At 37.4% G+C, this 72,089-nt stretch overlaps 1 pseudogene; it reads left to right on the top strand.

Moving 5' to 3' along the window:
* Nucleotides 1-6,930: 6,930 nt before the first annotated feature.
* On the top strand, nt 6,931-7,064 carry LOC120361983 (U2 spliceosomal RNA; annotated as a pseudogene).
* Nucleotides 7,065-72,089: the final 65,025 nt, after the last annotated feature.

Genomic DNA, 72,089 nt, shown 5'->3' on the forward strand with positions numbered 1-72,089 from the left:
TTAATAAAGACACTGGAACTGATAACCCTTTTGATACTTGGAAAATAGGTCAGAAAGGACCCTGGCCTTGGCGACTAAAAGTGACAGAAATCTAAGCAGGACAGAGAGGTAAATGGGGAGTGAATCTAATAAGCACGACCATCCAGTTGCCCTACTATAGTGATAGCATAGAGGAAAAGGAGCAGCCCAAAGAGAGAGAGAAAAAGGTAAATCCAAGGAGGATTATTCATCTTTAGAATGAACTTTACCATCACACTGGAATTCTCTCCCATACTTACCAAATGAAAACTAGGACAAAACTCCTAAGACATAAACTCAGGGATCTAACAGATATTCTGTCTTAGTCCCCTCTTTCAAGCTGTTGAAGATTTAAGTTCCTGTTACTCTGAGTTGTCACAAAATCAGGATAGGCAATTTGCAGTTATCCCACGGGACAAAACCAATTCACAACATTTAAAATTCATTTAAAGCCATGTTTAATGAACATAACATTTAATTCTACTTTAATTACTTTTAAGAACCCACATATTGCTTCGGGGAATTAGTAAAATTAGACAAAATTAGCGTGTCATAACATGAAGTATGTTAGGAATCATTAGTCTAAACCATCTGGATAGATGACTGTCTCCTTTATAGTTGATTATTGTCCACATTGAAAACCCTATTTCTACCCAGCCTCTCTTCCACCTACCTCCAGTACGCATTCTCTTGAGAGCTGGGAGTTCTTCTGTTTGTCCAATGACATTGTTCACTTATCTTTAAATTCAGCCTCCGATCAACCCAAAGGCAAGACAGTCTCAGTTTCCTCATATATAACCTAAAGGTAATCACAGTTTCTTTCTCTCTAGGTTATTGTGGAGACTCAATAAGGTCATATATACAATTGGTATTAATGAAAAAAAATGTCATTACTAGTAGAACTTATGCCTGGGGGAGATGCTGGGCAGTATGTTTTCATTTAAATAATGGAAAAAGCAGAATGCAATAAAGATAACGACCACTAACAGGAGACAGCTTTGGAAGGCTTTGCAACTCCGTTCTATGAAAAAGACCTAGTAGATAGTAGAATTAGAATTATTCTTAACTGAAAGCTATGATCTCCACATCCATACACACAAGACACAAACATCACTTGTAATTCCTCACAACATCTGTTGAGTGTGTGGTGTGTTGGTCTCAGGCTCCAGAAAAGCCCACAAGACATCTTCAGAACCATAGAGCCCATGTGAGTGGGAAGCCCTAAACAGGAGAATGCAGAACCTTGGGAATGAGATATCGCTACTTCTTTGAATGTGATTGGAAATAATAAATGGCAAGGTGGTGGCAGATGAACATAGATTCAATTCAGGGTAAAGGAAGAGCCATCTTCTTCAAGGATCAGATATAACTTCCAATGTCCAGTGCCCGAAGTTGGGACTTTGTTATTTCTGCTTCAACATAGATAGGATAATTCTGAGGCCGGGCGCGGTGGCTCAAGCCTGTAATCCCAGCACTTTGGGAGGCCGAGGCGGGTGGATCACAAGGTCGAGAGATCGAGACCATCCTGGTCAACATGGTGAAACCCCGTCTCTACTAAAAATACAAAACATTAGCTGGGCATGGTGGCGCGTGCCTGTAATCCCAGCTACTCAGGAGGCTGAGGCAGGAGAATTGCCTGAACCCAGGAGGCGGAGGTTGCGGTGAGCCGAGATCGCACCATTGCACTCCAGCCTGGGTCACAAGAGCGAAACTCCGTCTCAAAAAAAAAAAAAAAAAAAAAAAAAAAAAAAAAAAAAGGAAAGGATAATTCTGGTAGCTTCAATCTCATTAAGTGCTTTCTTATCCTCTTCCTCTAACTCAATTTTCCCTTATTCCAACTTTTAAAATTTATCATAGAGAAATATAATACAGTGGGAAGAGCAGGAGCTCTGAATCTAGGCAGGCTTAATATCTAAGCTACTTGAAGTTTTTGTTGCTATGAATCCATGAGCTTTCCTATCCTTTTTGTCTGTTTCCTTGTCTCTGACCTGATCCCCTAACTACTTCTCTTTTTCATGACCATCTTTGGTTTCTAGGTCCCTGTCACTTCCATTAAGAATCAGTTTATTGGCAAGAATGTGGACAAACTGGAAAGTTCAGTTTCCAGTTGTGGGAATGCAAAATGGCATATCCACTGTGTAAAATGGACAGTCCCTCAGAAGTTTAAACAGGGTTAACATATGACCTAGCATTTCACTTCTAGTATATATAGCCAAGAAAAGTGGAAATATATGTCCACACAAAAATTTGTACAATAATTTTCACAAGAACATTATTTATAATAGCCAAAAGTTGAAAAGAACCCAACATGTTTATCCATGTCCATCAGTGGATGAATGGATAAACACACTGTGGTACATCTATACAATGGAATATTATTCAATCATAAGAAGGAATGATGTACTGATACATGCTGCACGTGTAAGTCCATTCTTGCATTACTATAAAGAACTACCTGAAACTGGGTAATTTATAAAGAAGAGAGGTTTAATTGACTCACAGTTCTGCAGGTTGTACAGGAAGCATGGCTGGGGAGACTTTAGGATACTTATGATCATGATGGAAGGTGAAGGGGAAGCAGGCACATTCTATACAGCAAAAGCAGGAGGAAGAGAGAGCCAAGGGGGAGGTGCTACACACCTTTAAATAACCAAATCTCATTAGAACTCACTATCACAAGAACAGCAAGGAGGAAGTCCACCCTCATAATCCAATTATATCCCACCAGGCCCCTCCTCCAATATTGGAGATCATAATTCAACATGTGATTTGGGTCAGGACACAATCCAAACCATATCCAGGAATGAAGTACTGATACATCCTTCAACACATATGAACCCTGAAAACACAATACCAAATGAAAGAAGCCATATAGAAAAGGCTGCATATTGTATAGTTGTATACTTACGTGAAATATCCAGAATAGGTAAATCTATACAGAAAGTAGATTAGTGCCTGCCAGGGGCTAAGGCAGGGAGAGAATTGGAAGTGACTGATTATGGATACAGGGCTTCCCTTTGGGATGATGAAAATGTTCTAAAACTAAATTGTGGTGATGATTGCATAGGTCTGTAAATATGTTAAAAATCTATGAGCTGTATATGATAAATGGGTGAATTTTATGGCATGTGAATTATATTCCAATAAACCTATTAAAGGAAAAAGAAATGTCACATAATCACTGCTAGCAATCAAGGCAATGTGGATTGAATTATTATGACTAGATTAAAATTTAAGGTTTCCCCTAAGACTGTGTTTGGACAAATATCCCAGAAGTATGGCACCTAAACAAAATTACTTTCATAAGTTTAAGCAGGAAAGAGTCTGTTAAGTTTGTTAACCAATTTGGGTGTTCTGATATATATGAATTCAGAGGCTGCGCTCCCAAATCGTTATGCTCTCACTTCTAACTTTTATATGCACAATTATTAAATAAATAGATTTCCTTAAAAAGCAATCTATATAATTTGCTACAAAACAAAATGACAGATACAGGTGAGGGGAAGGAAGGCAGCAAACCACACTGCCATGTGTGTACCTATGCAACAATCTTGCATGTTCATCACATGTACCCCAAAACCTAAAATGCAATAAAAAATTAAAAAAAAAAAATGAAAAAAACAACTCGCAGAATGGAAGAAAAAATTTGACTATAAAATGTCTGATAAGGCTCTTAAAAATATTCAAAATATATAAAGGTATATGAGATATATCACTTCATAGTCACAAGGATGGTTATAATCAGACATATAATAACAAGTGTTGGCAAGGATTTGGAGAAACCAGAACTCTCATACATTGCTGGTGAGAATGTAAAATGGTTCAACAACTTTGGAAAATAGTCTGACAGTCCCTCAAAAGGTTCAACAGAATTTCTCTGTGGACCATCAATTCTACTCCTTGGTACATATTCAAAATAATTCATTACATAGATATACACATAAGCTTGTATATAAATGCCCATAGCAGCATTATTCATAGTAACCAAAAGGCAAAAATGACTCAAATGTCTATCAACTGGTGAATGGATAAACAAAATGTGTCACATTCATACAATGGAATATTATTTGGCAATAAAAGATGAAGTGTTGCTATATGCTACAACATGGATGAACCTTGAAATCATGCGAAGTAAAAGAAGCCAGACACAAAAGACCACATATTGTATGAATTCATTTATATGAAATGTTCAGAATAGGTAAATTCATAAAGACAGAAGGTGTATTAGTGGTTGCCATGGGCTGGGGATGAAGAGAATTAGGAGTGACTGCTAAAGGATATGGAATTTGGGGAAGGATGATGAAAATACATTAAAATTGACTGTCGTAATGGTTGCACAACTCTGCTAATATACTAAAAATCATTAAATTGTACAAAGCAAATAGCCAGGTTTGATCTAAATATGTGAACTTTCTTAAAAAGGCTGTTATTTAAGAAAACAATCAGTCTATCTAGCTATGACTAGGTGTTATTATAAGTAGTTTCATTTTAGGAGGCATGGAATGATTCTCTGGGACTGATACTTCTAACCAGAAGGAAATAATGGAATATTTGCTTCATAGAAGCAAGTTCTACCCTAAACAAATTCTCTCTGCTTCTTAAGTGATAGAAGGTAAAATTCTAAATTATTTTTAAATACCACATTCATGTAAGAAAACATTTTAAAAGGGTAGTAAACAGTCAGACTCCACTCTTGATTGGAGTGGCAAGGATTTGTGAACATGTTTTCAATCCACCACATCAAATATTTTTTGTGTAATGACTGCATGATATTTAATAGTAGAAATGCACAATAATTGAATCAGTCTATTATTGATGGACATTTAGGTTGCAGTCCATCTTTTGCTACTGCAACGATGTGCAATACATGTTCTTGTGTGTAAGTCTTTTAAAATATGTGTAGGTATATCTGTACTGTAAATTAATCAAACTGGAGTTGCTGGACCAAATACAGTGTGATTTCAGAGAATTTACACCTCCGTCAACAATATATGAGGATATTTTCTCATATATTTATTATATTATCATAAATTAATATATTAGATTATCAAACCTCTTAATCTTAACATTTGGAGTACTTAAAGACATGTTCAGTGTTCTGTGAACTATTGCTCATTTTCTTTTGCCCATTGTTTGAATAGATAGTTGGTCATTTTTCTTATTGACTGCTAGGGACTTTCCATATGTTAAGGAACTTAGTTTTTGTGATAGGTGTTGCAGATATTTCCCACCCTCCTTGCCAAGCTTTATATTTTAAACATTGATTATAGTAGAGCTTCTTTTTCTATAAAGAAGTCTTCAAAGTTTTCAAGAAGAAATTTTTGTTTATTGATTTTCTGTATTGTTTTTCTGTTGTCAACCCTATTGACTTCTGGTCTTCCCTTTATTATTTCCATCCTTATGCTTGCTTTGGGTTTATTTTGCTCTTCTTTTACTTGTTTCTTGAGGTGGGAGTTTGAATTATTGATTGGAGACTATTTCCTCTTGGCTAAAATGAAAAATTACTGCTGTAAATTTCCTGCTTATCACTGTATTAGTTGCATCCCAAAATTTTGGTATGTTGTGTTTTCATTTCATTTACTTCAATGCATTTATTTACTTCCCTTGAGGCTTTCTTTTTGGCTGATGAATTACTTAGAAAGATGTTGTTTAGTTTCCAATCTGTTTCAAAAATTTGCTGTTATTTTTTCTGTGTTTATTCCATTGTGGTAAGAAAGCATATACTGCATGATTTTAATTTTTAAAAATTTGTTGATATTTGTTTTATGTTCTAGGAGATGGTCTATCTTGGTGAATGTTCCATGAGTGCTTGAAAATAATGTGTATTCAGCTGTTGTTAGGTGGAATATTCTATAAATGTCAATTAGATAAAATTGATAGTACTGTTCAGATCATCTATATTTTTACTGATTTTCTGCCTGCTTGCTCTATCAATTACTGGTAGAAGAGGTGTTGAAATCTCCAGATATAATTGTGGACTTGACTATTTCTCCTTTCTATTCCATAGTTTTTGCTGCACATATTTTGTATCTCTGTTCTTTGTTGTATGTAGGTGTAGGATTGTTACATTTTTCTTGTGAATTGACCCTTTTATTATTATGTAAGGTCCCTCTCTGTCACTGGTAATTTTCTTTGCTCTGAAGATATATTAACATAACTTCTCCTGATTTCTTTTGATTAATCTTTGTATGGCTTAACATTTTCTGTTTACTTTCAACCTACCTATACTACTACAAGAAACATAAGTGTCTTTTCTTGCATGTCCTTCACATGTACCCCAAAACCTAAAATGCAATTATAAAAAAGGAAAAAAGAGAGAGAGAGAGAGAAAAGGAAATAAGTAAAAAACAAACAAACAAACAAAAAAACAGCATATAATTGAGGATTTAGAAAATCCATAAGCATTTTGGGAGGCTAAGGTGGGTGGATAACTCGAAGCTAGGAGTTTGAGGCCAGTCTGGTCAACACAGTGAAACCTCGCCTCTACTAAAAATAAAAATTAAAAATTAAAAAAAATTAACCAGGTGTGGTGGCCCGTGCTTGTAATCCCAGCTGCTCGGGAGGCAGAGGCAGGAAAATCACTTGAACCCAGGAGGTAGAGGTTGCAGTGAGCTGAGATCAGGCCACCGCACTCCAGCCTGGGTGACACAGTGAAACTCCATCACCAAATAAATAGATAAATAAATAAATATCCACTAGCAAATCTCTTTTAATTGGTGTAATTATACCATTTATGTTGAATGTAATTATTGCTATGTTAGGACTTAATTATGCTATTTTACTGTTGGTTTTCTGTTTATTCTCTTTGTGTTTTGTTTCTCTGTTTTCTTTTCCCTGACTTCCTTTGTGTTTCTTTAACTTTTTTTCCCTCTTGTTTTTAGAATTCAATTTTTATTTATCTGTAGTATTTTTATACCTTCTTGGCCTTTTGGCTAAGATCAAGTGTAGGATCTATAATGTTTCTGAGTATCTCTCTTTGTATAACTTCCTCACTAGTTGCATTAGTTATTACATTATATATGCATAACTTATTGTGCCCATATTTTACCTGCTCAAGTGATATATAGAAAATTTACCTCTCTTCACATCTTTTTATCCTCTTCCATGTAATATATGATTGTATTAAATGTTTTCTTCACCACAACTGTATCAGAGAGTGCTCAATTATATTTATCCATATATTCTTTCTTTTTGTTCTTTCTTCCTTCCTGATATTCCAGGATTTAAAAAAAAATCATTTCTATTATCTTTGGAGAACTTTTTAAGCCATTCTTTAGGGTAGGTCTGGTTAAAAAAAATCTCTTAGATTATCTTCATTTGAGAAGGTGTTGATTTCTTTTCTTTCTTGAAGGATGTTTTTTACTATATATAGATTATTGAGTTGACAGTTCTTTTCTTTCATCACTTAAAAAATACTGTGCTACTTTCTTGCACCTTCTGTAGTTTCTAATGAGGAATTCCCTTTAGTTCTAATTGGTATTCCCCTATAAATAAGATGTCATTTTTCTCTAGCGGCTTTTAAATTTTTTTCTTTGACTTTGGTTTTCTGAAGTTTGACTATGATATGTCTTTGCACTAACACCTTTGAATTTATCTTGTTTGGGGTTCGCTCTGCTTCTTGAATCTGTTGGTTTGTGTCTTCTGCCACATTTGGGAAATTCTTTAAAAATTTTTATTTCATTTTATAATTTACAGAAAGGAATGGGTTCTCGCTATTTTGACCAGGCTCATCTCGAACTCCAGGCCTCAATCGATCCTCCTGCCTTGGTTTCCCAATGTGCTGAAATTGCAGGTATAAGCCACTACCCCTGGCCCAAATTTGGGAAATTCTTGGCCATTATATATTCAATCTTTTCACTTTTTACCTAAAACTTTAAACTTTTGTGTTTTTCCCACTCTTCTGAGATTCTAATGACCAGAATGCTAGTTGTATATATATATTTTATAGTGCCCTATGTCCCTGGACTCTTTCCATTTTTTCCCTGTTATTCAAAGTGAGTAATTTCTATTGTTCTATATTCAAATTTAATGATTTCTTCCTCATTCCTGTCCATTCTGCTGCTGAGCCCATTAATTCATTATTTTCTAAATCAGCTATTGTGTTATTCAGTTCTAATATTTCCATAAGTTGTTTCTTACATCTTTAATTTTTGCTGAGAGCTTCTGTTCCTTTGATGAAACTTTCTACTTTTTTATTTGTTTGAACTGTGTTTGAAATTTTCTGTTGAAATGTTATTATAATGCGTGATGGTAAGTCCCTATAAGATAATCATGTTTCTGTTGACATTGGGTTGATATCTATTGACTTGTCTTAATTTTTTAAAGTTGAGTTTTTTCTAGTTCTTGGTATAACTTTTTGTTGAAATCTGGATATTTCAGTTGTTATGATACTCTCAATTTTATTTAAATTTTATGTTTTAACTGACTTCTTCTGACATCTGCTAGGTTGGGGTGGAAGTTCAGGTTTTCATTTGGTCCTCTATTGACATAGGGTAGTATGTAGAAGAGATCCTCATTATGTTCCCTATGTGGCCAATATTAACATTATCTCTCATTACTGCCAATAGTGGTGGAAGTCCCCACTTCCCACTAGCCTTCTGTGACATCACCCTGACAAGGATGTCAGGGCACCTTGTCTTAGCATGGGAAAGGTGCAATTCTAAATTATTCATTTGTTGTTTGTTGCCAGGAGTGGGAATGAGTCAAACATTTTCTGTGGTATGTGGCCAGAGAGTGCTTATCGTCTAAAAGTTTTCTGTTTTAGCTAGAGCGAGCAGGCTTTTCTTATCACTTCTTTTTTTTTTTTTGGCAATGCCCTCTGATGATTTTATATTTACAGTGTCTTTATTACCCAGATTGAAAGTAAGAAGCAAAAATAATACCCAAGGAACTCACCACAATGCCATTCCTTGGTCCCTATCCTGTCTGCCTTTTTCTTTTCACCTTTTTGTCTTCTTATGGTTGTTTCGTATATAATTTCCAGAGATTTTATCTGTACTTTTCAGGAAAAATAGGGAAGAATGCATATATTCCATTTTTCAAGAAGAAGTTCATAAACATTTGAATAATTTATTTATTTGTCTTTTCTTTTTTGGCTTCTGGGCTTGTGTCATACTTAGAAAGTTCTCCCCTCTGGAATTAAAGATAAGATCCCCCATGTTTGCTTCTAGTCCTTTGTTTTCATTTTTAACTCACACCTTTGATTAACTTCAAATTTACTTTTCAGTGTGAAGTGAGATTGGGTGCCAACTTTATTATTTCCACTGGAAAATCCATTTGTCTCAGCAATATTTGTTGATAAAATCATCTATTATTTTTGTTACTTAAGTGCCAGCTTTTGCATATACCAAATTCCAACATGACTTGTGTCTCTTTATGGTTCTCTATTTTGTCTCATTGATCTCATGAACCAGTGTTATTGAGATTTGTTTTACCTTTACTTTATTATACATGAAATGTTATATTTCATTATCATTTCATTATTAGTTTTTTTGTAGAAAGACCTTGGTTGTGTTCTTCAGGAAGTTTCCAGAGAAATTTTTAAGTAAGCTTGATTAATTTAAAAAATGTTACCTGTTTTAATAGGATTGTATTAATATTATAAATAGTTTTTAATTATGTCTTTCCATTTATTTAAATACAGTTTTATGACACAACTTGATGTTTTAAATATTTTTTCATGTGGGCTCTGCATATTTCTCAGTATCTTTATTCCTGGAGTTCATTTTTTCTTTTTTTGGTGTTTGCTGTTACAGTTGCAACCATAAATGTAATGCCTTTTTTCATGACATCTAAAAGATGTATTTGTGTAGCAACACTTGTATTTTAAAATTTTTATCTTTATGTCATCTATCTTACTAATTGCTGCTATTTTTTAAAGAACTAAATACACCAGCCTGGGCAACAAAGCAAGACCCTATCTCTACAAAAAATTTTTAAAAAATTAGCCAGTTGTGGTGGCAAGTGCTTGTGGTCCCAGTTACTCAGGAGGCTGGGGTGGGAGAATCACTTGAGCATGGGAGGTCAAGGCTGCAATGAGCTGTGATTGCACCACTGCACTCCAGCTTGTTTGACACAGTGAGATCCTGTCTCAAAAAAAGAAAGAAGTAAATATATATGTAAATCTATATCTTACATAAATAAACTACACATTTTTATTTTTTTTAATTACTTTTTTGTTCTTTGTAGACAAGGTTTTGTTCTGTCACCCTGGCTGAAGTGCAGCTTCATGTAATGTCTCACTGCAGCCTTGAATTCCTAAGCTCCAGGGATCCTTCTGCCTCAGCCTCCAAAGTAGCTGAGAATACAGGCACCCAATTTTTAATGTTTTTAATTAAAATGTATTATATTATAATTAAAATATAATTTTTAATGCATTTTTTAGAGATAGAGTCTTGAGTTTCTGGTAATTAGCCACTGCATTCAGCTTATTTGAATTAATTTTGATTGATGTTAAAATCTTAATATGAAAATGATAATCACATTTTCTCCTAAGAAAATATTTATAGTAATCATTTTTTCCATCTTACAGTGTATTTATTTTCATGATTTTCTTAGGTCTAAATTACAACATCATGTGGTGGGGCTTTTTATATAATTTATTTAGAAATATTGCAACCTTCTTAAAAAATTGAAAAAAACAGAATAAAAACTCCCATATTATTTTTACTCATATTCCTCAATTGCTAGCATTTTAGCATATTTGCACTTTCTCCCTCTCTCTCTCTACACACACACATACTCACACACACACACACACACACACACACACACACACTACTCTTTTAAAATGAGTAGTACTACTCTTTTTAAAAAACAAACAAACAAACAAACAAAAAAACACTACTCCCTTAAAACATACTACTCTTTTGGTGATGAAGAATGAGAACACATGGACACAGGGAGGGGAGCATCACACACTGGGGTCTGTTGGTGGGGGGGAAGGGAGGGACAGTGGGGGTGTGGGGAGGTCAGGGAGGAATAATATGGGGAGAAATGCCAGGTGTAGGTGATGGGGGTTGGAGGCAGCAAAGCCCATTGCCATGTATGTACCTATGCAACAATCCTGCATGATCTGCACATGTACCCCAGAACCTAAAGTACAATATATGTATATTCTTTTAAAGAAGTAATTGAATTGAGAGCAAGGTTTGGACGTCATGCCCAATCACTCTCAAATATGGCAACCCAAACACTTTATTCAAATTTTGCCAAGTATCCCAACCATTTTTCTTTCTATTTTATGGTCCAGGATCTAATCCAGAGTCACATGTTACATTTCGTCTTCACGTATTTTTAGTCTCCTAAAGTCTAGAACATTTCCTCAGGCTTTCCTTGACTTTCATGATCTTGACAGTTTAAAGAGTACATGTCTGTCATTTTGTAAGATGTCCCTCAAAGCTTGTTTGCTTGTTAACTACTCCTGTCTAAACTCAGGTCATGTATTCCTGGCAAGACGACCATAGAAATAATGGCATACTGTTAGCAGAGCCATGCATCAAGGGTGTATTATGGCAACTCTGTTCCGTCAGTGATGAAGATAATCTTCATTACCTGGGCATGGTGGTGCCTGCCACGTTTCCCCAACAGAGTCACATTTTTCTCCTTGTAATTGTTTTGTATTTTCTAAGGAGATCCTCTGAGGCTATTCTACTATTCTGTTACTTAAACACTCACTCACTTGCCTCAGCATTCATTGATGATCGCTGCCTAAGTTAACCACTACTATGGTCATTCTTAAGCGGTCATGCTTCTCTTTATATCATTCCTTCTGCATTTATTAGTTCACATTCTACTCTAAAGAAGTTTCACTTCTTCATTTTCTTTTTCATTCATTCATTTTGAAAATTCAGTATGGACTCATGGATGGATTTCTGTATTATTCAGTTGGTTGTAATCCTTTACTGACATTTATTTCGACACCCAAATTATTCTATATTTGGCTAGTGACTGACACCTTTCAGACCTGCTCCAGTGTTCTTTAGATACATCTCTATCATTCTTTGATCTCCTACTTACTTTCAAACACAAGATGTTCCAGGATCATGTACTTTCCCTGCTTCAGTTCTAGAATCAATCATTTTGCAAGGAGCCCTTAGCCCTTTTAGAGGAGGGTGATATTTAGAACCATAGATCTGTTAACTCAGTGGCCTCTAACAGGCAGACATAAGAAATATGTGATTGTATATGTGTGTGAGTACACAACATATTCACATTGCACACATATCTATATTTCTCTTGTGTGTGTGTGTGTGTATGTGTGTAAAGCATGAGTACATATCAATAGCTCCAATTAAAATCCCAAACAGCAGGAATCTTTCTAGCCCTTTCCCTCTTCATGTTTGTAAATCACTTTCTGACAGTGAGAAACCTAGCTCCTATTACTCTCAATATATTTACTAATATGTTCACTACTCTTGTATATAATCAATCTCCTGACTATATTGGTGACCTCCTCAGCTAATGGCCCTATTGCCATTTCCCCAGCCCATTGCCTCCTTACTTTCCCACCTACCAAATCTATTACACCACCAACTCCAAGAGAAGAAGAAGGAAAAAGAAGAGAATTTTCTTACTGTTTTTAATAATTTACATGTATTTCTTCTGTTGCTTTAAGGCAAACAATTATATCATCTACGAAAAATGAAAATGTTAACTACTTTCCAATGTTGATGTTGTTTTTCAAAATCCTTTTCTATTTGTACTAGGAAGTGCTCCCAAATAATGTAAAATAATAGAGATGATAATGGATATCCTTGCCTTATATCAAACTTTAATAGTAATAGTTCTAGTATCTTGCCATTTAGCAGGATGCTAGTATTTTCCTTCCTCACTTTCTGTTTCTTTTTCACTCTTTCTGTTTATTTTGTCCTGTTAGTAATAGCTCCATTTACTAATCAAGCATGACCATTTAATTTCATAAAATGAATACTGTTATTTATGGAAATTATTATAAAATTTTTTATGTTTAATTGTGTTAATGGATTTCCTATTATTGAAATCTCTCTGACTTTCTGATATTAAACGCACTTTCTTGATGTATTTTTCTTTTAATTAGTTGATGGCCTCTATTTGCTAACATCTAATTTCGTGCTTTTGCATTAGTGTTAATAATTGAGAATTGAGTATAGTTTTGTCAGTTTTTGGTATCTGTTTGGAAGCTTTTCTCTTTCTCTATGCTCTGAAACAGATTAAATAGCGTTAAAGCACTTTGCTCCTTTAGAATCTAATAGAATTGAATGAAGACTTGTAGTTTTAGCTTCAATATTTAAAGAGCTTGAAAGTCATCACTTCCTAATAGACTTAAAATAAAATTGTTCCTAGTAATAACAGTAACAATATATTGGGTGATTTTAGCATATTCTATACACTAGTATTGGATGACTGAAAAAGGAAATTAAGAAAACATTTTCATTTACGATAGCATCAAAAAGAATAAAATACTTAGTAATATATTTAACCAAGAAAACACAAGACTTGCCTGCTGAAAACTACATAACACTGCTGAGATAAATTAAAGAAGACCTAAATAAATGGGAGACACCTGGTTCATGAATTGGCTGACTACGTATTGTTAAGATAACAATACTCTTAAAAAACAGTTTTAATGCCATCTCAAACACAATCCCAATGGCCTGTTACTATTATTGGTTTTTTTGTTTTGTTTTGTTTTGTTTTGTTTTGTTTTGCAGAAATGGAGAAGCTCATTCTAAAATTAATATGGGATTGCAAGGGTGACAAAATAGCCAAAACAATCTTGAGAAAGAAAACAAAAGTTGGGACATTCATACTTCCTGATTTTTCAACTTACTTAAAGTTACAGTAAGCAAAAGAGTGTGATATTGGCCTAAGGACAGAAATATAGACCAATGGAAGAGAACTGAGAGCACAGAAATAAACACTCACATCTATATTCAGTTGATATTGGAAAAGGGTTCCAAGACCACTGAATGGAAAGAGAACAATTGTCTTCAACAAAAAGTGCTGGGAAAGTGAAATATCCACATGCAAAGGAATGAGATTAGACCCTTAACTTTAATCTCATACAAACATTAACTCAAAATGAACCAAAGACCTAAATTTAAGAGCTAAAACTATAAACTTAGAAGCAAATGGGGAAATCTGCATGACCTTGGATTTGTCAATGGTTTCTTTTAGTATTCTCCAGAAAAAGTAATCAGAATTCCTTGAAGAAATTGCTGATTCTAGGCCCAAGGCAGGAATTACATAAAATGAGACTGAAGCATCTTTCAGTGTCAGAAAACAGAAAAGTGCCTGAAAAAAATCCCTACAAAAATGGGTATATGTCAAGGGTACATGGGGGCCAACTAACAGCTCTGAAAGGGCAAAGCCGGAATATTTTTTGCTGTTGTTGAATCAATAACCAATATCACATGTTAGTTTGTTAATGAAACATCCCCAAGGGCCTTTCATTGGAAGGAATCTTCCTCCTTTTTTGGCCTTTATATATTTTTAATTCCACATGTGTTACGGATTTATCAATTTCTGCCTTTCACGATACTTACATAATTTATGTTTCCTTTTAAATTAATTAACTTTTAATTGGCAAATAAAAACTGTACATATTTGTTGTATACAACATTATTCTTTGAAATATGTATAAATTGTGGAATGGCTAAATTGAACTAATTAACATATATACTACCTCACATACTTATCATTATTTTGTGGTGGGAACACTCAAAATCTACTGTCCCAGTGACTTTCAAGAACCTGATACATTGCTATTAATTATAGTTATCACGCTGTGTAATAGATTACTTAAACTAATTCCTCCTGTCTAACTGGAATTTTGTATCCTTTTGCCAACATTTCTCCAACCGACTCCTTTTCCAAGAAACAATTTGGGCCTGGTGCTTTTAGGGGAGAATTTGTTTTCACAATTTTCTCGATTTTTTATCTGGTAATTGGTTTGATTATATCATCTAACTGTGTGTTCTGGGAGTCAGTTTGGTACTTTTTATTCTCAAAAATAAAATGGAAAATTCCAGGTTTTCAAGCTTGTTTGTATGAAGTACAACAGGATTTTGAGACATGCAAGCAGCGTCAGTCCCATAAACTCCCAACTTAGGAACTACCTGGACCTTTTCCTGCTCCTCCAGCTGGGACAACTAAATCCCATATCTGCAAGCTCTGCCTCAGTTTCTCTACTTCAGAATTGCTTTTCTCTCTACTCCCCTCATTATAAGTTGGTCTTATGGTATGGGGTTCCCAAGTCCCTATGTTAACTTCCAATCAACATCCTCTCCTTGCTTAGCAATACATCAGTACCTAAGACTGAGCTGGGTTTTTCTGTATCCTGCTGGATTTCTTTGCCTGGACCCTGCAGAACTGGAGCTCTGTACAGACACCCACACCCACAATGCTGCCTAATTTTATTATCCAGAGCAAATTCCTGCCCTACCCTGGTTTCAACCTGTTGGCTAGACCTCCTCTTTGCACCTGTTTCATTTGCTACCAGGGAACCATCCTTTGGAGTCTTCTCCATGTCTCTCCAATTGTGAGTGGCACCCACTGGAGTTATGAAACATGGCAGTCACCATCCCTTTCCCCTTCCAGGAAGCCTTTCTGGCTCTCAGAAGTTTTCAGTTCAATCCTGATGAATGAATCATTGATACCAGCCTAAGTCAAGACCCTGCCCGGTGACTTTTGCAAAGTAAAAGGAAGAATTATTTTCATCCACAAATTTCTCCCCTTTCCATTTTCTCCTTTGAAATGAATTTTTGGTTCCAGGGGTCCATGCTAGGTAGGAGTTTCTTGGGGTTTACATGCACAAAATTTCCCTTCAACAGAAGGTGCCTTAAAGCAACTAGCAACAGAGAAGAGCAATTTAAGAAAATGCTGCTAAAGCACAGAAGCTAAAGCAGATTGATTTCAGCTTCCAAGCTGCCCTCCGCAGCTGACCACCAATATATCTGCCTGTTCGGGGCTGCTTGAAGGGATTTAGCATTTTGTTTGGGCTTTTGTAGCAAGGATTCTGAGATCATTGCCTTAATAGAAGACACACACCCAGGGGAGCAACTACAAACTACTGTAGCAAAAGAATCTCTACAAACTGTTTTCTGAAAGAGACAGCATCATTTTCAAAACAAAGTCGTTTTACAACAACAACAAAAAAAACTTTGCAAATGTTTTAAACAGTTCTTGTTTAAATGTTATCAATTTCCCACGTGGTTTCTGTCAGCCACATGGGAAGATTTGAGATCAGTGAGATGGAAGAGATTTTTCTGACTACTAGGGTTCTCAAGGGAGGTGATGGGGATTGAAATATTTGTCTGATTGGTGGTGGGTTCTCTATCATATGAGGAGTAAGGAGGGCTGACCAGGCAGGTATTAGATAAGAATGTACTGGGGTTTTGGAAGGGGATTCCTGCTCCAGGTAACCATTTGTACTGATTGGTTTTTGTGAGCCCTTTAAAAGCACACAATTCCTTTCTTCTTCTTCTTCTTTTTTTTTTTTTTTTGGTTTTATTTGTTTGTTTGGGTTTTTTGGATTTTTTTTTTCTTTAGATGGAGTCCCACTCTGACGCCCAGGCTGGGTTCGCTACAACCTCTGCCTCCCGGATTCAAGCGATTCTCCTGCCTCAGCCTCCCAAGTAGCTGAGATTACAGGCACCCGCCACCACGCCCAGCTAATTTTTGTATTTTTAGTAGAGATGGGATTTCATCATGTTGGCCAAGTGGTCTTGAACCCCTGACCTCAGGTGATCCACCCGCTGGAGCCTCCCAAACAATTCTTGATTTTATGTTGCATGAATTCAAAAGAAGTAGAAAATCAATGAGGGCTGACAACACTGGAAAACTTCTTAGAGGAGGTGGAAATGGAAATGGTGGGACAAAACTCAGTCTGGGGTCTCGTCTGCCGATCTGCTGAATCAAAAAAAAACTGTAGGGATTTCCTTAAGATAGATTCCCAAACCTTACTCCTTTATTCTCTACTCTATGTAATCTAGGAGAAAGCTAAAAGATCCACTTTGAAATCTGTGTAGTCACTAGAAGCTTGGTCCATTGACAGAAAACCTGGGACACAACAAGAGGGCCACAGGTGCTCATTGGCTTTCCTGGAGATGAGTTGGAGGTGGAGTCTGGGCATGAGCAGAAAACTGTGGGGCAAAAGAGAGTGATGTGGAGGTTGGGAATACTGGATATGTAAACATCTGTGCCTCAAGTGGAGCTGTATCTATTTATGGTAGAAGAAATGGTTTGTGAATTTTGAAGAGTCTCTTTAGGGTCTTGTTACCCAAATATCGGTGCAACAGGCCAAAATGCAAGCCAGTGAGCTTGGTGAAACCTGCCCACAGGATGCACTATCAAACTTGCTTTTATCTGAATCACAGAAGGCCTGATTCACTAGAACATTTTGGGCTCAGCCCTTGCTGCCATAACTCTGGCATTGAGGGGCGTGGTTGCTGTAGTAATTCTTAGTGCAGGGCAGCCCTGACTGGGGGCTGCCAGACCTGTAGACCTGTACTTTGGCCTATCTGTTGCTCTCATAGCTTTGGATACTCAGAGTGGAAGGTGCTCAACTAAGAAAACATTTGGATATGTGAGTCTGGAGCCAAGAAGATTTCAGTGTCACTCTGGTGAAGCTGGATAATCACCTTATGTAATTATTTCATGAAACGACAAGGGTACCATGTTGCTGCTGAATTTTATTGTGCTCTCTTGTCCTTCTGGTCAGAACTCCCCTCGGGATTTTCTTCCTCACCCTTTCATGGCCCTCTGTCATGCCGAAGGGAGATTTTGTGTTATTATACAGATTTTTCAACAGCATGAGTCAGTAGGGAGAGAGTTAATCCCACCTGTCCTGATCTCTAAATACTATTTTATATGCTTCCTGTAGGCTTGGTGCTCTTACCTCCTGCTGTTAATCAGAAGTTTTATTATTGTCTCACTTAGCCAATCTGCAAAGCACTCACTCCCTCTTCCCCAGACACGCGTCAGTGTCCCTAGCCCAGGGCTTCTCACGAAGCTGGTGCTCAGCTGTTGAATAATGTCATGACTTCAGTGCTGCAATGATCACTTATAAAGGTCATGTTTTCGTTTTCTCAAAAAAACAAATTGCAATTTAGGTACACTATCACTAGGTGGAACTAGTCTGTTAGAGCAACTTGAGTCCAAGTTTGAGCTCTGGCTATGTTGCAGATAAGAAAGTACACTGTTCAGACTTTTTTTTAGAATCATAAATAAACCCCTTTATTAAAACTGTTGAACTCCAATTTAGACAGCAGAGTAGATAATTCTTTTAAATGCAACGAGCACCCCAGGTAGTGTCTGTTACCTTTCTTTATTGATCTATTCCTTTCCCTTCATCAATTCAACTGGAATCTTAACTTAGAGTCGAGAGGCTCTTCCGTACTTTTCATTCAGCCTTGGAGCTACTTTGACGTCAAAGCCCCCCAGATGCTTATCCCTCAGTGCTAGCAAAACCTGAAGTGTAGTTCTCAGCCACAGGCAGTCTATTCCTTGCCTTGACTGTTTGAGCTAATTATAGGGAACAACCTCTTTGCCCACTAAGGAAGAGAAATAGGCTTCACAGAGGTGTGATGGTGCTGAAAGTGTACACGCTACCCCCTCCCTTAGTCACTTTGCTTCAAATCAGAAAATATACTTTCTTACTTGACACCTTCTAGATTCCCTCCTCCCATCAGCTCTCTGAGCTCGCTGGGGACTGCTGGCTTAATTTCCACAATAGCTGCAGTTAATTAGTATCCCAGGGTAACTGACTTCCCTTAGCAACAGAAGTAACAATGGCTTCAGCTCACAAATTACCTTAGCTACGGTTTTCTTCCACTGGTAAAACGTATTTAATACTCAAACAGAGGTTTTGAACAGCAAATTAATCTGATGTCTACTCTTCAACAAATATTTATTAAGCTCCTACTGTGTGCAAGTCAGAGAACTAACCACTGAGTATAGAGAGTTGAATTTGCTATGGTCTTTTCTCTTGAAGAACCAAAAAAGGAATTGGAAAAAGAAGATATGAAATCAAGTAAGTCTACTACTTTGATAGTACTAAATGCATGGCTTGGTTTGGAGACTTGGAAATTGTCTGAGGAGAGTGAAGATCTTGGGGGCTGGGTGAAGTGAGTCTTGAACTTGACAGCCCAACTGTGGAGTCTGACAGATTTTAATTCAAATCCTAACTTTGACACTAGCCGTGTGATCTTCAGCAAGTTACTAAAACTTTATGAGCTTCAATTTCCTTTCCTGTAAACAGGGAAGACTAAAGTTCATTTCGAAAGGCTTATGTGAGGGTTAAAAAATACATAAAGCAGCTAGGATATTGCTGTGTCAATAATTACTCCTTTCACCATTGGTAACTCAGTGTCAAAGGGTCAATAGACTTTATCTATGTGAAGGAGAAGGGGATAGAGTTTGCATTTGGAAGGTAGTGCTGAGAATAACTGAGCCAGGCTGGGAAGGAAAGGCAGAAAAAATTAGTTAGCTTACACTGAGAGGATGGAAGTAATGAGGACGTTGTATTGGAAAGGTAGCTGCGATTTCGTCACAATAACTCTCAGTTAAATTGTCAAAGCTGGAAGGGACCTTTAAACATAATCTGATGGTCCAAGCTTTTCATTTGACTGATGACACGGCTTCCATTTCATGGGCCCTAAGTTTTCTCCTAAGATGTCTCTTTTAATTATGAACTAGAGTTTTATTTTAAAATTAAATAAAACAGTTAATATCCATCTTCTCCATAGTATTCCTGGTTTTAAGCTTCCCTTACATGCCCTCTCAACAGAGCTTTAGTGTACATCCAGCTATTGGTATGCAGACAACTAGCAGAGAAAAAGAGAGTTCTCGACTGGGTCTGGGCCACTAAACTGCCTGGATAAAAGTGGGAGAAGAAGAGGTGTTGAAGGAAGAGTTTGCTGTTTTCTCAGTTTCCTGAGAAATCCCAGGTTTGGATGCTACCGAAGGCTATCCTCACTCTCCTCTATCTCAGCCAGAGGGAATGATCACTTGTCCTTATCACATTATCCTTGCTTTCACTGGAAATGATGATAAATGATCATCTCTACACTTGTATTTGCATATAGCGCTGCTTGCTTTTTCAAAGAACACCCAAGTCTCTTTTCACATTTGCTTCTCACACCAGGGTTGGTGAGAGTTCAGGCATCTCCTCCCCCCAAACCCAGTTGGACAGATCAGGAAAATGAGGTCCAGCAAACTGAAATGACCTGCCCCAGAACACACAGACAATTAATCACTAGGAACCAGGTCTTCTAACTTCCTCTCAATTATTAGGAGGAGAGCCCATAAAGGAGAAAAGGCCAATGGATGATCTATGGAACATTCAAACTCCTGTCTGTAGTTGCCTTTCTCTGGATGTTTCCTGGGTATCACGCATTCTCATCAGCAGCCTTCCGACTCTTACAGATTACCAACACTTATCCAAAAATCCTGGGGCCACCTATGGTGCTTGGGCCTTTTTCCCACATCTAACCATTCCACAGCATATAACAAATCCTTGATAAATTTCCAGTGGAAAAAAATAGCAGAAACCATACACCCTCCATCTGTGAATTGATGTGGCCAAGAACAGGCTTATTTTAAAGGGTGCACCATAGAATAGTCATAAGGCTCAACCCCTCCAAGTCTAGCTGGTGCTTATCCTACCCATAAGTAGTTAGAAGGAGTTTATTAGTATCTTATTCTTTCCAACAGAAAGGCAAACATTATTATTACAATTTGGTAAATTTCCATAAGGAACCCCATTGATACGTGTTGTATATTTTGAGTTCTTTTGTTTCATACTGAGCATACTAACATTATATCAATATTATATTTATCTAGCATTCTCCCACATTTATAGGAATAGAGAACTCATCAGCCTTTGAAGGGAATTCAAATGCACACAAAATTTCACCCTCTAGAATAGCATCAATGAAAATGATTTTGCAAATATATGTATATACTTTGCAATGTGTAAGTATCTACAAATAAAGTGATAATAATTAAATACCTATAAAGTACCATGCGCTTTACCTGTATATCTCATTTAATTCTCACAACAACCCTACGAAGCAAGGATTACTATGCCCATTTTATAGATGAACTAAGTAGGCGTCAAAGACATTGAGCCACTTACCACACATTTACAGCACAGAGCTACAAAGACCTGGAACTTAAATCCAGGTTTTCTAACACAGGAGCTAAAGCTTTTCTTAATCTGCCACAGGAACAAGCACAGGGGCTTGCTCCAAAAGTAAAATTAATTTTTAGGAAAGAATAGGTAAGCAAATATTCATGAATTAGAGAACGTCTTTCATTTCAGATCCAATTCACTTGGTCACTTAAAAATAAAAGACAATAAATCACAAAGGATTCTACTTGGACTTATTATCTAAAGTGATTAATAAGAATGACATTTCCCCACCAACTCCAAATGAAAAAAATCAATTTGGGAACTTTCCCAATAATTTAAACTGGAAACACTAATCTTAACAGAAAGTCTATATATCAAAAGTCTTCATAGTGTGGCACAAATATAACAGAATCTTAATTTCCAATTTCTATTAAACTGATTTTTCTTTTAAACTGGAGCCAGAAAGCCAAAAAGCCTTCAAATCAGTTGAGCCTCTTGCATTTTATTTAAAAGGTTTCATTTTTCAAACCAAAGCTGGGAAGACAAAACAAGCTCATTTAATTCACACCCCAGAATTGTAATTTCTCTGTTCGAGCCAATGTCTAAGTGCCTGTATTAAGGGCTTCCCACCGACCATAATGTGTTAATTCATCATTGCACACAACTTCCATTTGTACTTTTAAGCTACTCTTCATTTTCCCCTTTCTTAGGATTGCCTATACAACAGAGTAACACATAAATTTCAGATTAACAACGAATAGTCTTTACATAAGCATGCCCCCTGCAATAATTGAGATATAACCCCAAAATTATCTGAAATTCACATTTAACTGGACATCCTGTATTTTTATTTGCTAAATCTGGCAACCCTGTTCTTCATCCATTGTGGGTATTCCCAGGATTTCACCTCTAAACTATTATATTTTTCCAATGCATTATTTGTATGTTTTGTGGTGTGTGTGTGGGAGCATGTGTGCATGCTCCTCTCAAAATGGAAGTTCTGGAGCATCTGTCACTCTTGAGACCACAGCTATCTATCACTTTGGTTATCAATGTGTCCTCTATTATACATAATATAGAATTATGTATTTTATATATATATATATATATATATATATATATATATATATATGTTATATATAATTTAGTGTGAGACTAGCCAGATCATCTTGAACATGAGAAGTGTGGGAGGTGGGAAGGAGTATGTTGGAAGAAACTTCTCCCACCACATTAAAAGGTATTGCAAATCTATACTGATTAAAACAGTTTGCTTCTAGTATGTGAGTAGATAAATTAATGCAATAAAATAGAGATTACTCAACTCTTTACCCCTAATAAGTTCTAGAAATATCAAGGAGTCAAATGGAAAATGCGATTGTAAAGATACCAAGAGAAAGCATGGAATAATTATATGCAGCCCTGAAGTGAAAATGATTTTTCTAAGGAAGATACAAAATCCAGGAATTAAAAAGAAAAAAGTTTCAGAAATCTAACTACGTATAAATTTTGGAACTTTTTAATGTAGAAAATATAATAAACCCAGTCAAAAAGCAATTTAGGGAAACATCTTCAATTTATCTGACTCAGGGTGAACTAAATTATTTAATATGTAAAAATCTCTTGCAAATCAATAGAAAAAAAGTAAAATCATGAATAGAAAAATGAGTAAAGGCTACAAATGGACATTTCACTGAAAAACAGCTATACAAGTTAATAAATACACAGAAAAAGATGCTTAACCTCACTGATGATTAAAGCAATGCAAATTAAAGGAATAATGAAACATAATTTCCCTTCATTATATTGAAAAAGATTAAAAGCTGGATAATGCCTAGTATTGATGGGGATAGAGAGATGGGCATTTCATAACTTGTAGGAGGAATTATAAATTGGTGCAACCTCTTTGGAGGGCACAATTTTGCAGTATCTATTAATATCAAAAATGTATTTATCCTTGACTAAGTAATTCCCATTCTAGAAATGTATATTATGCAAATACTTCCACAGTATGCAAATGCATGCAAGTATAAGGGGGTCCATTTTAGTAGTATTTGTGTTAATGAAAAAAATGGGACTAAGGCAAATGTCTATTATGAGTGGTAGAATAAAAAAATTTTGTGTATATTCATATATCGAAATGATATTAAGTCAGTTTAAAAAATAAAACTGATCTACATGTGTGGAAATGAAATCATTTCCCAATTCAATTTGTTGACATTTTAAAAAGTAAGACTCACAATGATGTGCAGGCGTACTCCCTTTTTTTAAATAAGGAAAGATGTATATATGCACGTATGTTTCTATGTCCAGAAGTAGACTGGCTTTCATTTTTATACCTTTTGTACTCCGAAGCATGTACTTCTGTATGAAGTGCATGTATTACTTTTTCGATAAAAAAATCTAATCTATAAAATATACCTATTCGGGGTCTTTTTTAAAAACTTGCTGAACTCATGTCTCTTTTCTTCTCTTGTTCTTATCTCAAGATCTATTTCCCGGTTATCAGTATTGTGACCGTGGGGTCCCGCAGGGAGCTGATGATAACTGGGGGCTTGCTCCTTTTCATAACACAGTCCAGCAATCAGCAATTCAATTTCCTTGTACCAGAAAGGCCCTCAGCTGATGTTCGCATCCAAGAATGCAACTTCCTCCAATCTGAAAATTTTAGGGGGAAGAATATATCCCTCCAACAGTGACGTTTAGGACATTTTGTGCTTCTTCCATCCTAGCAAACTCCTACGCCCACAGTTCTTGGGTTCTTTTCTGACTCTCCAGCAGATGCCGCCCTCCTCGGTGCCTTTCTCCATGTTGTTCTCCCTTTCTAGAATGCCCTCCCTTGCCTAGTTAGTGCTTCAAATTTTACCCATCTCTTAAGACTCTGGTCAAGTCTCACTTTTCTTCCAAGTTGACTTTCATGATTACTTCAACATTATTCAGAACATTGTTGTTGTTGTTGTTTTCTTTATCTGAGTTTCCATCTTACTTTCATAAACATTAGATATTCCAAATAATACTTTCAATGCAACATTTTTCATACATGAAACTAACACAGTACCAGAATTAAGCATATGATGTTATACAAATAACACTGGTTTTAGAGTCAAACAGAACAGGGTTAAATTTTTTTTCCAACTCTTACAGACCTTTGGGCAAATTGATTAGCTCTTCTGCATCTCAATTTCTACCTATTGAAACTGAGGATAACAGTATCTACCATATAGGGCTATTATTGGTATTAAATGTAAAGTGACTTGCACCATACCTGGTACATTATACATGACCAGTTACTCTTCACTTGATCTTAGCCAAAAGGCCGAGAAGCGGTATGACTAATTAGTCTTAACCTAGGAGCACTCCCTTCCCTGATCCAACCCCTTTACTATTATTGAGAAAAGAACAACAAACTTGTAGTTAATAAACCCCAGAATGAAACTTAATGTGCATATTGGAGATTTTTTCCCTTGTTTTTGCTCACTTTTTTTTGTGCCTTTCTTATTTCTTCTCCTTCTCTTATCTCAAAATCTATTCAAGCTCTGACTGTACCCCTTATCATCTGTGTGACCTTGGGTTAATTGGTGAAATTTTTAGAGCCTCAGTTTTCCATCCTAAAATTGGGTTGACAATGTTGTCTTTATAACAGATGCTGGGAAGTTTAAATGGGACTATGTATGTGAATGTGTAAAATATAAAGTAGTAAAGTGCTATAACAATTTGAAGTGTTCTTATTAAATGTTCATGTAGAGTGAGATTTTAAAGTGAACAAAAGCCTTTGGAGTCCCAATGATTTATTTTGCAGCTCAGATTGATGTGTCATTTTTAGTTGGTTCACAAGCCATACTTCCAGCTGTCATCCATCAACACTTTGGCCACAGCCTGTTCTTGGCTGCCTGTCTGTATAGAATTAGTTATTCTTCTTAGCACAGCCTAGTTTTCTCCAGACAAAATCCCTTCTTCGCAAGGATAGATATCTCACCAAGTATTAACTGGCAGACCTTTTCTTTTGAATCTGCCTTATTCTTTCTTGTACATTTTTCTGTCTTAGAGATGATAAAACTTTTTTTAAAAAATTCATTTATCAATTTAGTCCACAAATATGTATTGGGCACCTACTGTTTGCCAGTTCTGGTGGCTACGTTTTGGGGGCACAGAGGTAAATAAGGTACATTCCCAGTCCTCAAAGGCCTCACAGTTGAATAGGGAGAGATGTATAAACAAATGTTTATGATTTATTTTGTGTGATAGGCACAATAATAAAAATGTTTACAAGCTAAAGAAACAGCAGGTTCTGGAAAACTTCCTGGAGGAGGTGTCACTCAAATTTTAAAGGATGTATAATATTTTGATAGGCAGATAAGGAAGGTAAGGATATTCCACACAGAAGATACAGGATATGAAAAGGTACAAAGTTGTGAAGCAGCACTGGGTATTTAGAGAATATATAGCAAGATTATGAAGAGTTATGGAAGGAGTGTTAAGAGATGAAGTCCAGATTATGGAAGTTACTGTAGCCATGCTAAGGGGTGTGGATAGAGGGAATGACAAAATAGTAAGAGTTTCAAAAAAGAGAGAAGCGTAATCAGTCCACGACAGTGGTTGTCAAACCTCTGCATGCATCAGAACTACCTGGGGATCCTCAGAAATATGATGTTCGGGGCCTACCCATGAGACTCTTACATAACTGATCTGTGTCGAAGCAAATATTTTGGCTTTTTAAAATTGCCCTACGGCATTCTTAAGGTGGATCTAGGGTTAAGAAAACGAGGCATGGTGACTCATGCCTGTAATCTCAGCACATTGGGAGGCCTAAGCAGGTGGATCACCTGAGGTCAGGAGTTTGAGACCAGCCTGGCTTTTTAAAATTGCCCTATGGCATTCTTTTATTTTATTTTATTTTATTTTTATTTTTATTTTTATTTTTATTTTTTTTTATTTTATTTATTTTTTTTAATTGCATTTTAGGTTTTGGGGTACATGTGATGAACATGCAAGATTGTTGCATAGGTACACACATGGCAGTGTGGTTTGCTTCCTTCCGTCCCCTCACCTGTATCTGTCATTTCTCCCCATGCTATCTTTTCCCACCTCCCCACACCCCCGCCCCTCCCCCATTTCCCCCCAACGGATCCCAGTGTGTAGTGCTCCCCTCCCTGTGTCCATGTGTTCTCATTGTTCAACACCCACCTATGAGCGAGAATATACGGTGTTTGATTTTCTGCTCTTGTGTCAGTTTGCTGAGAATAATGGTTTCCAGGTTTATGGCATTCTTAAGGTGGATCTAGGGTTAAGAAAACGAGGCATGGTGACTCATGCCTGTAATCCCAGCACATTGGGAAGCCTAAGCAGGTGGATCACCTGATGTCAGGAGTTTGAGACCAGCCTGGCCAACATGGTGAAGCCCCATTTTTACTAAAAATACAAAAATTAGCCAAACATGGTGGTGGGTGCCTGTACTCAGCTGCTTGGGAGGCTGAGGTGGGAGGATTGCTTGAACTCAGTAGGCGGAGGTTGCAGTGAGCCAAGATTGTGGCACTGCACTCCAGTCTGGGCAACAGAGTAAGACTCCATCTCAAAGAAAAAGAAGAAAAGGAAGAAGAAGGAAAGAAAGAAAGAAGAAAGAAAGAAAGAAAGAAAGAAAGAAAGAAAGAAAGAAAGAAATAGAAAAAAGAGTGTAGAGTTTTTAACTGATAATTTTGATGATACTATGAATGATACATTGAAGTTCCAGGAAGGGCAAGGCTAGAGGTAAGCAGACAATTGAGAAATGAAGAGCTACCGTATTAGTCCAGATGAGATAAAATCTGAAAAGGTGGTGACATGTTAAAAAACATAAGTTGTTCCCTTCCCCAAACATATCATTAGCTTCATAAAGACTGGTCTTACATTTCATAATTTTTCAGTGTTGGGATTATGACTATGGTACGTACTCAATAAAAATTTTCTACTAGATTGTTGGTTAACCACTAAGCACTAACTACTTACCTCTGGTGTTTTTTTGTTTGTTTGTTTGTTCTGTTTCCCTTGCTCCACTTGGATACGCCTAAGTCTGATATCATGTCTCCTCCCTAGAATCCATTGATGTATATAAGAGCCATAGTATATTTTTAAAGGTCACACCTCCAGTAAGTAGAATTCCATATATATAATTCCATATATATGTATGTGTGTGTGTGTGTGTGTGTGTGTGTGTGTGTGTGTGTGTGTGTGTATGGAGAGGGAGAGAGATAAGGGGAGAGAAAGCAAGAAAGCAACATGGTAAAATGTGAGGAGTGACTCTAGGTACAGGGTATACGGGCATTCTTATACTTCTCCATAGGTTTGAAATTTTTCAATATAAAATTTTAATAATGCCACTGAGCTGTATAGTTTAAAATGGTAAATTTTAATTTATATGTATTTTCCCACAATAAAAAATTTGGAAATGCAGATTATGTGGATGAGGACAAGGACAAATGATCAATCAAATGTGCCAATGACCCAAAGCTGGGTATTAGAAGAGAAGAACACATGGATGGAAATGGAAAAGGTTGATAATAGAATCATCATTCTAAAGAATATCAGCATGCTGGCATGATGAGTGGAAATGAACAATTTCTTAGTCTTGCTTAAAGGCTCAGAACCTCAACTGCACTCGTAGAGGTTGGTTTGTCATGCCAGCAACTGGTGTGAAAATTCCCTGGGCTTTTTCACTTACTCAGAGCCTGGTGTAAGGCAAGGGTGTGACACAGTTGCTAAATAAAACTATACAAGTTGAGCTATCAGCAGAAGACTCCGAGTGTCCAAAACAATAGAGATTTGAGTCTAACAGTTTGTCGTGCAGGTCAAGCCATACCTGGAACATTGTAGTCACTGAAAGAGAACATACTGACAAGTGAGTCAACAAGATGGGGAAAGTTTAAGAAGTCATCCAATTTTAGATGTGGGAGAGAGCATTGTGTCTAATTACTTGTCTGCATGAGAAGGATTGCTCAGAAAGGGGGAAGCAGGTGCATAGGGAAATAAATTGTGTCTGTTACTTAGAAAACAAGAAGCTGAGTTAAAAGCCGAATAATCCATAGGGTTCTCAAGAACTAGACCCAAAGGGTTAACAGTGCAAAATTCCCAAGAGCCTGGCCAGCAGCTGTGAGGCAGGCCCATTGCAGCTGCTGCTCAGAGCTTGGCCCCATAGCCCTCTTCTCACCGCTTCTGCCACTCTCTGCCAAAGTCAGGGTAGGGCCCTGAGAAGCTTGAGAAGACAAGACAGAAAACATGAAAATTCCCTTCAAAATCTATAGGGCTAGATGGCAATTATTGCTAGGCCCAGTTTACAGATGAGGAAACTAAGGCTCAGAACTGGACAAAAGTCACATTGCTAAGGAATGGCAGAAATGAAATTGAAACTCAATATGTAAATCTATTATGTGTCAATAAAAATATGTAAGATAATAAAACTCTGAATCCAGGTCATCATTCCTTTATGAGTTTATGTAGTATTTATTGAGATCTGCTTATGGCAAGCACCGGGGCTACAGAGATGAATAATACACAGTCCTTGCCCTCACGCTGCTAATAGATACCTTGAAACGATGCAGTCAGGGTTAAAATAGGGAGGGGTCTTCACATTATATTATATGCTTATGTGGTAAAGAACTGTATTTTAACTGGAGCTGAAGTATAGGACACACAGAGAGAATTATGGGAAGTACATCTGGAAAATTGACTTGGGCCCAGATTTTGTTGGCCTGAAAGTGCTATGCCAAATTGGGTGGACTTTGTATTGTATACAGTAAAGAATTATAAACATTTCTAAAGAAGGGGAAAGGCATGGTCAAATCCTCTTAACAAGATAACTCTAGGAGCAGGTGGAGGATAAACTAGGGGGCCAGAAGTAAGGCAATAACAATGGAGATATGCAAGCATGGGGATAAACAGACGTGAGAACTTTTTGGAAGGTTGAGTAAGTAAGAGTTTGTAACTGATTAGACAAATAGGGAAGGAAGTCAATGATGATGTCAAATTGGTAAAACATTTGACAGTTAATGAAAGTGGAGATCCAGAAAGAAGACCAGATTGAAGGAAGTTGGTGCTATTTGGCTTAGCATACACTGATCTTGAGATGATTCTATAATATCCAAGACAGAACGTCCAGTAAGCAGCTAAAAACAGCACTGAAGTTGAAGAGGAACATTTTGTAAAAGTAAGGCATTTGAGATGATCAGCTCTTGGTTGAAACTAAAAGAGAATACTGAGTCTGTTTTAAGAAAGAGAAAGAAGAGACAAGGGGAGAAGAGAAGAGAGGAGATAAACGAAGGGGAGAAAATGGGATTGGAAGGGAAAAGCAGGGCAAGGAAGGGAAGGAAAGGCAGTCATGGACAACATGCACAGATTGTGTCATGACATGTAGTAGGTATACAATAAATGTAATTGTAAATTAAATTAATGTACAAACGAGTGAATAAAATAACCCCAGCGACTGAAGATTGAGTAGGAGAGGGGCCAGAAAAAGACTGAGAAAGGGTGATGAAAGAAGTATAACCTCCTACAGGAAATGGAGTTGTATATGCCAAGGGAAAATAAAATTTGGAGACTAGAACTGGATGAAGAGAACAATAAAATGGCAATGAATGATTGCTTTAAGAGGCTTGGGATCCAGTTTAGGGCTTGCATTCAGTCATTCATGATACCAGCATATATGCTTAACATGATACAATTAACATCATTAATAAACTCCAGAAACAGGAAGGAAGAGTAGGGATACTGAGACAGCATCAATCAGAGGAGCTTCCTCTGAAGGAGAGCATTCTGACTATAACTTAAAGGAGAAGCTTGATCTGCTGAGAGGAAAGAGAAGGAAAACAGAGACGAGTGAATTGGTAAGCATAAAGGCACAGAGGCTGGAATTGACTCAAGAGAGTAAGAAGTTGGAACTTGCTTAGTGGTTGGATTAGGAAAACTTCACATACAACCAGGCAGACCCACTGTGGCACCACCCTTGGCCCAATCTCCCAGTTTGATCAATAGGAGATTGTAACATGTTTAGAATCCTGGTCTTCTTTTCTCACACCAGGCTCTGCTTCTCAACATTTACCCCAGGGATAGGTACACAGAGTCAGGATGGTGGAGTTTCTTACCTGTCAGGCCTTAATTATTACAGTCTCTCAGCCAGAAAGAATACAGTTCTTACTGCTTGAAATCCCCACTCTAGGTTTATATATATGGGCAGTAAGTGTCAATATTGGAAATAATTTGGAAAGGGTCGTGGAAAGAGAATCTTGAATGTCAGGCTGTGAAATTGGTACTTGATCCTGTAAGAGTGGGGAGACATTGAAATCTATTGAGAAGGAAATAGCACAGTGAGAACTGTGATTTAGAGCTGGGACCCTCTGGTTTTGAGGGTCTTTAACTTTTGGGTTTGGATTATTACATGAAAGCCAGCACTTCCCAGAAAGAATTAAAAATAAACCAAAAATATAAATAAATGCAGAATTCAAAACATTCTTATGCCATGAGCGATCACTGAGGTTGAACAGAGACATTAGAATTAGGATTGACAATAATAAATTGAGACCCTCACCAATCTGAAGACAAGGGACTCATCCAGAAGATCTCTCAAATTAGATTTCTTCTGGGATCTCTGAGTTTGTAACTTGGGAGTTCTCTCCCAGATGCCTTTTGGAAACCATGGGAGAGAAACCCCAGTGTAGTAGAAAAGTGCCTTCTTCAAGGGATGACTGATTCCTCTCAGCATTATCTTTAGCTTAACCTCCTATCTTTAGACTGTTATTCCTCTTATATACTATCATTATGATGGAGAATTTGAACATGGTCATTCTCATTGGAATCAGTCTCAATTTATCTGTCTTTCTTGCCTAGATTTCTGCTATTCACTTTTTCCATGTTCAGAGTCCTGGTAAAATGTTTTTAAAGTACAGTGCTGCCCTTCTCTGTCTGGAGTCTCGAAGCACAGATTAACTTCTTCAGCATGTTGTGTATCACAGAATTTTTCCCTTTGCCACAATGGCCTATGATGACAATGTTACTACCTGTGACCCTTTATTCCGTTCTTTCACCAGTTTAAGAGACTCAATCGACATTTGGCTGAAAAAAACTGTATCTTAGAACCTTCACCTCACCATTCTCCTCAACTCTTCTGTTCCACCTCCATTTCTTCAGTTCCCTCTTGTGCTCATTTCGGTGACATTACTTTCTGGGTCAAGTTGTCCTTCTCTGAAACACGACTTCCAACTTTAAATTCCCAGTGTAAACTTGGGAAGCCTGTGCTGTGCAACCATCTGCTGCCACTCCACCATCTTGAGGTCATCGTCACCCCATAACAAATCAAAAGGTCTGAAGAACAAAGTATTGATAAGAGAAATTTTTTTTTTTTAGAATTCCACTCATTACTCTTTTTTTTTCTGTTCAGATGAAATGTTCATTAAACCATTTGAGGTTATCACTGACTAGTTCATTAAAAGTAATCAACGTTGTGCACATGGTCCATTAATGTGGATTCTTTATACATTTTATAACGTTCAGTGGAGTAACACTTTTCATACCAGAGGCATTGAATTTAATACAATACTAGCAATGGAAGATTTAGTTGATAATAAGAGCTGTGTTCAAATCTTTGTTATTAAAATGCCAATATGCAAATTGGGCCTACTTTATTGTTTTTGCTGAGTCTCAGAAATCTCTGCATGACTTGCATAGGTACAAACTTGTACCATTTTCTTCAGTGACACAGCTGATTTCTTATATATCATGATAACATGAAACACAGTTGATTGTACAGGAAACTGAGGTTCAAAGAAGTTAAATCTCAAGGTCACACGAATGGTATGATGATGGAGCTGCAGTACCACTGGGATCCTATGTATATTTCCAGAGCATGTGCCTTTTCCACTGTATGTTTGTGACCTGAGATCAGGGAGATTCCCATTAAGTGAGAATTAGGTTGATGGTATGTCATCCTATGGTGCCTTAAAAGAGCTTGAAATATAAAGTGGCTTGATTGACCATTTGACTTGCTTCTGACAGAGGTTATGAGAGACTTAAACCTTACATGTAGCAACAACGTCAGCCTGTTTTTTGAGTCAACAATTTGCAGCCTGGAATGTGATGTTTATGTTAGCTAGAGTGAAATAAAAATCCTCTCTCTCTTCAGTCATAATGGCAGTCAGTGAGAAAATATGATTTTATATATGGCAGGCTATTTTCTTTACACCCAACTTGTTATGAATGCACTTAATCTATAAGCCCTGCATGACTGGTACCTGATTTCCTATTGCAATTGCTTACACATTTGCTTGTTGCATAATAAATCTTAAGCATACTAGTCCTCATTGCTATGACAGTGCACTTCATTGCTCACAAGGCACTCAATAAATGTCCAATGACTGCCTCCTTGAATCATGTTTCTTTATTTCCCAAGCCCTTCCATTCCACCACTAGAAGGCCTCATCCACAACATGGCAGTCAGAATCACCTTGACTTTCCTTGAATTAGTCAGATGCCTTTATTTTGTTATCTGTATATGTTTTATATTCATGTGCATTTGTCTGAGGCTTTAAGAGCCTCCAAGGCATAATTTTTTTTTTTCTGAGTATTTTCCAATATATGGTTGTACCACAGTCTGTTTAACTACTCACCCATTGAAGGACATTTAGATTTTTTTCCAGTTTTTCACTGTTATGAACAAACCTGGCATTAAAAATTATGTCCAGATTTTTTTCTGAATATATGTTTGTATTGCTCTAGGAAAAATGACTGAGAATTCAATGACTTGGTCATATGATTAAGTGCATGTTTAACATAACAGGGAACGACCAACCTATTTTCTAGAGTGGCTGTACCATTTTGTATTCCCAGCAGCAATGTATAAGAATTCCAGTTGCGCCGGGCGCGGTGGCTCAAGCCTGTAATCCCAGCACTTTGGGAGGCCGAGGCGGGTGGATCACGGGGTCAAGAGATCGAGACCATCCTGGTCAACATGGTGAAACCCTGTCTCTACTAAAAAATCCAAAAAAATTAGCTGGGCATGGTGGTGCGTGCCTGTAATCCCAGCTACTCAGGAGGCTGAGGCAGGAGAATTGCCTGAACCCAGGAGGCAGAGGTTGCGGTGAGCCGAAATCGCGCCATTGCACTCCAGCCTGGGTAACAAGCGAAACTCCGTCTCAAAAAAAAAAAAAAAAAAAAAAAAAAAAAAGAATTCCAGTTGCTCCACATCCTCATCAGCACTTGTACTCCAGTATTGTTAAGACATTTTAATAGTTGCATAATGTTAGCTTAACTTGGTTTTAATTTGCATTTACCTAATGGCTAATGATGTTGAACATCTTTTCCTGTATGTATTTGCCATCTGTATACCCTCTTCGGTGAAATATCTGTTCATGACTTTTGCCCATTTTCTAATTTGATATTTTTACTGTTGAGTTTTCATAGTTATCTCTATATTCCTTTGTTGGATACATGAATTGCAAATATTTTTTCTCAGTTTTTAGCTTGCCTTTTTATTTTCATGATGGTGGCCTTGAGAGAGAAAAAGGTTTTAATCTGAATAAAGAATTGTTTAATTTTTTGGTTTTAGTAGGTGCTTTTGATTTTCTTTCTAAGAACTTTTCATCGAAATGCAGGTTATATGAGTTTTAACCTACATTGTCCAAAAGTTTTAAAGATTTATGTTGTATATTTATATATATACACCATTTTGAATTAATCCTTTGTATAAGTATGAGGTTAAAGTCAAGGTTCATTTTTTATTTTTTACATATGAATGACTACTTGTTCTATTGAAAAGATTACTCTTTCCCCAATGAATTGCTTTTACACCTTTTTCAAATATGAAATGACCATATTTGTGTGGTCTATTTCAGAGCTCTCCATTCTTTTCCATTGATGTATTTATTTCATTGTCGGTGCACACTTTATTTATTACTGTACCTTTATAGTAAGTCTTAAAAATGAGTTATATATATATATATACCTTTATTGAGGTATAATTGCTATACAAAGAACTGCACATATTTAATGTGCATAATTTGATGAATGTGGACATATGAAAACACCAATGATACCATCACCACAATCAAAGTATTAGATATATCCACCACTTAGCAAAGGTTTTTTGTGTCCCTTCGTTTTTGTTTTTATGATAAGAACACTCAACATGAGACCTACCCTCTCAACAGATTTCAAAGTGCACAATATTGTATTGTTAACAATAGGTACCATGTTGTAGAGAAAATCTCTAGAACTTTCTCATCTTATATAAATAAAATTTTATACCCACAAAACAATTCCCCATTTTCTCTCCTCCCAGCCCCTGGCAACTACTATTGTATTCTCTGCTTCTATGAATTTGACATTTTCGATACCTCCTATAAGTGGGATCATGCAGTATTTGTCCTTTTGTGACTGGCTTATGTCACCAAATATGCCACTTAACTTATTGGTGTATTTCATTATGCCAAAATCCTCTGGGTCCATCCATGTTGTCACAAATGGCAGGATTTTTTTTTCCTTTTTGAGGCTGAGTGATACCCCATTGCATAGATATACTACTATATTTCATTTTCTACTCATCTGTCAATGGTCACTAGGGTTGTGTCTATTTCTTGGCTATTGTGAATAGTGCTGCAATGAACATGACAGTGCAGATATCTCTCGGACATATTGATTTCATTTCCCTTGGACATGCACCCAGAAGTGGAATTGATAGCTCATATAGTAGTTTTATTTTTAATTATTTGAAAAACTTCCATATTGTTTTTTATAGTGGAAGTACCCTTTTGTATCCACATAAGCAGTGTACAAGGGTTTCAACACATCTTTGCCAATGTTTGTTTTCTTTTTTACTTCATTCCAAATATTTTCTAATTCCCTTTGAGAGCGCCTCTTTGATTCATGGATTATTTAGCAGAATGTTGTTTAATTTCCAAATGATTAAATTTTTTTTCTATCTTTCTCTTATTGCTTTTTAGTTTAAATCAATTATGGTCAGAGACTATATGCGATTTCAATTATTTTCTAGTGTGTTATGGTTTGGTGTATGATCTCAGATATAGTCTATTTTGGTAAATGTATCCCTCTATTGTTGGGTGGAGTATTCTATGAATATCAATTAGTTCCACTTAGTTGATTATATTGTTCAAGTATATTTTATTATATTGTGTTGTTGTATAAACAACACATATAAAATGTTGTTTACTGAACACTTTCTATGTTACCAGTGCTGTACTAGACAATTACATGCATTATTTGTAATACTTATTCAAATGCTACAAGGCAAATATACCATTTTAGAGATTAAAAAACTGACACTCAGAGATGTTGAGTACCATGCCTAAGACAGGAGAAAAATAAAACTTTGAGTCCAATATTTGATCTAAGTTCTATTGAATTCTGAATATTATGTTCCTTTCATTATGCCACCCACTTTTGTTTTGGTATATGTACTAGTTGGCATGTTGTTTGGGGAATGTTCTTCATCTTATTCATAAGTGTGTATTTTGTCTTGTCAATTAGATTGTAAGCTCTCTGAAGTTAAAGAAAGACTGTCTTTTTTTTTTCTTCCCCTTTTATATACTGCCCATTAAGGCTTTAGTGTAAGGATTTAACAGTTGCTGACTGAAAAACCGACTAAAAAGTCCTTCAAAAAGCTTCAGCAGGAGCAGGATGATGGTGATGGTAGCCACTGTCTTTGGATGGGTAACATATTGAACTCCCAATCCCAATTATGTATCATCATTTCTCAATATCGGTGCTATTGGCATGAGTGAGATGATTCTTATTATAAGAATTGCTCAAGATGGTCCTGGGAACTATAGCATCCCTGGACACCTGAGGCTTAATAGCAGTTCTCCTGATCATTTTGGCAATCAAAAAGTTTCCAAACAATTCCAAACATCCCTTGTAAGGGAAATATCACCTCAGCTGAAAACAACTAACCGTGCCTGGTACATATAGGTGCTCGATGAAAGTTTGTTATATAAAAGAAACAGAAAAAGTACTGCTCAATGAAGGTACCACATGTCTTTGAAGATTGTGATAGAACATGCAGCTCTCCAAATCTCTTTGTGGGGAAGGGATGAAGATGGTGCCTACAGTGACTCCTGAAATGCCTTTTACTTCATAAGATTCCGTAAGTTTGTCCAATGTCACAGGTCACCATTTCAATCCATTTTAATGATGGCCAAAATTCTATGGATAAGGAGGCCTTTGTGAGAATGCAAAGACAACCACCCCTAACCATTGTGAAAAGACCACTCCCTGATTGTCATATTGAGTAAAAGCTACAAATTCTTGCTCACACCCTATAAAGAATTAGGCAACTAGGGCTAAGTATGCTTCTTCTGAACAAGGAACAGGAAAAGGAACTCATTACTTGAAACCCTAAATTTGGTTTTCAATTCTGGCAATTTATTAGAGTCACCTCAGAAACTTTTTACAAATATGGATGCCCATGCCCCACCCCAGACCAGTTACAATAGAATCTGAAAATGGGACCTGAGTACTGTATGTTGTTAAGCTCTTAGGAGAGTTCAACATGCAACTAGTGTTGAGAACCATTAATTTTAAAGAAAAAGGTTGAGTGATTTGGCAAATACATTTTCTTAAAATATGATTTCAGTGTGCTACAGCAGAAATAGCATATGTTGTACAGTCAGAAGGAATTCAATAATCATTCCTGGCTTAGTTACACACCACCTATGTGATCCTGGGAAAATTATTTACTGTATCTTGTTCACTTTCCTCATCTGTAAAATAAAAATAAAATTGTACCTACCTCATAGGGTTGTTGTAAGTATAACATGAAATTTTATAATTAAATTTAGTACAATTCCTTCTACTGACTGGCTCAATAAATCTTTTAAAAATATGTAACATGAAATTGTAACCTCCAAGCTACACAAAACACATTCAGAAGCCAGGGAAGAGTAGGAGAAAATTTAATTTGGGACAGCAAATGGCCAGATGACATCATAACTATAGAGGACATTCATTTCAAGGAGAACAGTAAAACCTTCCATGTTCCAGGCTCCATGAAGATGAATTTTCTGGCTTCATTCAATGCGCACTGGTGAAGGGACATCCCCAGGATCTGTCTCCCGTATAGGTAACTCCTCCTTCAAGCCAACAGTATAGCAATACAAAATAGGGGGAAATGCATTTGAGTATCATCAAGCCTATTCCTCACGTCCTCTCAAAATGCATGGCACAGATGGAGAAACAAATTAACGTCAGAAAGGTCACCCACTTAGACATTGCTAGAATGGAAATGGTTTCAGCTATGCATAAATCCACAGGCTTCACAATTTGAAGGACTAATTTACTCCATTACCCCCACCAAAAAGTTAGGAATGGTGCAGTGCTCACTAGAGAACACCTATGAGAAAAAAGCAGGGACTGCACTGATGCCATGGTTTGAATCCTTATAAATTAGGCACTTTATGGCACTATCAGAATTTTACTTCTAGCCACTGAGAGGCCTTTGGAGTTTGAAAAATTGATAGTGCATAGGACTAAGGTCCCAGAAGGTATTACTTCTATGTTATTCAAATGTCTACAGGCAGAGACAATGGATAAAGACATCCCCAATAATATATCACAATGCAAGAAAGAGATACGGCCCTCTAGGTGAAAACATTTGGGCACCAATTTGGTCTGCTGACACATTACCTCATTCATCCCTGAGCATGAATGAGTTAGCCTTTAAGTTGTTATTCCATAACCTCCATTTCAGCAAAGTCTGCAGATGCGATGAACAAAATGGCTCATTTTATTCTATGTGGTGGTGATGTCTCAAGATAATTAAATTTGGGGACAGAATTCTTCAATACATAAAGTCAGCCCATCATGCCACAGCAGAAGCCCATAAACTGGTTCAAATATCACTTAATGTACTACATTTAACTTGAGAAAAAGAATAATTTCTCTACTTAAAATAGCTGCAAAATTCTGCATAGCCAAGCAATAGAATTAAATGAATCTGTCCATAAGGGAGATATCTATAAAGTCCACTTTTTAAGCAATTTTCTTGCCTTAAAATCAATAGCTTGAGCCCTTAAAATGCATAATAACTTGATATTTCCTACAAAAGCTGCTAATGACCTAGCACTAAAGGAGAGTGAGGCTGCTTTTGCCTTTCAAACAAAAGACTTTGTGTGCATGTGTTTTGTGTGTGTGTGTGTGTGTGTGTGTGTGTGAACTCATGCAAGTGTGTATGCATGCAAGCATGTACTGGGGAGTGTAAATGGAGTGTATATAGGAAATACAAATTAGTTTGCTATTGATTTTGTATCCCTGACTTCTAGAATAATTACAAGTACATGACAGATGCTTAATAAACATTTGTTGAATGGACAAAAATAAAACAAATGCATAGAAACAAGTTTTGCACAACTCAAATATGATTTGATAAAAATGAAAAAGGATGGGGGGAGGACCCAAGATGGCTGAATAGGAACAGCTCCAGGGTGCAGTTCCCAGCAAGAACAATGCCCACCGCATCGCCAAACAAATTTTCACTACCCACAGACCAGGAGATTCCTGGGCCAAAAAGCGCCAGGTGTTTTCAGCATGGCAGTTTCAGCCACTGCTGAGTTGGCACACAGAAATTCACACAAATCTGGGCAGCTGTTTCAGCTGTCACCTGGAATTCCTGGGAGATAGAGCAGCCCATTCAACTGAAAGGGAGGGGGCAGAGACAGGGAGCCAGGCTATCTGGCTTGGTGGGTACCACCCCCACAAAACAAGCAATCTGAAATGCTCTGAACAGAGAGTTTCACAGCAAGCACAGCTGGACCCAGGACTGTCCAGCTCAGTGGAGGGAAGTGTGACCACCACTATCTAGGCAGTCTGCCACTGCCACTACTGAGGCAGTTCACATAGCAGCTGGGCAGAGCCTGTGGCAGCTCAGCAATGCCTCTGCTGGCAGACTGTAACTGGACTACTCTGTGCAGAGCAGGGCATCTGTGAAAAAAGGCAGCAGCATGTCAGGAACTTATAAATAAAGCCGACCTTCCTAGGACAGAGCACCTGGGAAAAGAGGTGGTTATGAGTTCCACTGCAGCAGACTTAAAAATACCTGCCCAGCAGCTCTGCACAGAACAATGGAGCTCCTAGCACAGCACTTCAGATCCTATAAGGGACAGTATACCCAAAGAGACACCTCATAAAGGAGAGCTCAGGACAACATCTGGGGGGTACTCTTCTGGGACAAAGATAACAGAAGGAGAAAATGGCAGCAACCCTTACTGTTCTGCAGCCCCCAAGGGTGATCCCCAGGCAAGCAGGGTCTGGAGTGGACCTCCAGCAGTCCTGCAGCAGAGGGACCTGGCTGTTAGAAGGAAAACTAAGAAACAGAAAGAAATAACTTCATCATCAACAAAAAGGATGTCCACTGAGAGACCCTATCCAAAAGTCACCAACTACAAAGACCACAGGTAGATAAAGCCACTAAGATGTGAAGAAACCAGCACAAAAAGGATGAAAACACCAAAAACCAGAATGCCTTTCCTCCTCCAAAGGATCACAACTCCTCATCAGCTAGAGATCAAAGATGGATAGAGAATGAATCTGATGAATTGACAGAAACATGCTTCAGAAGGTGGGTAATAACGAACTTCTCAGAGCTAAAAGAATATGTGCTAACCCAATGCAAAAAAACTAAGAACCTAGAAAAAAGGTTAGATGAGATGCTAACTAGAATAAACAGCTTAGAGAAGAATATAAATGACTTGATGGAGCTGAAAAACACAGCCCAAGAATTTCGCAAAGCATATACAAGTTTCAACAGCCGAATTGACTAAGCAGAAGAAAGGATATGAGAGATTGAAGATCAACTCAATGAAAGAAAATAAGAAGGCAAGAATAGAGAAAAAAGAGTGAAAAGAAATAAACAAAGCCTCCAAGAAATATGGGATTATGTGAAAAGACCGAATCTGTGTTTGATATGTATAACTGAATATAACGGAGAGAATGAATCCAAGCTGGAAAACAGTCTTCAGGATATTATCCAGGAGAACTTCCCCAACCTAGCAAGCCAGGCCACCATTCAAGTCCAGGAAATACAGAGAACACCGCAAAGGCATTCCTCAAGAAGAGCAACCCCAAGGCACATAATTGTCAGATTCACCAGGGTTGAAACGAAGGAAAAAATGCTGAGGGCAACCAGAGAGAAAGGTCTGGTTACCCGCAAAGGGAAGCCCATCAGACTCACAGCAGATCTCTCGGAAGAAACCCTACAAGGCAGAAGAGAGTAAGGACCAATATTCAACACCCTTAAAGAAAAGAACTTTCAACCTAGAATTTCATATCCAGCCAAAGTAAGCTTCATAAGCAAAGGAGAAAGAAAACTCTTTATGGACAAGCAATTGCTGAGAGATTTCGTCACCACAAGGCCTGCCTCAAGAGCTCCTGAAAGAAGCACTAAACAAGGAAAGGAACAACCAGTACCAGCCACTCCAAAAACATACCAAATGGTAAAGACCATCAACACAATGAAAACAATGCTTCAACTAATGGACAAAACATCCAGCTAGTAACAAAATGGCAGGATTAAATTCACACATAACAATGTCAACCTTAAATCTGAATAGGCTAAATGCCCCAATCAAAAGACACAGACTGGCAAATTGAATAAAAAGTCAGGACCCATCAGTGTGCTGTATTCAGGAAACCCATCTCTCATAAAAGGATACACAAAGGCTCACAATAAAGGGATGGAGGAAGATTTATCAAGTAAATGGAGAGGAAAAAAAAAAAAAGCAGGAGTTGCAGTCCTAGTCTCTGATAAATTGGACTTTAAACCAACGAAGATCAAAAGAGACAAAGAAGGGCATTACATAATGGTAAAGGGATCAATGCATCAAAAAGAGCTAATGATACTAAATATATACACACCCATTACAGGAGCACTGGGATACATAAAGCAAGTTCTTAACGACCTACAAAGAGACTTAGACTCCCACACAATAATAGTGGGAGACTTTAACACCCCATTGTCAATATTAGACAGATCAACCAGACAGAAAATTAACAAGGATATCAAGGACTTGAACTCAGACCTGGACCAAGCAAACCTAATAGACATTTACAGAACTCTCCACCCCAAATCCACAGAATGTACATTCTTCTCAGCACTGCATTGCACCTATTCTAAAATTGACCACATAATTGGAAGTAAATTACTCCTCAGCAAATGCAAAAGAATGGAAATCATAACAAACAGTCTCTCAGACCACAGGGCAATCGAATTAGAATTCACAAGTAAGAAACTAACTCAGAACCACACAGCTTCATGGAAACTGAGCAACAGGTTCCTAAATGTCAACTGGGTAAACAATGAAATGAAGGCAGAAATAAAGATGTTCTTCGAAACCAATGAGACACATTTAAAGCAGTGTCTAGGGGGAAAATTTACAGCAATAAATGCCCACATGAGAAGCGAGGAAAAATCTAAAATCGACATTCTATCATCAAAATTGAAAGAGCTAGAGGAGCAAGATCAAAAAAACTCAAAAGCTAGCAGAAGACAAGAAATCACTAAGATCAGAGCAGAACTGAAGGAGATAGAGACACAAAAAACCCTTCAAAAAATCAATAAATCCAGGAGCTGGTTTCTTGAAAAAATCAACATAATAGACCACTAACCAGATTAATAAAAAAGAAAAGGGAGAAGAATAAAGTAGATGCAATAAAAAACAATAAAGGGTATATCACCACTGATTCCACAGAAATACAAAACCACCGTCAGATTACTACAAACAACTGTATGCACATAAAGCAGTAAACCTGGAAGAAATGGATAAATTCCTGGACACTTGCACCCTCCCAAGCCTAAACCAGGAAGAAATTGAAACCTTGAATAGGCTAATAACAAGAGCTGAAGTTGAGGCAGCGATTAATAGCCTACCAACCAAAAAAAGTCCAGGTCCAGATGGGTTCACAGCTGAATTCTACCAGACGTACAAAGAGGAGGTGGTACCATTCCTTCTGAAACTATTCCAAACAATCCAAAAAGAGGGAATTGTTCCCAAATCATTTTATGAGACCAACATCATCCTGATACCAAAACCCAGGAGAGACTCAACAAAGAAAGAAAATTTCGGGCCAATATCCATAATGAACATAGATGCAAAAATCTTCAATAAAATACTGGCAAACCGATTGCAATAGCACATCCAAAAGCTTATCCATCACGATCAAGTAGGCTTCCTTACAGGGATGCAAGGCTGGTTCAATGTATACAAGTCTATAAACATAATTTACCACATATATAGAACCAAAGACAAAAACCACATGATTATCTCAATAGATGTGGAGAAAGTCTTTGACAAAATTCAACAGCACTTTATGCTAAAAACTTTCAATAAACTAGGTATTGAAGTAACATATCTCAAAACATTAAAAGCTATTTATGACAAACCTACAGCCAATATCATACTGAATGGGCAAAAACAGGAAGCATTCCCTTTGAAATCTGGCAGTAGACAAGGATGCCCTCTCTCACCATTCCTATTCACTATAGTATTGGAAGTTCTAGCCAGAGCAATTAGGCAAGAAAAAATAATAAGGGGTATTAAATTAGGAAAAGAGGAAGTCAATTTTTCTCCATTTGCAGATGACATGATTGTTTATTTAGAAGACTCTATCATCTCAGCTCAAAATCTCCTTAAACTGATAAGCAAAGTCTCAGGATACAAAATCAATGTGCAGAAATTACAAGCATTTCTATATACCAATAACAGACTAACAGAGAGCCAAATCATGAGCAAACTTCCATTCACAATTGCTACAAAGATAATAAAATACCTAGGAATACAACTAACAAAGAATGTAAAGGACCTCTTCAAGGAGAACTACAAACCACTGCTCAACGAAATAAGAGAGGACACAAACAGATGGAGAAATATTCCATGCTCATGGTTGGAAAGAATAAATATCATGAAAATGGCCATACTGCCCGGAGTGATTTATAGATTCAATGTTATCCCCATCAAGGTACCAATGACCTTCTTCACAGAACTGGAAAAAACCACCTTAAACTTTATATGGAACCAAAAGAGAGCCTGCATAACCAAGACAATCTTAAGCAAAAAGAACAAAGCTGGAGGAATTATGCTACCTGACTTCCAACTATACTACAAGGCTACAGTAATCAAAACAGCATGGTACTGGTACCAAAACAGAGATATAGACCAATGGGAACATAAGCCTCAGAAACAACACCACACATCTAAACCATCTGATCTTTGACAAACCTGACAAAAACAAGCAATGGGGAAAGGATTCCCTGTTTAATAAATGGTGTTGGGAAAACTGGCTAGCAGTGTGCAGAAAGCAGAAACTGGAACCCTTCCTGACACCTTACACTAAAATTAACTCCAGATCAGTTAAAAACTTAAACATAAGTACTAACGCCATAAAAACCCTAGAAGAAAACCTAGGCAAAGCCATTGAGGACATAGGCATAGTCAAGGACTTCATGACTAAAACACCAAAAGCATTGGCAACAAAAGCCAAAATAGACAATTGGGACCTAATTAAACTCCAGAGCTTCTGTCCAACAAAAGAAACAATCATTAGAGTGAACCAGCAACCAACAGAATGGGAAAAAATTTTTGCAATCTACCCATCTGACAAAGGGCTAATATCCAGAATCTACAAAGAACTAAAACAGATTTACAAGAAAAAAAAAAATGAACAAACCCATCCAAAAATGGGCAAAGGATATGAACAGACACATTTTGAAAGAAGACGTATATGAGGCCAACAAATAATGAAAAAATGCTCATCATCACTGTTTATTAGAGAAATGCAAATCAAAACCACATTGAGATACCATCTCATGCCATTTAGAATGGTGATCATTAAAAAATCTGGAGACAACAGATGCTGGAGAGGATGTGGAGAAATAGGAACACTTTTACACTGTTGGTGGGAGTGTAAACTAGTTCAACCATTGTGGAAGACAGTGTGGTACTTCCTCAAGGACCTAGAAATAGAAATTCCATTTGACCCAGCAATCCCATTACTGGGTATATATCCAAAGGATTGTAAATCATTCTATTATAAAGACACATGCACACGTATGTTCAGAGTGGCACTGTTTATAATAGCAAACACCTCGAAACAACCCAAATGCCCATCAATGACAGACTGGACAAGGAAAATGTGGCATATATACACCATGGAATACTATGCAGCCATAAAAAACTATGAGTTTTTGTGCTTTGTAGGGACATGGATGAATCTGCAACCATAATTCTCAGCAAACTGACAGAAGAACAGAAAATCAAACACCACATGTTCTCACTCATAGGTGGGTGTTGAACAATGAGAACACATGGATGCAAGGAGGAGAGCTTCATACACTAGGATGTGTTGGGCAGGGCCAAGGGAGGGACAGCGGCGGGTGTGGGGAGGTCAGGGAGGAATAAAACATGGGAGAAATGCCAGATGTAGGTGACAGGGGGATGGAGAAAGCAAACCACATTGACACGTGTATACCTATGCAACAATACTGCATGATCTGCACATGTATCCCAGAACCTAAAGTACAAAAAAAAAAAAAAAAAATTAGAAAAGAATGGTACAAGGCAACTGGCAGCCACATATACCCAAGATACAAGAATATTTATTAAAACACTGAGTGGCACTGAGGAACTTTATTGATCTCATAAAAACTAATTAAATAATTCTTTGATGCTTAAAAGTAATTTATGGTTTATAATCACAGTAAAGGGTTGCATAAACAAGATGATATGAGAGGTGATAAAATAAAATATATTCTTAGTAGCATCTTCTGAAGTGGCCATTTTGCACATAAATCCTAGAATCCCTATGTTTGGGAAGAGAAATGGTATTTTAATTGTGGCTGAGACTTTTTAATAAGACTAAGAAGGGATTTTAGATAAAAAGTTTATATCACAATATATCTCATACTCATTTTTATTCTTCCAACTGTTCCTAAAACATCTCAGTGGTGACTACAGGCCCCCATACTCTCACTGTGAGTCAGTGCAAACATCCTATTGGGGATGGCTATGCTTAATGCTCCAGCCATGTTGGATGTCACAGCTGATCGGCCCCTGGGCTTACTTTTCTGGGCATCCCAGAAGTTCAGTCAAGAGGCAGAAACTTTGCTATATTAATGATTCTGCCAGTTACAGAGAAGTGGCCAAACCCAGAGGGGAAGTCGGGAAGGATTATATGTTGGAGCTTAGTTCCGGAGGCTTTACTGTTGTGGCACATGGACTTTTCTGTGCCTGCCAAGGCAACATCTGGAAAAAGCCCAACTACCGAAGCTGGCCTGAAGCATTTTGGATAAGTACAGAAACAAGACAGTGGCTAGTGAATACTCATAACTTCTAGAGACATTCAAAGAAGGAAGGTGGGTGATAAAGAACAGGGATGCTTGTATACAAGTGTTTGAATGTCACACATATTCAATCATCCCTAGTCAATCTCTACTTTGGCCACACTTCCAATTGGGAACAGTGGCCCTGTGTAGAATTTAGGAGACCTGGGTTCTATCCCTGACTTTGTCACCAAACATTTGTGTGTACTCTGGATCTTTTTATGGCTAGTTGCTCACCATTCAGATTTCAGTTTTTAATGTTACCTCCTCGGAGAGTCTTTCCCTGTTGCTCAACCTAATGTTGCCCCTCGAAAGCACTCTCTAGTCCGTTAGCTTGTTTTACTTTCTTTGCAATTGTATTGAGATGTAAAAGCATTTATTTATTTGTTTGTTTGTTGTGTATCTCTTCCGTTAGATTGTGAAGTCCAAGAGAATAGAGTCTTCATCAGTCTTGTTTATTCCTTTATTCCTAGTGCTTATTGCACTGCCTGGCATAACCCAAGGACCCATTGACTATTTGTTAAATGAATGAATGTATATATGCCCATGGACAATGCATTTAACTTTCTGTAGCTTAGATTGGTCATCTATAAAATTAATAGAAACCACTTGATTATTTCCAAGATTAGCATGATAAAAAAGGATAAATTCTTAAATCCCTTGAAAAAAACCTTCATAATCCTTAAGTGCATGACACTATGTTTGGAAAATTACAATGGGTAAAACAATAGCATTCGAATGTTGCAGACTTCTGCTTGAATGTCAGTTCTGCCATGCACTCAGCTACAAGCCTTTGAGCAAGTCACTGGAATTTTCTATATTTCAGTTGCTGGTTTGAAAGATGGTGGTGATTATAGTAGTTACTTCTTAAGGTTGTTAGGATGATTAAATAAAATTATTTATGGCAATTGCCCAATATAATGTGTGGCACCTATTAGGTACTTTATTAATTGTAGCAATGTCTACATTCAGAATAAAATATAAGATTTTAACAACCAGTATTATACACTGTGGAAATTTCCATTTCCAAAGCAGCCATAAAGGTCACTGCAATAGAATGGCAACCAAAAACAGGCAATCACAGCCTCAGAGGGGCAGTGGCACCCAGAATTTCCAGAGGCAAATCTAATTTTATCTTCCACAGTCTGACCAGGAGCCCAGAAGAAGATGGAGGCCAGTGTTATGAAATGCAAAGTGGGCTGGCAGATACCAGAGCAGCAGCTGGGGAGGAAAGAGCTCAAGAGCAGTAATTTAACAATTGTCATAGAAAGTTTTCTAAAGGTGATTTGGCTCTTAGTAATCCTCTCTGAGTATCTTCTCGGAATATATTTATAGTTTACAAAGCATTTTTCCAGAGACTTTCATTGGATCTTTGCAGCAACCCTGTGAGATTAGAGGGCAAGTGTTATTATTCTTATTTTACAGATGAAGGTCCTATGACTCAGAAAGAATTTACTAAGCACTATAGAGCTCAAATAGTATATATCAAAACTCAAACTTAAGTGTTCTGACTCTAAATCCAATGATATAAAACCTTTTTGCAATGCTATAGTTTGTCCTTCACTATCCCACCTTCTAAAAGAAAAAAAAAAAAAACAATATTAAAATAAAGTACAGTCAGACATTGGCAGTCTCCTTGATTAAGAGAAAGGGTAGACATGACCTTAAGCAGAATTCGTGATTGCTATTTCTTAGAAAACCATAGGTGAAACAGCCCACTGTGTTCTGGTGAGGATAAGGGTTTTATAGTTCTAAAAGAAGAGAAATTGGAGGCTGTGATCCCTGGTGGGAGGAATACTGTAGTCAGGGCACCTAGGCTGCAGTTCTGGCACTCCACAACCCACCCTGGGCGACTGAGAGAAATTTTTATCCAGATACTTTGCTAAGTGCTTTAAACAAATTTTCTCATTTCATCTTCACAATAAATTAATGAAATAGGAAATGCTTGGTACTCTCATCTTGCAGATGTGGAAACTGAAACTCACACAGGTTGCCATTTGCTCAGGGTCACACAGCTGTTAAGTTAGAAACAGATTCTAACCCATATATGGTGCTCAAGGTCACACAGCTATTAAGTTAGAAACAAATTCTAACCCACATATGGTTGACATTGGAGCTTGTTCTTTTACTTCTGTGCTGTAGCATTTGATATTGCCCCTCAACCTACCCCCTACTTCCCACCAACCAACATGAAATATGATAATTAAGGACTAACAAGTTTTTGGGGTCCCTCCTATGTGTAATATTTGTGTCCTTGACTTGATGTTCAGGCTGGGCATTAGCTGAAGACAGGTTCAACGTTGGGAAGAAGGAAAGTGTGGAAAGAGAAAGATAATTAGAACTCATTGAGTACCTGCTCTTCTCATGCCATGCTAGACATTTTACATACACCCACCACCACCTTCAATCCTCACAACCAGTCTTATAAAATAGGTGTTTTATCCTTGTTTACAGAGAAGACTCAGAGAGATTAAGATAGCAGCCTAGGTTGCAGAGATAGTAAGTGGCAAAGTGAGATTCTGATCCATTCTTCTGACTCCAAAATTTATCCTCATGCTTTTAAACCTTGTAGCCAATAGGCTGGAGGGTGGAAAGAGAAGAGTGAGCTGGATGTTGCAGCACTTGTGTAGTCAACACATATGACGTGTCATGGCCTGGAGAACAAGGCCCAGCCTCCAAAGATCTCCCTTTAAAGGCTTGAGCTCTATCTCACCATTGCGATGCATTGTGAATTCTTCCTCATGAACTTCACTGATGATCCTCAGCTTCATTCCACCTTCTCTGCCCTCTTCCTCCCAATCTATGCCGTCATGGTGATGGGAAACCTGGGCCTCCTTGTCTTCACCGTTGTCAGTCCCCAATTCCTCATCCCCATATATATCTCAGCAATCTGTCCTCTGTTGACTTCTGTTATTCTTCAGTAACAGTCCTAAAAATGTCAATTGGGTTCTTTTCTGATTGCCAAATCATCTTCTCTGGTTGCATGGCCCAGCTAAGCTGCTCTTAAAATCTTTGCCGACACTGAGTTCATCCTCCTGGCCTCAATGGTCTATGACCACTAACAAGCCATCTGCAATCCTCTGCTCTACCGTATCACCACGTCCCCAAAGCTCTGCTTGCAGCTGGTGGCCACCAGCTATGCAACGGGCCGGATGAAGATGATGTTTCTCAGTAGTACAGTCTTTCATCTGATCTTTTGTAGGACCGTGCCATCATTCATTACTTCTGTGATTTCCTCCCCAACCCAGGCTTTAGAAACTCTCCTCCTCTGACACATAAGGCCGTCAACTTCTTATCTTTGCCTTTAGTAGCTTTAATGTATCTGTGTCCCTGACAATCATCCTGTCTCCGTTTAATCATGAGAATCCCCTGGGTTGAGGCAAACACAAGACATTTTCCGCTTGGGCTTCCCACCTGACAGCAGTCAGCCTGAACTATGAAACCACAGTGTTCCTTCACCTGCACCCATCCTCTAAGTATTCACCAGGCAGGGATATGCTGGTCTTGCAGTGGCTATTCCAATGCTCAACCCCATGGTCCAAAGTCTGAGGAACATGGATATGAAAAACACATTTGGGACATCTTCATGAAGGTTTACAATTACTCTCCTTTCCCATGCCCAGGTCCCCAAGATGTCCAAAGCAGTAAAGGAGGGGAAGAGAATGGAAAGAGATGGAGATGGATATTTTGGTAGCCAAATGTGTCTGAGACATTATTCTAGGAATTTAAAACAGGTTGTACCCTGAATTTTCTTCACAACTCTAGAAGTCAGGAGTTAGTGTCTTCACATTAGAGATGAGGAAACTGAGACCCCGAAAGATTTAGTGATTTGCCCAAGATCACACAACTTCTTTGCAGTAGAATTTGGATTTCAATTCAGGACTATTTGACTCTGTAAATCCCGTTATCCTACATATCCCTGTTTCAGTATAAGGCAAAATGCCACCCTCTTTCCATACTCTTGGAGTCCATGATTCCATGTTTTATCCCCCTCTGAGAAATTTTCCTGTAGTAGGTTTAATGCATCTGTGTCCCTGACAATCATGCTGGTCTCCTTTTAATCATGAGAATTAACAGTCCATGCCCTCAAATTATAATAAATTCAGCTTCTAAAGACCCACTCCCTTTTCCTATAGTTGGTTCCTACATATGGCTTTAGATCATGCCTAATCAGGCCACAAAATAAATTGAGCACCTATTGTATACAAAACCCTACACCAGATGCAAGGTTGGAGAGGGATCAGGAAGAAGAAAGCTGTGGTCATTACTTTTTGTCAACTTCCAACCCATTTAGGGAAGAGAGAATATCCCACCCAAAAGAAAGCTGAACTTTGACTTTTTATTTAATTTGACATTGATTTAATGCTTTTTGTGTGCTAAATGCTAAATCAGTTATCTTATTCCCTCCTATCAAGAACTCTGTGAGTAGTTGCTATTATTGCTTCCATTTTGGCAGATGAAAATGCTACATACAGTTAGGAAGGGTTAAGTAGCTCACTTAAGGTCACACAGCTAGTGAATGGTGAATATAGGATTTGAATCCAGATCTGTTTGTCCAAAGACCTCATGTTCTTTCCAGGTGCATCACCTCCTGGATTATTGAAGTGCCAACCGACAAGCACCTCCCGGATTTAAACTGTGGGGCTGGGACTCATGACAAAGGAAACAGTATGGATTGGGTTTATAAAGAGAGTACCTATGAATTAGATAGGTGGCTTGAATAAAATCTAGAAAAATTGAGGCGGGATCAGCTTGGAGATGAGTAGTGAAGAGAATAAGGGGAACTAGGAATCATAGGCTAAGACAGATGGATTTAGATGCAGAGAGGCCTGGTTTGTCTAGAGCAGGGCGGAAGGCATATTTAGAAGTAAAAGATACTGAAGCAATGAGGGGATGGTTGTGTAGGGCTGATATCTACAGTAACTTTCTTTATAGACCTCACTATTTACCACCATTTGTGAAAAAGATCTAAATTGGTCCCTAGTTTTCCTAGTTTGACCCAAGATGGCTTTGAGTGTATGGCTGCTTAGAGCTGTGGTAAGAGTAACACATTTTGCAGAATAAGACCCATGGCTTTACTCTGTTCTCTGTCTGCAGTCCAGACTTTTCAGATTGACCAGAATACCAGCAAATTTGAGCCCTTGGTCACAGGGGCCATCAGAAAATTACTTCCTGACTCAAAATTCATGCCAGGGTGTGTTTGGGCAGGATGTAAGCAAACGTAACTAGGTAAAGTAACTTCGAGTCTAAAGGCAGCCAGACTTAGTTGGCTAAGGTACATCTAGCTGTACTACTGAATGATCTTGCTTCCTGCTGCTGCCTTCTTTGTTAGGAATTACCCTGTCCAAGAGCAGGCTTTTCTCTATTTTATCACTTGCCTGGACTATTGCAATAGCCTCCTAATTAGTCTCACTGCCTCCAGACTTGTTCCTTATTGATTTATTCTCCACACTGCTGCCTTATGAATATTCTAAACACTCTATTCTTGGAACTTTAGGACCAATGATTACAGCATCCAATCATTCTATACGCCTATCGTGTTTTATTCTGTTCCACTTTTCTTATATCCTTATTTTCCCTACTTTACTAGATTTTATCCTTGAATGAAGGACCAAAGTGTCTCAGACCTGTGTAACAGGTCTTAGCTGCCTGGAACCAAATTGCCATCTACTACATGGTGTTCATAATAAGAATGATTGACTTTGCAAGTACTGTGACTATGTATCCGAAGCTACTTCACTATCATATTAATATCATTTTAATCAAACTTTGATGAGATAGAATTTAATAAAAATATCAAACATAATTTTTAATCAGAAAACTTCCATATATTTGGACAAAAACTCTTCTAAACAAAATAAAAAGATAATGGAAATTATAAACAAATACTACTTCATGACATATACTGTATTGTACGGTATAAGCAATGTCATATATTTATAAGAAAATATGCATCAAATATGAAACAACATAACTAAATATTCATATGTTGAACATTTAACTCAAGAAGTTAGAATAACAGCCAGGAAGCCAGCCAGGAGAAAGTTGAAGAAAGGAAATAAATACCAAAACAGAAATTAATGAAATATAAAACATAAATAAAAATGCTTTAAAAGGACAAAACGTATTTTTTTTTCCTTTTTCTTAAATGTATTTTATTTTTTTAAAAAGTTTACATTTAGAGGGTACATGTTCAGGTTTGTTACATGGGTATATTGTGTGATACTGAGGTTTGGACTTCTGTTGATCCCATCACCCAAGTAGTGAACATAGTACCTAACAGACAGTTTTTCAACCCTTCCCCTCCTTCCTCCCTCCCCACTTTTGGAATCCCTAGTGTCTCTTGTTTTCATCTTTATATCTGTGTCCACCCAATGTTTAGCTCCCACTTATAAGTGAAAACATGTGGAATTTAATTTTCCCTTTCTGTGTTCATTCACTTAGGATAATGGCCTCCAGCCCCATCCATGTTGCTGCAAAGAACATGATTTCATTCTTTTTTTAATGGCCACATAGTATTCCATGGTGTTACATTTTCTTTATTCGATCCATCAGTGATGGGCACCTAGGTTGATTCCATGTCTTTGCTATTGTGAATAGTACCATGATAAATGTGAGTGCAGGTGTATTTTGGGTAGAATAATTTAGTTTCCTTTGGGAATATACCTACTAGTGGGATTACTGTGTTGAATGGTAATTCCATCTTTGATTCCTTGAGAAACTTCCAGACTGCTTTCCACAGGGGCTGAACTAACTTGCATTCCTATAAGGATTCCCTTTTCCCTGCAACCTCACCAAAATCTGTAATTTTTGACATTTATCATAACCATTCTGACTGATGTGAGATGGTATCTCATTGTGATATTGATTTGCATCTCTCTGATGATTAGTGATGTTGATCATTTTGTCATATGTTTATTGCCTACTCGTATGCCTTCTTTTGATAAGTGTCTGTTCATGTTCTGTGCCCACTTTGTAATGGGGTTATTTGCAAAATCTAATTTTTGAAAGGTTAATAAAATAGTCAATACTCTGATAAGACCGTATAAGTAAAAAAGAATCTAGACTGGAATAATCATTATCAGCAATAAAAATGGGGACATTACTAAATACATATTTCAAATTTTTAAAATAATAAGTATGCTATGAAATATTTTATGCTGATAAGTATATAAACTTTGATCAAATAGACAATTTTGTAGAAATTAAAAATCATCAAAATTTTATTCAGGAGGAAATTTAAAACATGAATAGGCCATTAAACACTGAAGAAATTCAATTGGTAGCCAACCCCTCTGCAAACTTAGTCACTGGTTCCATATGGATTTGCAGGCAAGTTTTATCAAACTTTCAAAGAACAGGTAATCTTTATATCATGTAAAATATTCCAGAGAACAGAAAAAAAGGAAAAGGTTCCCAGCTCATTTTATGAGGCTAGTGAAATCTTGATAACAAAACCGTGAAACCTGTTAGAAAGATGACAAATTATACGCCAATATCATTCTTCATAAAAAGTTTTAAAAAGTCCTAATTAAAATATTAGTGAATTAAACTCAGTGAATCTACAAAAAAATACAGTATGACCAAATGAGCTTGATTCCAAGAATTAAAGGATAGTCTAACATTAGAAAATTTATTACAAGCCACTACTTAACCTAATTAAAGAGAAAGTGATGCATGTTGACCTCAATAGATACAGAAAAATAAATAAATGAAATTCAACACTTCTATATTGTAAAAAAGTCTAAAGAAATCAAGAATAGAGAGAAGCATTTAATCTGACAAAGGATATATATGAAATATCTACAATAAACCTTATAATTAATGTTGAAACTTGAAAAGCATTTTCCTAGAGTCACAAGCAAGATGAGATATCTACTCTCAAAACCGCTATTTAAAATTGTATCCATGAAATCATTGTCAATTCATTAAGACAAGAAGCAGAAATAGATTTAAGCGCTGGAAAGGACGAGAGTGTCATTATTCGTGGATTATTTGGTTGACTACATAGAAAGCTAAAAAGAATTTTCAGAAAAACTATTTTAACTGTTAAGACAGTCCATTAATATTAATGCATGTAAGATATGTTTTAAAAATCAATAATATTCTTAAACAGTAGAAAAGCAATTAGAAAATATAACTTTTTAGAAAGTTACTATTCACAAGCTAAAAAGAAAATAAATACCCTATAATATCAAGTGTCATTCAAGATCAAGATAAGGGAAAACTGCAAGAATTTGCCTACCCTGCTGTGGGGATGCAAAACGGCACAGTCATTTTGTAAAAGCAATAGACAATTTCTTATAAAGTTAAACATACGCTTACTATATAACCCAGCAATCCCACTTTCAGGAATTTACCCACGAGATATGAAAGCATATCCACGTACAGACTTGCTATGTGAATGTTCAAAGTAGCTTTGTTCATTATAGGCCATATCGGCAAACAACCATAAACTAGTGAATGGATCAACAAACATGGGTACATCCGTATAATAGAATACTACTCAGCAATAAAAACAGAAACTGCTGATACAAACAAAAACATATATCTCTAAAACATTGTGCTGCACCAAAGACGACAAGCACAAAGGACTATAGGCCATAGAGTTTAAATTATATGGAATTCTAGAAAAAGGCAAACTATTGTGATAGGAAACATAAAAATGATTGCCAAGGACTCATTGGGAAAAGAGACTAACATCAAGGAGAATGAGGAAACTTTTTGGAGCAGTGGAAATGTTCTGCATCTTGATTGTAGTGACTATTACACAATTGTATACATTTGTCAAAACTCATAAAATCAATTGTTTGTAAAGTGTACCCCAATAAAGGTAGTTAAAATAAAGCTACCATTCACAATAACAAGCAGCACTATTAAGTACATAAGTCTAACAAACGATGGAAAATTTATGGAAAATATTGTGTGCATTACTGAAGAACATTAAAGAAGACCTTAATTAAGGGAGATACATACCATTTTCAAATAGAGGAATACTCTATGTAAAGATGTCCAATGTCTCAAAAACTAATCTATAAATTGCATGCAATTTCAGACATAATTTCAAGTGAGGTTTAACAAGCTGATCCTAAAATTCATATGACTAACTAAAGGACCAAGAATATCCAAGACAATTATAAAGAAGAAAAAGTAGGAAGGACTTATCCTAAAGCTATCAAGTCTTAGAAAACTGCAATAATTGAAACAGAATAGTATTTATGCAGAGAGAGACAATTAGACAGTGGCAGAAAGAAAGACCTAGACACAAATCAGAGTATACAAGGAACCTTGGTATATGACAGAACTGGCATTGCAAATCATAGGAGAAATGAATGGATTATTCAATAAATGGGGTAAGAATGATTGCTTATTCATATCAGAAAAAATACAATTAGATTTCTACACTACGTCACACATAGAAATCAATTTCAGATGGATTTAAAAACTAAGTGTTAAGAACAGCTTTTAAATTTTAAAAGAAACTTAGAATAATATGATCTCAGGATAGGAAAGGATTTCTTGAATAAGTCACAAAAAGCACAAACTGTAAATTACTGATTAATTAGAGCATTTCAATGGGGGAAATAAAACCTCTGTCTTTCTGTATTATAAGATAAAGATAATAGACAAGTGACAGACTTAGAGAAGACATTTATAACAAATATATAATAAACAAATCAATACAGATCACATAAAGTACTCCACTTAGTAAAAAACAACCAATCTAAATTAATGGTGGGCAAAATATTAATGAACAATGCACAGAAGAGAAAATCTTAATAGCTAGTAAATAGATAAAAACATGCTTGTCTTCACAAATGATAAAAGAAATGCAAATTAAATTAGCATAGTGATACTGTTCCATAGCCATCAGATTGCCCAAAATAAAAACATCTGCTAATAAATACCACATGCCAACAAGAATGTGAGGAAACAGGAATTGTTACACACCGCTTGTGGGAATGTGAGTTTATACATCCACTTTACAGAATTTGGCAGTACTTAGTGAAGCTGAAAATATGTATATATTCAGAGCCAGCAATTTAACTTCTAGGTACCTTAAAGCAATACTGGGAACAAGTTCAAGGACATTCATTACAATACTTGTACTGGCTCAAATATGTTAACATAAGAAGTCTATAATTTTCTACCTCAAAATTTTTTTTCATGTTTTCAATTTATTTTCTCTTTCAATTTATAAGAATCTCCCACACTCCTGTTAATCTATCCAGTGCAACCTCAAAGCAAAGATCTGAGAAAAATAATTACACTAGTAGGACTCTTATTTTTAGCAAGTAAGCTGTAAGGAAAAACAAACAAACCACCAGTATTCGGTATGATGAGGAGCAGGGTAAATCAACAATAAGTGAATGAGAACTGTATGTAACAAAAGGACCTAAAAACAAAATATGAAATAGAAAAACAAAGCAAGTTGCAAAAAATTATGATTTCATTTGTGCAAAATTTCAAACAGATGTAATGTTATCACATATTTTTATGGATACAGTCATATGTAACAGAAGGATAAAAAAACATGAACATAGAAGACACATACCATCTTTTAAGGTAGTGGTTGCCCCTCGAGCTCAGAAGATAGGGGATTAGGGGTGAAAGAAAATTGTACTGTACCTATAATGTTTTATTTCTCAGAAAATAAGTTCTGAGCTAAAAATAAATAAATAATGCCTCATCCATATGCTAGAACACTGTGCAATTGTTAAAATGTGTGAGATTGATCTCTATGTGCAGATACAGAAAATCACAGAGATATATTAAATGAAAAAGCTCCATGAAATTAGTTATGTATAGATGATCACTTCTGTGTAAATGTGGAAAAATGTAAATGTATATAAATGTTGGTATAAGCATACAAAATTTCTTAAAGCATCTACAACAAACAGTTTTTAGTACTTGCCTCTAGAGAGACTGGAGGTCTGGGATTGAAGGGAGGCTTAGTTACACTGTTTCCATTACTCACCATGTACAAATTATGTATTGTTCATTAAACTTAGTTTTTAAAAAATTCATGAGCTTAAAACCAAAGACGGCACCTTGTGTGATCTTTAGGTTAGTATTATTTGCGTATGGAAGATTACATGACATTTATTGGATTTTCTTTTAATCAAAGTTCCTTCTGTGGCTTAATGAGGAGCAAGCTGACAATTAGGCAGGAGGTGTCACTTTGATGGGTTGTCGAGCTGAAAGATTTTCTAATTTCCTTCAAGGTTAACAGTTATATCTGAAACATCCTTTCATCTCCCACCGTATATAGTACAGAGCCTTACCTGTGCTAGTGAACTATTCTCATGTGTTAATTCCTTCATTTGTTCATCTATTCAGATAACAAATGTTACTACAGAACGACTATTTTTTCACTGCAAGCACAACCCTTTTCAAGCACCTTGTGCTTTCTATGGGTTTTTCTGGGATGGCCGGAGATTTGTGATTGCCGTTATTTCTATGGGAAATGTGAGTTGACATTGAATAATCACATCACACATGAATTTCAGGATCATGATCCATCCAAATATTAGGGGATACTCAGAAAACCTATTTTCTTCCAGAAATTACATTTGATAAGATTGAATGTGATGAAAGGAGAAGATGGTCTCAGTGACAATAACAATGATGTAACTACCATCTGAAGCTGTTACCTCCTCTCGCTCTCCAGTAGCCACCATTCTTTCCTAGACTGAAGCTACAACCTTCTCACTGAACGTCTTGCCTCAAATATTTTCCTTTGCTTATAACTTATTTGCAGTAAAGCTTATAGTATATAGCTTTCTAAAACAAAACATATCCAGCAGTGGGCTTGCTGAGTCATACAGCAGCTCTATTTTTAGTTTTTTGAGGAATTGCCAAAAGAAAGGAAATCAGGATGTCAAAAAAAATCTGCACACCTATGTTTGTTGCAGCACTGTTTACAATAGCCAAGATTCTGGAGTAACCGAAGTATCCATCAACAGATGCGTGAATAAAGAAAATGGTGGTGCATATAGATAATGGAGTACTATTCAGCCAGAAAAAAAGAATGAGATCCTGTCATTTCCAACAACACAGATGGAACTGGAGATAATTAAGTTAAGTGAAATAAGCCAGGCACAGAAAGACAAGCATCGTGTGTTCTCACTTTTTTTGTGGGGTCTAAAAATCAAAACAATGGAACTCATGGGCATAGGAGTAAAAGGATGGTTACCAGATGCTGGGAAGGGTAGCAGGGGCTGGGGAGAGTTGGGGATGGTTAACGGGTACAAAACGTAGAAAGAGTAAGACCTATTACTTGATAGTATAACGGGGTGACTATAGTCAATAATAATTGTACATTTAAAAATAACGAGAAGAGTGTAACTGGATAGTTTGTAACACAAGGGATAAATGTTTGAGGGGATGGATACCCCATTCCCCATGATGTGATTATTTTACATTGCATGCGTGTATCAAAACATCTCATGTATCCCATAAATGTATATACCCTTACTGTGTATCCACAAAAATATTTTGAATTAAAAAATAAAATAAAAAATAAAACACAAGTGTAACTATTCCACTTTGCTATTTGAAACTCTTTAATGGCTCTTCAGTGACCTCATGATAAAGTCCACACTGCTTAGGATGGTGTACACAGCTCCTAATCATATGGTGCCTGGCTATTTTTCTAGTTTTCTCTCCTGCCTCTTAGTGGCATATGCTGTTCTTTCTGATTGAAAGTCTTTCTGCGTTTTAGTTGGTTTAACATACTTCTATTCATCCTTCAAAACCCAAGTCATCATAAAGATTAATAAAATAACAAATGGGAAATTATTTGGGGAAATAAACAAAAGCAATGCCAATGGCAGGTCCTCTCCAATAGGTCTTCACTGGCACTACCTCCCTGCAAACTGATCCAGAAATTCCCTTCTCTGTGCTACATCTGAATGTTATACAGATTTCTATACTTGCACTTATGATGTTGCAATTTTATTGTTCCTTTACATATCTGTCACTTCCACTAGACATTGAGCCTGACCTAGTGGAGGGACCTGATATTGTGTGTGAATGCTATAACTGAATGGTGACAGTGATGATATTCTGAGATAACAGAGATAATAGTCATATCTGTGCAAGTACTCTGGTTTATATGATGCTCACGCAGCCATCAATGAAAGAGGAGAAGCCTCACTAAGAGCTCTAAGGAAAGGTTCTACTCCGCAACCAACTCTTTCTATACAGCCTGGAAAGCAATGAAAGTATATAAAATCAGCACTGAGGAAACTTACCCAGGAGGCCAGATGCAACCTGTCTACCAAGGATGGAAAAATGACAAGGTAACTGTTTTGAAAAACTGCCTCTGACAGCTTGTGTAAGAAGACTTTTAATTTGATTATAAAAACCAAACTATAACAGTTGTGCTTTTAATTAGATGTGGAATTCACTTAAGATTGACTGAAGGCTTTGGGGGAAGGGGATTTGGATGTTTTAGGGTATATATAATAATGTAAAAAAGTAAGAGCTCCACTTCCTCTTTGAACTCTAAGACAAAACTATTCTCAACTTCTGTGGATGTCAGCAACTTCATTCTCATGTTCATCAAATGAGATCCTAGCATGGAGCATGAGGTTTGTAGTTAATAAAGTGGTTTCCCATGCAGCATTTCATTTAAGTCCTACAATAACCTTGTGAGGTCAGCAAAACTGGTGTTATTGCCCCCGTTCACAGTAAGAAAAGCTGCGACTAAGCAAAGATATGTGACACCAAATTGCACAGGCAGTGGGAGATCTAGGTCTAGAACCTAGATACTTTTGACACTAGCTTCAGCACTTCTCACATTGTAGCCTTCCCAAACTATGGCTTGCAGCTTTTGACAGCCTCTGGAGGCCCTGGCCTAGATAGATCGTGGCTCTGACCCATGTGACATGTCAGATATTCCAATATCCAATTTCACACCATTAGTCAGCAGTCACTGAATGGACGTTCAGGATGTCATGAGAACCCAACATCGATCTCTCAATTAAAAAGCAAAGCTCCCCTGGGAGCCAAACTTAAAGATAATTGGATTTCTTGTTTGAACTGTATGTACCAGTCCCTGCTTGCAGAAGATTGCTGGAGTGTTTAAAAGATAAGTTGGCAAGCATTATGCTTCTTCTAAACCCAAAGGAGGCGCTGTAGGGGCTGAAATTGCTTTGGCCGCTACCATGTGAAAATTAAACATGCTCTTAGATCTTCCTTATAGAAACCTTTTGAGCTCCAGGGAAGTCAGATAGAAAAGAATAATTGTGCAGGTATGAAAAGAAAGGTTGAAAAACAATGATTCTTAAGGTTCTGAGTGATCTTTGTAAAGGATATATAATAAGATAATCTGTCATGCTGTTGCTGAATCTACTTCAGGTCAAATAACACAGTAGTGGTACAGCAAACCAGCTACTTGTCTTTGACACTCACTTTGGACTCCACTAGAAAACCAATTATCTTTAAGTTTGGCTCCCAGGGGAGCTTTGCTTTTTAAGCAAGAGATCGATGTTGGGTTCTCATGACATCCTGAATGTCCATTCAGTGACTGCTGACTAATGGTGTGAAATTGGACATTGGAGTATCTGACATGTCACATGGGTCAGAGCTATGATCCATCTAGGCCAGGGCCTTCAGATGATGCTGAAAACTCCAAGCAATAGTTTGGGGAGGCTAAGTATTTTGGGCTTCACACATATCAATGGAATAAGAAGCCAGGCTCTAAGGAAGCAAAGTGGACATCTCTACCACGGGCTCACTAAGTCTCCAAACTCAAGTGGAAGGAAAATGATGAGGTAATTATCTTCATAATCAATCTCCACACCCATGTTTACTCTCTTTCCTTTTTCTAAATGACGACCTTTTTTTTTCTGCCTGAAGAGAATGCCTCCACTTGTGTATTTCCCCATCCCATCTGCTCCAACCTCCTCGGAGACCCTCTTTGCCTCATCATTCATCCTCTTGCATGTATTTCATATTTCCTTCTCTCTGGACCTAGACTCATTGTGTAGAATCTTGGCCAAGTTTCTCCTTTGCTAAGACCCAAAACACAAGAAACAAAATACCCTCCGTTCTCTCTTCTGCACTTAGTTTTTTGGTGGTCTCTCTGCCCCCTTTACTTCATCAACAATCTTCTTGAAATTATAACCCACATTTGTTGTTTTTCCCTTTATCCCCAACCCCACTAACCAAACTTCAGTTGGAATTCTTGCCCCAGCTCTCCAATATTAATGACACCTTCTTTATTAACAATCTGATGGTTCCACTTCTCCCCTGGACTCTAAGACATCACTCTCTTTGTTTTTCCCACTTCGATAACACATGTTTTGAAAATTTTTGTTTTCTGTCTCTGAAAACACATGTGTTTCCCTATCTTTCCGTCCTCAGCCCCCTACTCATTTTGCCCAAACACTCCAAAATCAATGGCTGACATGGTCCTCAAGTTACTGGACCTTTTTTGACCATTATTCCCTTTGCATGGAATATTCTCTCTATTCTTTTCCTAAGAAGATTCTACTTTTGCTAGATAGCCACCATAGCTCTGAAAGAGTTTGCTTCATTCTGCCCTCCAAACCCCTTTTTCCTAAAGCAAGTTTTGTTACATCTCCATCATGGAAATCTACCTCAGTTTTTTTCATTTGTTGTTCAGTTTAGTTGATGGCAATCTCCATATGGCTCCTATTATCCAGTTACCTGACAGAAACTCCTAGCTCATAATATAATTAGCATCTTATAAATTCACAATTACATCAGCATGCATAAGATTAACTTTTTATCTCCGGGAGAAAGAATTATAATTGAAATACAAGGACAATGTGCTACTGTAGTAATCATCATTATCTAATTTCTCATCTGTAAATTCAGCGAGACAAATCAAAGACCTACTCTCAAATATCTCACAAGATAGTTTGGAAGATTAAAAATAATAATGGATCTGAAAGTTATTTGAAAAGTATTATGCTCCAGACATGTAAGTTACTAAAAGGAAGGGTAAGTCTTCCTTCACAGACTTATGTAGTATACATTAAAGTCCTTGTTCAGAGCACTGAAGGAAGATGAAAAAGTGGACCAAAAAATATAAGAGCATGTTATAATGGAAGGAGTAAGGACTGGAAAATGAGAGTGTCAGTTCTTGCTGTGTTACTGGCTGGATCTGAGATTCTAAGAAAGACAATTTACCCCTCTGGATCTTCTTTTTCAGTTATAAAACAAACATTTAGCAAATGAAATTTTAAAAGTCCTTTCTGTCTTTAATATCCTATGACTTGATAATCAGTGGAAGTGGGAAAAACCTCACATTTACCATGTAGTCTTTCATTATGAATTTTTTGTATGTAAATATCTCTCAATTTTCTTGTCCTTCTTTTCTTCCATTGCTTTAACCTGACAAACCCCAAACTTGATTTAAACCAACCACATCTGCTTACTCTACCCTGTTAGCTAAATATTGCCAAAGAAGATCACTTAAGAAAGCAACCTGGTTTCACCTTCTTAAAGTCATGATTTCAATGATCAACTTGCCTCTCAATATTACCTGGAAATCATACTATTTGTTATAGTAGTAAGGCCTTCTCACTTCCAGATATGACTATTTTAGTTTTTCCTCAGCCCTCAACCCCCTACATGCCCTCTGACCCCTCACTCTTATATGATGACCTCTTTTCACACTTCATTGAGAAAACGGAAGCCATAGAAGCACTCCGTCATTTTCCTAAGATTAAATGCAGCAACTTAACTACAACGACACCTATTTTCTCTGGATTTCCTCCTGTTAAAATGATGAAGTGTTTCTGCTTTTATCAAAGGTGAATCCCTTGGCTTGTGTTCTGTATCCCATCCTCTCTCACTTTCTGAAAGATTTTACTCCCTATAATGAAATATATTTTTAATAAGGAAATTTATTCCTTATTTTCATATCCATCATCAATATCCCCTCTATGCTGGATCATTCTCATCAGCATACAAAAGACAGGGTCAATTCTCATCTCTCTATAGTTACCACCCAATTTCTCTGCTCTCCTTCAGTCTTCATCACACATCACCCTACTAAATCTAGTATTCTTGTAACTAAACTTTAAGAGACTATTTTCTGTCTTCATCTTAATCTCACAACAGCTTTTATTAATAACACAGTCAGCAATTCTCTTGAAACATGGATTCTGTTATTTGATTTCCTTCTAGTTTCATCCTATCCCACTGACGCCTCCTTTTTAATCTCCTTTCCTGTTTTTTCCTATTCTGTTAGACCTAAGGGAAAGAGACTCTTAAAGCTTAGTGTAGTGCATTCTTCTCTATCTATAATCTCTCCATTCCCATAGATTTCATGTTTTTCTTTCTTGGTCACTTCTCCTTCCTAGAGATTGACTGCACCAGTACCATTGTGCCCATGAAGCTGAGGACGTTGCCATTAGCTCATATGCCTATGTCCTTTCCACCCTGTGCTTCTCAGTTTTACTTTTTTGCTGCCTTGGTAGCTACAGGATGCTTCTTCCTGGGTGTAATGTCTTATGATCGCTATATAGCCATCTGTAACCCACTGCACTACTTCTGCATCATGAGCCACTGGAGTTGCTTATACCTAGCTAGTGCCTCATGGGTGACTAGAATTCTGGCATCCACTCTTCTCATGCCTCATCTTTTGCTTAACATTCTGTTGCACCAATGTGATTGATCATTTCTGTGATTTAAAGCCCATCACGGAACTGGCTTGCACTGATACTAAAGTAGTTGAGATGACTACTTTTATTTGCATTTCTTTATTTGCCCTTGGCCACTTCCTGCTGACCCTGGCTTCTTATGCTCACATCATCACCACCATTCTGAGGATTCCTTCTGCCACAGGAAAGCTGAGGGCTTTCTCCACCTGTTCCTCCCATCTGACTGTTGTTAGTCTCTATTATGGGACACTGGGCATTGTTTATGGCTTCCCATCAGGACCTCAGTATGAAGACTTAGTGAGTTTACTTTCTCTTCTGCATACAGTGCTTACCCCTGCCCTCAACCATGTCATTTACACCTTAAGAAACAAGGACGGGAAGGTAGTTCTGAGAAAACTAGTGCAATGAGGAACATATAACTGGTCCAAAAAAAAAAAAAAAAAAAAAAGTCTGAATTTTTTAGTGGCTTTTGGCATCTTGTGAAAAACTTCAAAAAGTGGAAATCTTTCTATAGTGTCAAAAATAGTTACTGTGAAATTGATGAGTTTTCCTTTGTTCTATCAACTTTCTCCACATTAATGAATAAGAAGTGTGTGAAATGTTCATTTGTCAAACATTTCATAGTTGCCAGGCACTATGCTAAGTCCTTTGCATGGAATGTCGTGCTAAATCTTCACAGCAACACTATGCAGTAGCTACTGTTATTACCTCCATTTTACAGATGTGACTGAGATGCAACAATTAACTCACTTGCTCAAGATTATTTAGCTAGAAAGTAGTGAAACCAAAATTTGAATTTGAGCCCATGTTTTGCCTAACACCAACCCCATGATATTTCCAGTAAATGAGGGTAACCCACAGTCTTGTAGTGCCCAAAATGGCTTTCTTGGATCATAGAAGACATTATTGCAGATGACTTTCCATAGGGGAACATGGGTTAATGTGAGGTGAGAAGAAGAAGAAAAAAATAATGCCATAAAATAATGCAATTTAAATCCTAGTCTCTCTTCTTTCTTCACCTAAAGTCTTGATGAAAATGCATGAGACAAAAACTGTCCTGAAATTAAAATTAGTTTTAGGTTTTTAAAAAAATATTATTTGTAAGAACAAAACATTGAAAGCAACCTAACTGGTTCAATAAATTAAAGCACATTCACACAATGGAATATAATACATCCACAAACAAACAAAAATAAACAACAACAAAAAAGAACAAATCAGCCCTTCATGTTCTGATATGGAAAGATCTCCATAATCTATTGTAAGTGCAAAGAACAAGGTTAGTGCAATATGTACAGTGTGGTACCAGTTGTGCAAAAATGGTGAAAGAAAAATATGTACAAGTTAGTTATAGATTCATAGACTGTTCTAGAAGGATATGTATGAATTTGGGAATATCGAGTGCCTTTTGGTAGAGAAACTAAATAAAGGGGAGGTGTACCTTTTGAGGTGGGAATTAGGTAAATAAATTACCTATTGAAAAGTAATCAAAATTTAATAAATTATTGCGAGTTGTTAAAAAAGCAGCAATGTTCAATAACCCACATTTATATACCACTGTGGAAGCACTTCTAGACACTTGTGAGGCTTCTTTTCTCTCACAGGCAAGTTATCAGTTCTAAGGGCAGGGATCTTGTCACTTACTGCTTCTGTACGTCCCTGATAGTACCTGAAATGCCAAAAAAAAGTGTATAACATAGATGTTTGACTTAACATGTGTGCTATCATCCAACACAGCATAGCTCAACATCCGCCGAGGATAACAATTTCCAACAAGTTGGTGTGTTTCCATTTCTAGAGTAAGAAACCCAAGGGGGAAAAGTGTAAGCTGTGTCTCTGATGCTTTCTGTCCACCATAGCAATCATAAAGGCTAGCAAGGGACTGGCATGAACTAAGAATGGTTTTCTAGGCTCTCCCTTACACTATCACCATAGTCAACTTCCTATCATGAAAACATAGCTGAGTCTGTCTGGCATTTAATCAACCTCTGCCACAATGACCCACAATTAGGAACAGAATAAGGGTCTCATATTCTTTGTGACTCCATGAGTTTACACATGCAGTTTCTACTTTTATGTCTGCCTCACTTTCTCAGGTTAACTCCTTTTCATCCTTCAAATATCAAATGTCAAATATCAAAGTGTCACACACTCAAGGAGACACTCCCTGTTCCTCCAACATCTCTCTAAAGTTAAGCCCTATTTATATTTTATGTAAATTACATTGTACAGTAAGCGTTTGAATTTATGTCTGCCTCTTCACCTAATAATGAATTCATGTTGCCATTTATCCTACATGGAGAGTAGTTGTTCACCTGCCTGAAGCAGAAGCTGAACTACATAACGTCTTAAGAATAGTTCCAGTTCTAGAAGTTTTATATTTGTCTTGGAGCAAATTTCACATCAGAATTTGTGGTGATGGGTGGAGAATCTTGAGAATTTCCTCTTAGTGTCAAGAAGCAGCATTACCTTGGATCCTTGGAAAGGGTACCTAAATAATTCATTTATTCATTCATTCATTCATTCATTCACTTGAAATATTTATTAAATATAAGTGTAACAAATAAGTATGTTAAATATCGATTTAGGCAAAACACCTACTGGTTAGTACTCTTCTGGCACAAAAAGAATAAGAATCATGTGAATTTTACTTCAAAACTCTCCTGTCTAACCACTGGAACACTTACATGGTCTCAGATATAGAGCCTGCACCCAATAAACGTTTGTTCAGCTAAGCCAAACAAAGGTATTATCAAGTGGTCTGGGAATACAACTCGCCTCTGTTAAGGAGATCATCAATTTCTAATACTCACATTTTAAACTCTGGAGTTATAGGTCTCAGAGATATGTGGATAGTATGAAGCATTGGGGGAAAAAAGTGTCATGAAGAAGAAGAGAGAGGGCTATCTCCACCTGGAAAATTTAAGAGTCATTGCTTCCTTCACAATACCAGCTGCTATCTGCCAATGAGAAGGCAACACATCCATGAAGAGCAACAACTATAACTAATTGGGCTTTTTCTTTTTAATACCTGAGACAGGGCCCCATTGAGATCAGGTAAGGAGATCTATTAAAGGCAAGCTGTTCTCTGCATATCACTTAATTCAAAGTACTTAATGAGGCTGATGACATGCCATGCTTTCCAAGGATACCGTAGATCAAAGTCGTGGTTTGTGTAAGTTTAAGGACTTAATTCTTAAACCAGAATGCAAATAAAAACTCATTTAAGAAAACTGAATTGGGGTATGAAAGCAATGCCTTGAGAAGGCGTAGATATTTTTGTACAAACCACAGTCTGATTTGGCCTATATGAAGCCAAGCATCAGGATACAGGGGAAAAATCCAGGCAAATATTCACCTTTAGGGGCACTGCATGTCCCAAATTTCTAGGTGCCTGACTAGAAGTTTGATATTTGATATAGTTCACCATCGGCAAGAGTTACAATATTCAATAGTACTTAAAAGTGTAGGTTTACCACTCAGACAGAGTAGTTTGTGAGTCTTGGCTCTGTGACCTTAGGCAAATAACTTAACCTCCTTGACCTTCAAATCTCCTATGTGTAAAATGGAAATACTAGCACATATTACCTCACAAGGATTTTAAATGAAGATTAAAAGAGATAACACCTGTAAAACTCTTATCATTAGGAGGTATTTGATACATGTTAATTATTATGTTAGCAATTATCATCATTATCATCATTGGGTCTTTTCTTGTTCTGATATAGTAAAGAAGTATGATTTCAGATAATAATGTTTTAGCATAAACATGTATGCACTTTGACATCCTGCCAGCAAGGATAAAAAGTAAATAATAAATAAAATAAATAACTGTGTATGCTTCAAGCAAATATTTAGGTTATCCCTGGATCATATAAAGGAAATATTTCATGAGGCATGTTTATGTTAAAAAACTAATCATTGCTCATATAAAATTCAAATTTAAAAAAAAAGAAGTATGGACCAGGGAGGTATCTGAATAACTGTGAAGTGGTCTGAAAGCAGAGGCTAGAAAGATGGAGACTGGGCTTCTGAGAATTGTTGGTTTTGCCAGGATATCAGTTTACTTTCATCTTTGGCAAGCAAGACACAAGCTGGGCACCAAGGTCGTTCATATATGTTAGTTTCCCGAGCAGCTTTGTGGAAACTTTGGAACTTTTGGTCTAATATCTGGCCTTTAATGGCAGCCCAAACAATATGACCAGACCAGATGCATCTTGCAAGATGCAAGAGCCACATTTCTTTCTCTCTTTACTTAATTCTTATTGTGTTTCTTACTGAAATTCTTGTAACAACAAGTCATGTGAAGGTAAATGAAGGGGTGCTTAATAGTAGCAAAACGCAGGCTAAAGTGGAATGGACCTATTAAACTGCTAAGAATTTGTTCCCTGTATACCACTCATGTACATTGATCATGTACAATTATGCTACCTCTGTGTTTTGACCACTTTGAGACCCTCTTTCAGTTTATTGAATTTGTAAATTCTTTTGTGCCTTAGAATATTTGCATATTCTATTCCCTCTGCTTAGCATGTTCTTCCCGAAAACTTCATGTAGTTGGCTCCTTCTTATCCTTCTGTTCTCTGCTTAAATTTGACATCAAATAGACATTTCCTGACCACTTCCTCTAAATTTACTTCTCTGCCAACACCATCACCCCCAGCTAGACTCTATTTCAATTTCACTACTCTTCTTAGCACCTAGCAAAGTAGTGATTATGTGATTATTCGTATATTTATGTTTTACGTGTCTGTCTCCCAGAACGTCTGTGCCTGTCCCATGTAAGTACTCAATGCATATTTGATGAATACATGAATGAACAAATGCCTTTGGCATTCTCACCTCCAGTTAGTCAATGGGTGGATATTTAATGGTTGTGGCCTGATGGATAGGTGACTAAGGAGAGTTTAAAACATATCCCCAAATTTAAAAATATTCCTCCCATCAATAGGTGAGATCAGTATTCTTTCCTTTGGATATCAAAGAGAGATGCTCTATTGACTGCTTGAACCAATAGAGCATGACAAGAGCACCAACAAAGGGTCTCCTAGGCATAATGGTAGGACTCAGAATGGTGGGAGTAACTTCCAAGGCTGGGTCATAATGAGGAGGCTTTTGCCTTGCTGCTGTAAACTTGCTTTTGGAGCACTGAGGTACCCTGTAAGAAGTCTGATTAACCTGAAGTCACCATGCTCTGAAGACCAAGTCACATGGAGAAATTGTGTAGAGGTGTTCCAGTTGACAGTCTCTAAGGAGAGAGAAGTGATATTCATATAAGGTCTATAGGGTCTGTATCATATCTTCAAATTCTTTGATATTCTTCCCATTGAGAAGTGGCATCTATGTGCCCTCCATTTTAATATAAAAGGATTGTGGTACTTTGACCAATAGAGCATGACCAGGACACTAACAGAGGGCAACAGCAACAACCAGCACCAACTGCCCAATATGTGAGCACAGATGCCTCTAGATGATGCCACTTCCTAGCTGTCAACTCCCCTCCAGTCACAAAGTTTTCCAACTTGTGATCCCCGACATGGTGAGATAGAGATAAGCCATTCTCACTAGGACCTGACCAAATTCCTGAGCCATAGGATCCATGAGCATAATTCAATTGTTTTATTCCACTAATTTTGGGGGTTGTTATGGAGGAATGGTAACTGGGATAGTGGCCATGAAATCCGTGTCATCTGAGGAGGCACAAGGTAAGAAAATTCAGCTGTATAAGAAAATGTCACTTGACAAACACTGGCTTTTAAAAAAAGTATACAATTTAGTATATTTCTACACTCACTTCAAAACTTGCTTCTCTGAAGAGAAGCTTCCCTTGAAGCTCCCAAGCAGAAGGGAGGATATCTCCCATCCTGGGTGTTCCCACTGTATTGAGGATACCCCTCCATTAGTGCACTTGTCGTGCTGTTGCACATATTAACTCACATGTTCTCTCTTCCCTTCCAAAATATCTTGCCTAAAAAAACGAATGTCTGTAAGGCATTGGGGTTCTGTTAATACATTTTTGGTGATGAAATGAAAGTTTCTAATGATTATTTTTATCTGGCCTGGTGTCAGTCTCCTCTTAATGCCAGGTTTTGCCATGTTCCAGGTCGGCACCAAGCTTCCTCTAACAAATACAGAATATAGATGAGGATTTGAGCCATCTGTGCTGTTCTGTTTGATTTAAGGTCATTGGTGGCTTACCATCCAGATTTTGCCACTAGCATTTCATACATTCATTTCCCACAGTTCTGCTTCCTACAGAAGAAAACAAATGGAGGGACCATCAAAACAATGAGGAAGCCAAGGCTACAGGTAAAAGCAACAATTGTCACAATAGTAATAAATGCATCCAACAATTAATGAAATGTTACTATGCTCCAGGCTGTGTACTAACGTTTTATATACGTGATCCTATGAAATCTTCACAATGGCTGTATGAGATAGACACTATTATCATCACTGTTTTACAGATGAAGAAATTAAGGTTTAGAAAGGGTAAATACCAAAATTTTACTGCTATCTAGCAAGTTGTGGCATCTAGATCTATCTGACTCTAAAGTTGAGATATGTATTCCTATTGACATACTGGCTCCCTTGGGATTTTAAAAATTATTTATGTTTAAAGGCAAAGTAAAAGCAACACCTATCTGGAGTTTAAAGGCATTTCAGAAAATAGCCTCATTAAATGGAGGGAGGGACGTTTTGAGGGTTAGGGTGAAATAGCGCTTTCTTTTAAGTGAGAATGTATTCCCTTAAAGACATTCGTGCCGGGCGCGGTGGCTCAAGCCTGTAATCCCAGCACTTTGGGAGGCTGAGGCGGGTGGATCACAAGGTCAAGAGATCAAGACCAACCTGGTCAACATGGTGAAACCCTGTCTCTACTAAAAATACAAAAAATTAGCTGGGCATGGTGGCACGTGCCTGTAGTCCCAGCTACTCAGGAGGCTGAGGCAGGAGAATTGCCTGAACCCAGGAGGCCAGGAGGCGGAGGTCGTGGTGAGCCGAGATCGCGCCATTGCACTCCAGCCTGGGTAACAAGAGCGAAACTCCGTCTCAAAAAAAAAAAAAAAAAAAAGACATTCGTGAAGATGACTGTATTAGTCATTTCATAGGATCACGAGCAAGAAGAAGGGGTTTATATGCTAAATTGGGCCATATTCTTACCCTGTGATCCACCTGCCCCCCGAAATTCGAAGCTCATTTTCTCCCCCTTTGTTGCCATCACTGGCCAGGGTTTTCCTCGTTGTCCCCACCTGAAATCCCTCTGGAGGGAATAGGGAGCACCCCCTGAGTTGGCAGAGTATACCACGAGAGAGAGCTGGCTCTCCACTGGCGTTTAAGGTGAGAGGGCTCTGTGGGTAGCAGCCAGAGGTAACTGTTGAGTAAAAAGACCCCAGATTTTGTCCTCTAACGGTAACAAGTGCTTGAAGACGGTGATGATTCATGCCACCTCAGTATCTGCACTGCTGACGTGGATGCAGATGCGGGATCTACGAGGGCTGACAAACTCAGGAAAGAAACTAAGAATTTGGTTTAACTGTGTGGAAGTAATTCTAATTACAGGCATTTATGTGAACTGTTTACAATTTATGCCTAATTGCCACCCAGCACAATAACAATTATGCATATCATTAAATGTGTCAGATTAATTTTGTTGTAAATTTTGATTATAACAGCAAACCCTATGTGCGTATGCTCTGTCTTCATAATTTGTTGCTTAGATTGCTCACAAGTTAGAAACAAATAAGACAGAACATTGGCTAGCCGGCCAAGAATGGGGAAGGTGCAGAGGCGGCTGCCTGGGTTTGAATATTTACTATGGGTGGCACACAAAGTGGCTAACCAACCAATGCATAAATCCCAGTAGCTTAACTTCCCCAGAGCCCTGCCGGCAGTTCCACAATCTTTTATTCATTTATTGTTGATTCTTTGGTTGTATTCATGCCTACAGCATGTCCCACACCTTTTCTGGTCTCCTTGGCCTCTCAACTTACCCCCTCCACTTTCGACTCTTGCTCAATCAGAAAGAATAACCTCAGCCTGGCTTTTGCGCAGCAGGTCTGGCTAATGCCTCCCTAGCTGGCCTCTCAAATTCCTTTTGTGTTGCAGTCTCCTTCTCCTGTGGGCCTCTGGCCTCTGACAAGCAGATATGTCCTTTCATCTGTGTCTTGGCCTCTTCCCTTCCCACCATCCCAAAGACTATTTGATATCCCAGCATTTCACCAAACATTCAATTTCTTTCTCTGCTTTTTGCCATGCACGTAGTAGGCACTCAGTAAGTATTTGTGGAGGGTTCCTTTAGATATACATGAGACACAATGGGACACACACACACACACACACACACACACACTCGCTTCCCTTGCTATTTCTTCAGGTATCACCATTTTCTCTTCATCCTCTAAGTTAACACTATACTTATATATCTTACATATCCAGTTAGACAAGAAATTCATTGAGGACAAGGAACTCTATGTTATTTTTTTCTGATTTCCTAGCACAGCTTGAAGCGCTTCATATATGCTGAAAGATTAGCACTCTTGGATCCTCTGAGGCTGCTGCTTCTGTAGAGGGAAAGGGACATCTGGCACTTTCTTCCCTAGCTTTCTCTTGTAGAGGCTGAGTAGAATAACAGAAAGCATGGGGCTTTGGTATCAGACAGGCTTGAGTTCCACTCTAGGCTCTGCCACTCAGTGACTAAGAGAATTTGGGCAACTGAGTTCATCTTTCTCAGGTCCAATTATCATCTGAAAAATGGGGATAATAATAGAACATATCTTACAGGATTGTTGTGAAGATAAAATGACACGCTGATGAAAAGGGCCTGACACACACTGGTAATGATTCTTCTCAGGCAGAAACTTTCTGCTCTAGTGGCTCACTCACACTGAAGATTTGTTCCTCCTACGATGGTAATAATGAGCCAGGATTTCAACAACCTGAACCCTCACTTATTATCCATGTTTATCTTTCATTCTTA

This window comes from Saimiri boliviensis, chromosome X, assembly GCF_048565385.1.
Source record: "Saimiri boliviensis isolate mSaiBol1 chromosome X, mSaiBol1.pri, whole genome shotgun sequence".
NCBI lineage: Eukaryota > Metazoa > Chordata > Mammalia > Primates > Cebidae > Saimiri > Saimiri boliviensis.